The sequence below is a fragment of the Thalia democratica genome, chromosome 3 (assembly GCF_965202585.1).
Source record: "Thalia democratica chromosome 3, ktThaDemo2.hap1.1, whole genome shotgun sequence".
NCBI classification, from domain to species: Eukaryota; Metazoa; Chordata; class Thaliacea; order Salpida; family Salpidae; genus Thalia; species Thalia democratica.
In genome coordinates, this window is record NC_139167.1 from 14,692,980 (window position 1) to 14,765,068 (window position 72,089).

At 22.8% G+C, this 72,089-nt stretch overlaps 2 protein-coding genes and 2 non-coding genes across 6 annotated transcripts in view; 2 read left to right on the top strand and 2 right to left on the bottom strand.

The window, feature by feature from the left end:
- Nucleotides 1-19,529: 19,529 nt before the first annotated feature.
- Nucleotides 19,530-21,105, bottom strand: LOC145831895 (uncharacterized). Its single transcript, XM_082939248.1, has 3 exons — nucleotides 20,982-21,105; nucleotides 20,661-20,747; nucleotides 19,530-20,094 (listed from the first exon to the last, which is right to left on the bottom strand). Exons 1-3 carry the CDS (start codon nucleotides 21,046-21,048, stop codon nucleotides 19,889-19,891), a joined length of 360 nt encoding a protein of 119 aa, XP_082795374.1. The 5' UTR covers nucleotides 21,049-21,105; the 3' UTR covers nucleotides 19,530-19,888.
- Nucleotides 21,106-24,570: 3,465 nt separating this feature from the next.
- On the top strand, nucleotides 24,571-24,644 carry Trnan-guu (transfer RNA asparagine (anticodon GUU)). The gene has a single exon. It is a non-coding gene; the product is annotated as a tRNA-Asn (tRNA).
- A 1,575-nt stretch (nucleotides 24,645-26,219) lies between these two features.
- Trnan-guu (transfer RNA asparagine (anticodon GUU)) lies at nucleotides 26,220-26,293 on the bottom strand. The gene has a single exon. It is a non-coding gene; the product is annotated as a tRNA-Asn (tRNA).
- A 39,279-nt stretch (nucleotides 26,294-65,572) lies between these two features.
- Nucleotides 65,573-72,089, top strand: part of LOC145831562 (DAZ-associated protein 1-like) — a 10,683-nt gene continuing 4,166 nt past the window's right edge. The window contains exons 1-7 of one of the 3 annotated variants that reach the window (XM_082938854.1): nucleotides 65,590-65,630; nucleotides 68,765-68,840; nucleotides 69,665-69,869; nucleotides 70,297-70,439; nucleotides 70,757-70,821; nucleotides 71,152-71,234; nucleotides 71,891-71,932. In XM_082938854.1, the coding sequence (XP_082794980.1) occupies nucleotides 68,800-68,840; nucleotides 69,665-69,869; nucleotides 70,297-70,439; nucleotides 70,757-70,821; nucleotides 71,152-71,234; nucleotides 71,891-71,932 (579 nt within the window). In that variant the 5' untranslated portion in view covers nucleotides 65,590-65,630; nucleotides 68,765-68,799. Of the gene's footprint in view, nucleotides 65,631-68,764; nucleotides 68,841-69,664; nucleotides 69,870-70,296; nucleotides 70,440-70,756; nucleotides 70,822-71,151; nucleotides 71,235-71,890; nucleotides 71,933-72,089 lie in introns of all 3 variants that reach the window. The other 2 variants (XM_082938855.1, XM_082938856.1) reach the window with 2 other exon arrangements.

Below are 72,089 nucleotides of genomic sequence, written 5' to 3' on the forward strand. Positions count from 1 at the left end.
CTTGTATTGCTGTTTATTTGTTTTTTTTTATTAATGTTTTAAACTTATATCAAAACATAAAGTTCTGCTAAAAATAAACAGTCTATTCTCGTAAGAACCGCTAATACTTTAAAAAGTAAATATAAAGTTGTATAAAAATCAGATACAGTTAGATTAGTTTTTAAATGATAATGTCAAAAGAATTTTAGACAACTTTAAATTACAGCTGTTTTTTTTATAAAATTGGCTCAGTTATTTCATTTTAAAGTTTTTATTGGATTTTGAATTCTTACACATATATAGAATTAAATCAAACGTTTATGTTAAGGTCGATTTACAAAGCTTTTATTGAGTACAACACAGTAAAAAAAAAGTACAACACGTAAATATTCAAGTTTTTTTTTAAACAATTTAAAAAACCCCTATAAGTTTACAGAGTATGAAATTTTTTTCAAAGAGTTTGTAACCGTCGCACGAAGTGTTAAAATTTAAAGTTTGTCAAAGCGTTTGAATATTTCTTAAATTAAATTATGTTTTACTTTTGAAACATTAACAGTTAAAATATAATAGAGCATTGAACGAAAATTTGATAAATGAGTAAATTTTGAAAGGTTAGATTGGATATATTATAGTATTTTCGTCAACCTTTCTTTAAGCTTGTAAGCAATAATTATTAATTACACTTTTACTTTATATACATACACAAAATATTTTACACAATAAGACAAAAATATATTGTATTGTGTAAAACTTTTAACAGTTTTCGTTTTTCTTCTTTTGTGTTTTACTTTTTTTCGACTGTTTTTTACCTTTTTGTTTTTTATCCTTTTTATCCTTATTAGTTTCTATTTCTTGGGTTAAATTCAGAATTTGGTTGTTTGATCCACAGCTAAACCTTTGTCTTAAGTAGCATTCACCTATTTAAAACAAAATATGCTTTTTTTTAATTTTAAATACAATTTTCAAATACTAAATTACAAAAATAGATTTTTATTAAGTACTTTGTGAATATTTAGTTGACTACTTTTTTAGTTGGCGAATTTGAGTTTTGTTTTTGCAACTTAATTGTTAAATACAAACATCTTTACTTTAAAACCGATAAAAATATTAAATAGCGACTTTTAGAAAAATTTGTTTTGTAAATAATAAAAACTCCTCGACAATGACGTTTGATACTATTCCGTTAATTCTACTACATCTTTAAGTTTCAGTTTTATAGTGTTTTTTTAAATTTAGACGACAGTAAGTTATATTTGCAAACTTAACAAGCTTAAGCATTGGATTTTATTGTTTATCTACAAACATTTCTAGAGTACATTAAAAATTTTTAGAATTTAGTTTTTACTTTTTATAAGTTCAATAATGTTTTTTTATTGTGTTAAACTTAATTTTATGAGTTAAAAAAATGTATGAAGATTTTTATAGACCTCAAAAAAATTACCTACACAAAACACGTTATTAAAACATAGTTTAACATACACTTAGTTCAAATGTATCTACAAACAATATACCTCTATATTTATTGTTTTTAAATTGTTCACAATTGAAAACAAATTGACCATCTCTGTTTCTTTCACAGACGTTGACTTTCTTTTTGACATGCTTTTTACCTTCAATTTTTTCTAATATAAAGTCAAATTTTTCTCAATAGTAGTCAAGTTTATACGAAACTGAATTAGCTAAAATGTTCGTATCAAAATTAATATATTTTTATTAAAAACAATAAAACACATTAACAAGGTTTAATTCTTACTGATTTGATTTAGATTTTATTTATAGCTTTACAAAAGACGGCAAAAAAGTTTGGTTATCATTTTGTTTATCACAGAATGTTTGAACTTACTTTTTCCTGCTGCATAACTAGCAATGAAAACTAACAAAATCAAGGTAGTCGCAAAAAATACTCTCATCTTCTAATTCTAATGTAAAACACAATGATTTTTTTTTCAACAATCTGTTTAACTTAAAGCAGCAAATAAATTTGTCATCTTTGGACACCGTTTTATATACTATAACGTTTTAAAAAATCTGTTGTTTCTACCAACGTTGAATTGAATAATTATTTAAACAGTAATTTAATGTGCCATCATTGAATAGAATAGCTTCTATAGCATTTATTAAAGATTTCTATCAGACGAAGGTTACTTTACTACGTAATAATATATCTGTTTTTACACTATCATCAATTCAGTCTTGTGTTTGTGAATTGAGCACTACTATTGAACGTAAAAGTTTTACTATAGCCAAAAGTTGTCATAGCTCTATGTATAAAACTTTACTTTTTATTTAGTCATTTTGTAAAATAAATGTGTTTCAAGTTTTTTTTTATAATATATTATTACTAAAAAGGTTTATAAGTAGTAGATAACAAAACAAAATACAAAACGAATTTTCAAAGTTGCTGAGGTTTCTTATGTAAACCTTAGTTTATTAAATTTAACTATGTTTTTATATTATAATTGATTTATTAGAAAAAAATAACAATTTTACAGAATTTGTTTATCCCAAAAAGTAAAAAGCTTAAGTAAGCTTTTAAAAATATAAATACGTAAATCTTGAATTTTAAATTTGTTATTTTTAACTTTCTTATTTATTTTATCTAAACAAACCTGTTTTAGTAAATTAAGTAATTTATAAATTTTTTCTAATAAAACCTAAAAATAGGTTCTCTTATTTTTATATGATAAACGATTTATCGTATGTGAAAGTAATTATAAGTTTGAAAATAGTTAATTGTGTGATTTCTTTAAACATTAAGTTTAAATAAAGTTTTAAACTTTAGCTTAAAATTTAACTAGACTGCGAATTAATAAAGTTTTAGATTTTATTTATTGATGCGAAGTAGTATTTATACATAAATTTAAAAGTAATATTTCGTTATAAACCTATAATGCTAGTTAAGTTTGAAATAAACTGTTCATTTTTAAATCTTATTGCTATTATCTACTTACGTAATTAAGTAGTTATGTAATGATTTAATGAAACTTATAAATTCATCATACCTTTGTAATTTTATACTACCGATGTTTTACACTAAACTAGCATATTTAAAAACAAAATTATTAATTATAAAACAAAAAATATTATTATAAACTTTTGTATTGTGTAGAAACTTTACTTAATGTAAACATATCATTTTAAAATACGCAACTTTACCTGAAAATTATATCTTTTTTTCTATTAAGAGTATAAGTAGTATTGAATAAAAAAATAACAGAAGAGAATTATTCAAATAACGAGTTTAAATAAAATTTCAGTTGTAATTTAAATTTACTCTTTTTCTCGAACCTGTAAGCTTTTTAAAACAGTAAAATAATTACAAACACATTAAATACATATTTTATTTTAAACCTATTAGGTAAATGAACTTTTTTTGTTTTATAAATAAACGTACCTTACTTATCTGAATAAGATAAAAGTTGAAAACCAAGTTAAAATTATTTATCAAAATAATTTATAGTGTAAAAAGCGATTTATAGTAACTGAATTATGAATTTTAAAATAGTATTATTAATGTAAATTGCTTTATTATTGAAGTTAAAAAAATAGTTAGTTGCTAAATAGAACGTTTTATAATGCAGACTTAACAAAAAAAGATATTAAAGATTAATATTTCAAATACATAAAATACAACAAATGTTTTTTTTTTTATTCTACTTTACATTTAAAAGTGTTACCTTTAAAATAAGTTTTTTTATAATAACTTTTACTTCAAATTTTATTAAAAATTTAAAAAGAAATAGCAGTCTTTAGGGCTTATGCTTATCAAACTACTATTTATTATTAATTTAAAGACAATAACAGTTTTTAGTTTTTGTTTACTTTTTAACTAAACCATTAAAAGGAATACATTATAAGTTTTTAAAATTTAAAAAACAATCGGCTTCAAGTTTTACAGTAATTTTCTACTACTAAAGTAGCTTTCTAAAATATCCTGAAAGCTTTAACGAATTGAACAAGCAGTTAAATTCGTAATTAATTAAACAGATTCATTACGCCAATAACTCTTTAAAACTTTTGCTAAATATAAACAATTTACTTAAGCGTAAACTACAAACGTTTATACAAATAATACAATGGAGTCAGAATTAAGTTCTATGTTTATTTTTGTGTTACGTGTTAAGCTTTTTATCTGGTTAATCTTTTTGCTAAAATCAAATGATATAATCTGGAAAAAATTATAAAACTGTTTATATATACTACAGTTAGTTTTCTAAATTAGTAGTTTTTTCCAGAGTAAAATAATATTTTTTCACACTTTTTACGGTAATTAACAAAATAAGTTAAAGGTAGCTAAATTAAATAATTGTAAGTTTTAAAGTTGACTGAATATAATTTTTATTTAACCAAACTTACATTTTTAATATTTTTTATACTAAATATTTATCTAAGTGAAATGTACATTAATCAATTGAAGAAAACGAAGTTTCTAAAGTAATTTAAGTACTTTTAAATTTAGTTTTTTGTTATGTTTTTTTTTTTTTTTTTTTTTTTTTTAAACATATATTTCCAAATAATTCAAACAAAGCTGTAAAAAGTAACACCTAAAAAATTTAACCAAGTTTTAACCTTTTTACAGCTTAATAAACAACCTAAACGGTTAATAACTATTTTTTCGATCAAACTTAAAAAAAAATTCAAATTTATAGTGCTTTGGTATTTAAATTTTACGTTCCAAAAATAAAGTATTTAAATAAAAGAAAACTAAAACTTAAATGTTTTGTTTTCAAACAAAATTATAAAACTTATTACCTTGTTTTATTCGTTAAATAATCTAGTTAAGTAACAAATATTTAAAGAAATAAAGAAATAACTACTAAGAGAACCAACTAATTAAGATAAAATACCAGCGTTTTAATTAACTGTGTTAAATATTATTCGAGCGAAATCAATTAGATTTAAAAACATGGATAAAAGTAGAAAATAAAAAACATTTATAAAAAATACTTTTAAGCTACATAGTTGCCTCACAAAATAAATAAAATTTGAAAAGTTTGAGTACGATTTTAACCCTTTATAAAAAAAAATAAATTTTGTTTATTTTTACACATTCATGTTTAACGTGTTACTAATCCGTTATTATTATTTGGAGATTTTTAGATCGTTACATCATTATTATAATCAAATCTAACAGAAACCCGAATAGGGGTTATAGTTTTAAAAATGATGATTTTATATAACTTTTATGATAAAATAGCTTTATTTAAACATCAAAATTTTTTGATTTTCAAGTAGAAAATAATGATAAACTGTTCACGGTTTATTACTAATTTATATATTCTAAAAGAAGTTTATTAAAGACGATTAGAAATCAGCGTTCAATAATTATGGTCAAAAATGTATAGGGAGATTGTTCTGTTATCAAACTACACACCAAAGTAAAAAAAAATTGATTAAAAAAAAGCAATAGTAAGTAAGCAAAAATAATAAAACATGTAATTTTATACGGAATTGTCAACCGCTACAAATAAAAGGCTGTATTTTAAACAGAGTTAAATATCGACTCAATAACAATCTGTCTAGGTGTTAAATTTTACTTGGTGCTTTAATATGGGAGGTTTTCAATTGTTACGTCACAGTACAGCTAAAGTTTACGACTAAAGTCGTTACGAGATTCTCAGTTCGAAATACTTGTTTAATTTTATTTTTTCGGTAATTTGTTTGAGGTATAAGCAACTTAAAATATTAAATCAAGTTTTGTCAACTGTTTTGATTGAAGTTATTAAATCTTGTCTTAGCAATTTATTAATTATATAAAAAAAAATAGCTTTAAATTAATGTTAAAGAGTAAGAAGAAATATAAAAATATACTGTTTATAATAGAAGCCGACTTCAATTAAAATTCTTACTGCTTTTAACCATATATTTTTGATTTTGTTTTACATCGTAAAATATATCAAAACAAAAAAACTAACAACAATTAACAATATTAAAAACAATTTAATACATTTTGTTGTAAAGCTTTTAAAACACTGAACGAAAAATTAATATAAATTAATAATAAAGTTTGATAAACTAAACTGTTTCGTTGATACATTTTACAATTACTATTAGTAAAAAATAAACTAGCTAAAAACAACTTTTTGTTATTAATTTTTAGTTCAAAAAAAATTACTTAAAACACAAAGTATGACGTAGTTTGGTTAATAGTGTTTATACATGTTTTTATTATGATGCATGCAAAAAAAGCTACTAGTGTTTTACGTTAATAGCAAAAATTAACACTTAAAGGACATTATAAAATAAGCAAAATTATATTAATATTTTCTTAATAAGTATTTCATTTTAGCTTTTAAAACAGTTAAACAGCGGACAAAAACATCATTTTTCCAACAACAAACATGTATTCTTAAGCTTTAAAAGAAAATTACGTTCTTTATAATCAGTAGTTAGACTCGTTTCTTAAAATATTTGAGTCATTAATAGTTTACCTAAAAGATTTTCCTTTGAAGGTTTTTGATATTCATATCTTTCTATATTTAAGCTCTTACTTGTAAAACATTACAAAACTTAAAATATAGTGTAAAACTATGGTAGTATTGTTTATATTAAGTTTTATAACTTTAATAATGATTTTTTTTATAATGTTTAAAGTCGTATTTAAAAAAAAATTTAAAAAAATTTGTGTATAGTTTTTTAACATAAATAATTCAAACAAAACAAAACATGAATAATTAACATGCACAGTTCGTAAATGTAATTTTATCAACTGCAAAAACTAGTAATTTATACATCTTCTTTTTACTTGTTTTTGGTAAAATTGGCAAATATTTTCAATGCAATTAGCGTATTAAACAAAAGTAGCTTCATAAAACGTTGCGTACACGAAAGTGTAACCATGCTTTTAAATTTTGTTGAAAAATTTTAATTAATTTTTTGTTATAAGCAATTGGCTGTATAATAATCAGACACTCAAGTAAATGTTAGTAATAACTTCACACTACTTAAATAACATAATTACTATACTGGAAAATAACTACATAAATTAAAATATTATGACTTTTAACAGATCCGTTAAGCAAATATTATATTTCTTCTTTAGCCTACACTTTTATTAAAAAAGTTAAGTTATAAAACTGCATAAGGTTTTTTTATTTAACACAGTTAACTTAGTTTAGTAATAACTTGTCATAAACGCTTATTAAATGTATAATAGCTGGATTTATATGGAAGAAATTACTGTTAAACAGTTAAAATATTATACAACAAAATTATCTATCGTTCACCTTATTTTGACACAAGTTATATAATAATTACGCGTTTAATTGTAAATAAATTGAAATCATACCAAATAAAAAAACTTCTTTATAATCACAAAGATGATATAAGTAAAAAAGATTGTAACTTTAACTAGTTTATTATATTTTATCTGTGTACTTAAATGGTATTTTCATTTTTATTTAATGTTTTCACAAAAGATACAACTATGAAGGTTTTTTAGGATTCTTTTTTAGTTATAATGATTCTTAGCACTTCTTTTGCAAGTGAGTTAACCTTTTTAATTTTAAAATTCAATCTATTTAAAATAAAAAGTATTACGTAGTTGGCTTAATAGTATTAAAAAACATATATCTGTGTGTTTTAAATACTTTGATAAAAAAAAAAGCAATTCAAAAATAAGTTTGAAAAAAAAAAATTAAACAGCCTACTGTATCAGTCAAGGCCTATTTTTTGAGATAACAACAACTATATTTATTGAAGTAACTTTAAGTATTAAATCTATGTCATTTTAAAATACCTTTTTGAACTAGTCTTATTTACGTTGTACAGTCATTTAAATTAAACACATCAGTGTAAATACTTTTTATTCATAACATAACAAAAATGACTACTTCTTATAACTTTTAGAAAAACAAAACCTTGATGTTTGTAAAACAAATAAAAACACTGGCAAAAGGTTCGGTTACAGACAATTAAAATAAAAAGTACAACTCTGTAAAATGTTATTTTATATTTTAAAGTTTAATTAAATTTTTCTTTGTCAATATATCTTGATATTTACTTTACTTCCTACTTCAGTGATTTTTTTGATGATATATACCGTGTAAAAAACAGATATTAATCAACTAAGGTATTTTTTATAAAAAAAAACTATCACTGAAATTTATTAGCTTATTTGGAAATTGCTTAATACAAAGCGCATAAATTTGTTTAGTTGTTTTCAAAATTTTAAAAATATATTAATTACTTAAAAACCAAAAAACAAATCATTTAAAAACACAATTACTTATTTTAAAAAGTCATATCCGATACAACCAAACAGATAGCAAAAATTTATGGGAAATGTTTGGAAAATAGTAAAAGCTAGAAATGTTAGTATAAAAGTTCGAAAATTAACACTATTTTTAACCACTTAAAAAATCAGTTTTAAAGTATTTTTGGAATTAAAAAAAAGAGAGTTTTACGACCTTAAAACAACCTTGATTATTTAATACATTTTGAAAATCTGTTTTGATAAATTATTTTCTTTTTATTGATATTGCTGTCTGTTTAACTGTATTTATCTTCTGTACTTAACTGTTAAAGTTTTATAAAAACTTTTTTCAAAAACTAGTTTAGCTAGCAAGATTTCAAATAAAACCGTATTAGTAGTATTCTTTTCTGTGAACTATTTTTCGATTTAAACAATAATAACATAAGAAAACATTTCTACTAACTATTTTAAACACATTACGAACTAAACTAATTTTTTTGATTTTAAGTAAATTCTTTTCTAAAAACATAACGGTTGTACAAGTTTCAAAAAGTTTTAAGTAAAATTTTATCCAAATTAGTTTTAAAAACTGTTAAGTAGAATATGTAAATGCTGCAAGCTTTTAACAAACCATTGTAGTTTGAAAATGAAACTTATTGTTTCTTATTTAAAATATTTTCTCTCCAATTTTTTTTTCAAAATGTTTACAGTAATAAAGTAAAGTAACTACAATATAGATTTAGTTTTTTGAACTTTAATTATTTTGAATTTAAATTGCTTCCAACTTTACTTACATCAATACTATTATTTACAGTATATTTAAATCTTATTGCAACGTACATTGATTAGTTATTGAATAGTTAATTTCTTAATTAAGTAAAATTATTTAGTATGTTTAAAACTTTGTAATTTACATAGAAAACCGTAATATCGATAAAAATGATAACTTCAAACAATAAAACATGCTGTTTTTGGGTAACTTTACCATTTAAATTAAATTCAAGTTGTATTGCTGCAATATTAAAAAGATCCAGAATTTTCACTGTTTACTTTTTATAATACCTGTATTATAAATATCTTACTTGACTACTTAAAAACAAAAAGCAAACATTTTTTTTATTTTTGATGTTAACAGCAGCTGTACCTGCTCAAAATAAAATGAATAAGGTTCTTATGAAAATGGTAATCGATCAACTAGCATATCTGTATATTATAATGTCGACTTGCGTTTAAATCAAGAGTTTATTATGGTTACGTCACAATACAGCTCAAAAAAAATAAGTTTAGTTTAAAGTTATATAAATTACGCTTAAGCTTTTGAACTAGTTTAATAAAGGTATAATAAAAATTTCATTTTAAGACTTTGGTTAAGTTTTAGAAAATAAAATTAGTCAACTTGAAACAAAATTAATGTTTTTTGAGTTTCTTTAATGTAGTAGACATTCAAAAGCATTAATTTAAAAATATATTTTACAAATGTATCAGTTTTATACTGCACTATTAGAATTGTGCTTTTTTTTTAATCTTTGTTTAAATTTTTTTTAATCATAAAAATAACAATTTATCAAAACCTGACTACGTAGTTTACTCAAGAAGTTGATTTTTTTTTATAAAACAAATTTACTGTTTAGAAAGGTTTAAAATAAAAACAAAATTATAATTTTTTTGATGTAAATTTAACTAGATACTATAGCTAATTGTTTATCAATAATTTAACTTGCATTAGTACTATTGTTTGTTGTAAATATAATTCTTATCGAAATGTCGTTGATTTTGCAAACATCATTTATTAAGTTAATACTTTTAAATATGTTTATTGCAGTTGAAAACAAAACCCTTAATATTGAAAAAAACTATGAACTTTAAACTTTAAACAACATAATTTGTTGAGTTTTGGTAACTTTTTATAACTAACATGACTTTTTTATACTTTTTTTTTAACAGGCACTATACCTGTTTCAAAATTAAAATGATAAAAATTTATACTCAAATCATTTATGTATATTTGAAGAAGTATTTGTTTGTAATAAAGTGTAACAAATTGGGAGTTTTTTATCGTTACGTCACAATATTTTTCAACGATAAAAATATATATATTTGGCCAGTAACGCAGTTTGTTATTTGAAAATATTTATACTTTACTGTTGGACTAGTTTACTACAGTTTAATATTTTTATAGTAAATAGTTAGTTTAAGTTCAAAAAAGTATATATTTGTTTCTATTTTACAAAACAACTATTGTATGTGTTTTTATATAAACATCTATTTTTGATAAAATTATCAAAACACAGTACTAGTGTTTATTTGGCTTATGTTTTATATATGCAATTTTAATTTATATTAATTCTTTTTTTTTTTGTGAGTACACTAGAGTATCACGTAGAAATAAAAAAAAGTTTTAAATAAAAACGTTTAAAACCAATTTTAGAAAACTTGATTTTAAAATAAAGTTTCAACAACAGCCGTAAAACGCGGTATGCTTTTTACTTATAAAGTTGTTGTTTTTCAGTTAAAAAAATATATATTATAAAAGTTTTTGGTTTATAAACATATAAACACTCTTAAAAACATGCTTCTTATACAACGGATTGGATATAAACATATTCAATACAAAAGTGTTCAGCTTTGATTGAATATAAATTTTTTTTAGTGTATAAAACTTGTCAAATTTAATGTTAATTTTAAATTTTCCATTGCGTTACACTTCATAATAAAACAGAATAAGTTTGTACGTTTTTAAAGCAATGAACAAACATCAGGTAACATTTTCTTACCTTGAACTTGATATAGAAATTATAACAAGCTTAGTTTTTAAAAAAACTTATACAAAAAAAAACTTTAGTACACTTTTTAATATAAAATATCTTGAAGTAAAATACTTAAAACAATAAATGATATTCTGTATATAGAAACTTTTTAAAACTAAGTTATACAAACTTTATTTTAACGATTTTGAATTATATTAAAAAGTAGGTTATATTTTCTAAAAAATAATATAAATTTGTGTGATTTTTAAAAACACCAGTAGTTTAGTTTTAATTTTTTTTCTGATAAAATTATTAACTATCCTTAGCTGAATAATTTTTACATTATATTTCATATAAATACAGAAAACACACTTATTAGGTTATTTTTAAATAAGTTTTTTTTTAAGCACATTTTGATCGTTATACTACGTAATTTTTTATTATAATTCAAACACATACACTTTTATTTACAGATATACAAGTGAAGAAGTATTACATAAATATTTCGAAAAAGCGATGTTTACGGCTAAGAACAATTTTGAATCCTCCGGAAAAAGTCCCGTATATAAGCGATAATTTACATACAGTTCTTCCAATAAGGAAGTACTTCGCTTATTATTACTCAAACTTTGTTGTTGGACTGAAGTTATAACGATTATAAGTAGTTCTGCAAACAAATGTAGAAACACTTATAACTGTTATAACTTCATTGCACCAACAAAGTTATAACTTAAAACTTAAAAAACTAATTTTGAAGTCTGATGTTTTAAATGATTTTTTTTTGTTATTTTTTTGTCAATTAAAAGTATTATTACAATTGTATAAAGTTTGTGACAATTTATTCGGTATTTAGTGAAAACACAAAATTTTCTGACTATTATAAAATAAAACAAAGATATCAACCTAAAAGCTTTTTTTTGTTTGTTTATATACAAATGTTAGATTTTATATATTCTTTTTTTTTGTCACGCTCTTGAATTTGATCTATTAAAAGTAACAATGAATGATTTAATGATTTTAAGAACTAATAACATATTTTTAAGTTTTATGTAACCGTTTTTATATTAGTTGTTAGGTTAAAATGTTTCAAGTTTAAGATAAGTTCTACTTAAAAGTTTTGAAGAAAATAAACAAAACATAAACATGTATTAATAATTAAGCGTAACACTTTAAACTTGTTTTAAATTACTTCACGAAAGACATTACTATTTTTTTAAAATACAGATTTAATATGCGTCTCAAATTTATTTTCTTGATAATTGCTGTGTACAGCACACAAACAAGTGCAAAACCAAAAACAGAAAAATATGTAGAAGGTGTGTTTTTAATTGAAAGTGTCACAAAAGTAAACAAATATTGAAGACTTTTTTTTGTTATGTAGAACTCTTATACTTCTATTGTTAATATAGAAACAGCTTATATTAAATTAAAGAATCTTGATAAAATTTGTAGAGCAATTTAATTCTTAGCGCTTATGCTTTTTACTTTTTTTTAACTTCTAATTAATATAATTAGTTTTTGAAAATTATTGAACAATTATAAACAAGTTAGAAATTTTATTTACAATCCAAGACAACTGTTAATAATTATTTTTTAGCTAACTCTACATGTGATTCGATGGAATACAAATGTGATGCTGAGAAGGTATGTTTGCCGAAAGACCTAAATAACCCTGGTAGTTATGTATGCAGAAATTTCAGTAGGGAGCAATTTGAAAAAGCAGTTGTTAAAAGAGAAAAATCAAAGCAGAAAAGTATGATTCAATTGCTTTTTAACAAAGAAAAAAATTATTTCCGGTCAAGTTAATGTAAAATGTTAATTTTACGTTTATAAAAGTGTTTAGGTGTTGCACTAATGTAATACAGTCAGATTAAAATGTTAATAAATTTAAAACAAAAGAAACAACTAAAAATAATTAAATAAAAACTGAAATTGTGTCTTTATTAACAAAGTATAATGAATAACTAAACTATTTATTTTTTTTTTTAAGAATTTTTTTTTAACTTACCAGCTATTTTTGAAACTTAAAATATTTTTTCAGAAGTCTTAGAAACAAAATCCGCAATACAACTAACGTACATGATAGAAAAGCTTGGTAACAATATAACAAACAGAAAAAGTTGGAGAAAAAGATATTTCAAAAAACTACTTAGAAGCAATATAATTTACAGCAGAAATATGAGCGAAAATCATTTTAATAGAACAACTTTAGAAAACAATTTAAAACTTGGCACGAATTGGAGAAATGAGTATTTTGATGAAATGTTTATGAAAAACTTAATACTGATAAGAAACTGGAGGCCCGAATACTTTAGTAAATTTGGAGATGATACAGTACTAAACAGGACTTTGAGAAAAAATTACTTCAACATGCTATTTGGTCGTGCTTCTAACAAAATCACTAAAATATTTTCGAAGGCAAAAGTAAATGTTTTTCTAATTAAACTTTTTTTTGACTGCTAAAAAATTCTGAGCAGTTTGTTTATAAAAATGTTTGACATAAATATAACTTTAGGCACATTTTTAATATTTTTTATTAATTGAAATTCACAGTTTCCATGTATTTTACACCAACGATTTCAGAGAAAGGTTTATGAAGAGCAAAGAACAACTTGGGAAGTACATTGCACAAAAAAGGGGCTTTACTCAACTAATAAACAGTTTGTTAGTATTTGGATATAAAAAGAGACGTTTATTGTTTTAATTAGTTGTACTTTTTTACTTTGTACAATTAGGTTATAAAGTTAGTTTGAGGCGCATTTAAAAATGCTTAATTACTTTCTAAATTATCAAAATAAAAAGCTGTTAAGTTATCTTCAATTACATTATAAAAAACTTTTTATTCTAATTTTATACTTAAGAAAAAATAGTTTTTTTTTTAATTTCAAACTAAAAACTTCCAATACAAATTATGTGCTAACTAAAAAAATACAACTAAGTTTTCAAATACATTAAAACTATAAAAAATATTAAAACTCATCAACTTTTTTATTATATTAGTACAACTATTTCAATAGTTATTTCAGAGTTTGAAACTAACTTTAAAAAGATTAAACCTAACCTCGAATTCAGGAAGTTCACAAAATTCGACGCTATGTAAAATATTTAGTTGGTTTCGTATTGCACAAGCTTGTTTTTTCCGGTTTGAAAAAGCTCTTGGAAACAGCTAAAGCTATAAGAAATGAAGTCGTATGCAAATGTTATATCGAAGTTTTTGTTTAAAAACAAGTTTAAGAGTTGAATACATACTAATCTCGTTTTTTAGAAAACATTTATAAAAAAATTTTTGTATTATTAAAAAAATTTATCGAAAATACCGAAGTAGAGTAACTATTCTATGTTTATAAGATTGTAGAATATTTAAGTGTATTTAAGCTTACTTATGACAACCGACTTAGTTTTCCCAAAAAGTAGATATCTCTTTTTTACATAATAAACGACACATAGTAGTTAAGAGTTTAAAAACAGTTTTAAATACGTTATTTGTTTTAACAATGAACTCAAATAACATTTTAGGTGTAATTAAAGTTTCATTAGCTACGGTTAAGATTAATTAGTAAAAATAACTAATATTTTTTTCAAGTAAAAATAGTGAATTATTTTAAACTTACATTATTATATTTAACACTAAAAGTTATAACTGATCAACTTCTATTTATATGATCGCTGCAAAGTTTTTACACCAAAATAGATTTCTAAATTTAGCTGATTAACAATTTTAACTATTAATTTGTTTTGTTGTGATAAATATTGCTTATCATCATTAAGAGCTTTCGCTAAAAGTTGTTTAAATTGGTAAAGTTTTGATAAATATTACAATAAGTACATATAAAACTTGTCTAGTTGTTCGTTGTTGTTCTATGTACAATTATATGCTAATTATCCGAATAAAAAATCATGCTAAAAATGAACCTCGTAAAAACCATTAATACTCTAAGAATAGTATAAGTATAAAAATATATTAAAAATATATTTTGTTAGATTACTTTATAAATAATACGTTAGGAAGGTTTTTAGACAAATTTCATATACAACTTTGTTTAATAAACTTAGCTCATTTATTTTATTAAAAATACTTAATGTCTTATTAAATGTTTAATTTTTCCAACATAAAAATAACAAATTAATATAATAAGTAGGTTAAAGTGTGTGAAATTTTCTGAAAACAGTTTGCAATTTTTTATTAAAACTAATGTTCTTTTTTCTATTTTGCAGTGGCAAGATTAAAAAACATATATTTATTTAGTAGTATTTTACTACAAAGTTTAAATAAACTTCTAACAATTATAATACTTACGGATCTCTGTTAGGATCCGGCCGGACCCGGATCCGGACTTTTTTTTCAAATTAGAATCCGGCCGGAACCGGACCCGGACTTTTTTTTCAAATTAGAATCCGGCCGGAACCGGATCCGGACTTTTTTTTAAAATTAGAGTCCGGCCGGATCCGGATATCAGACAAAAATGGCAATATCCGGCCGGACCCGGACCCGGATAGTGAGTCCGGTACATCACTAATTAAAACCACTAAACTAAAAAATCGGTCGAAACTTTTTTTTATAAGCTATACTGTTAGCCAATTTTTTTTAGCTTTTTCTTTTAAGTATTGCATTTTACTTTCCTAAAACAAACCTAATTGTTAATTTAAATACACTGTCATATTAATTGTTATATTGTATTGTTTAAAACTATGCTCTTTGTATTACAAGTATTTTACTTGCAAACTACAATTTAAAACATTTGAATTCTTTAGAAAACTGTTTAGGCGTTTTGTTTCTATAAAGCATTTAGCAAAAACAATATTTACCCTCATACAAATTACATATCATCTAGTTTATTATATAGTAAATATTCTATGTCTGAGTATAATTTAGTAAAACAGTGGTTACAGCTAAAGTAATATCAAAAATTAAAATTTTCTGGTTCTAAAATTTAAGTGTATGTTTTTAAAGAAATATTTAAGCTTTTTGCTCAAAACTTTATAGTTACCTTTTATAACAGTTTTGTAACTAAAGAACTAAACACGTTTCATTATTTATTAACGTTGTATTGTTTTTCTTAACTGTAAATTTGCTTATTAGAAGCATTTTAATAGAATGAAACAACTATAACTGTGATTCCAGCTGCTTCCAAAATTAAAGTAATATCAAGTATTTTAAATAAAAATTTTATTGTTATTTATTTTTTACTTAAAACTGTGTTTTTACCTTTTTTGTACTTAAAGAACTAAATAAGTAATTAGCGTTTAATTAACAAAAATATAACTGTTTAGTTTTTTTTAAAGCTTGTTTTTCGTAAACATAATCAGCAATAAATTTAAAGTAGTGTTTTATGTCAAAGCTTAATTTAAATAAATATATGAAGCTGTTTTTTATATAATAATTAAAAAAGATGTTTACGCTTTTGTATTTAAGCATGTGAACAAAGTTGAAAACTGAAAGTGTTTATTTTAAAATATTTAAATAACATCTGTTTATTATACATATATTCTATTATTTAAGAGTGAGTATGATCTAGTTGAATGATAAAGCAGTTGTTTATATCTGCTTTCAAGATTTAAAACATCGCTTGTTTTTGAAATCAAAACACATTATTTCTTAATTCAGCAAGATTAATTTAACTAAAAAGTCTGTTGTCTCGATTCTCGAAGCGTTGTTCGATTATTACGTCACTGTGTTGGTCAGATGCATGCATCGCTTATAACTTTTGCGCGTTTGAAATTTCAAAACGTTACTTTTATTGTTTCGAAGTAAATAAACTGCATACAGTATAATTTTTTTTTTATAAAACGGTATAAGGCTACTAATAATACACATAGTTATAACGTGAGTTGAAAATAATTCGAGTTATACTAAAACAAAACAATATAAGTAAACAAAAAAATATTGAATTGTTGAGTAAATAGCAATCAATAGACAAACATGTTTCGTAGTTAAAAAATTTAAGTAACCAATAATTGGATATTTTAACTTTTAATTTAGCAATTAATTTATAGATTAGTTGTTAATGCAAGCTCATATTTTTATGTGAGTTTTTTTAAACAATAAACTTTCAAAAAAATGTTTAAAGTAAAACATACATACCTTTTACTAAAAACTTGATGTTTTGCTCACAACTTTTATAACTATATGAAACATTTTCTATTGGAATTAAATAATTCAAAAAATTAAAAAAACATTATTTTATACATTTTTTGTTGTTTGTGTAATTAATTTGAGTTACCAATTAATTTATTTTTCTTTACATTTGAAATGATTAATGTTAAACATAAGTAGTTTACAAACATATACGGAACATTTGTTCCGTATAATAGTAGTATACACACAACCATAATTTTTTCAAATTGCTTTTTTTCTCACACATCTACATTCCATTAAATGCGTCGATGCTTCCAATTGTTACGTCACTTTTATGTTTCAATGAAACTTTAAAACTAACTTATTTTCTTACACTTCACTTTAAATATACAAGTAATTTTAGTTTGAGAACATTTTTTAAGTTTTATGTTTTATGTGGAAGTAAATGATAAAAATTTAATATTAAAAAGAACTCTCTAACAAATTAATGCTTTTTTCGATTATTACGTCGCTATTTTGCCAAACGGACGGAGTGTTCTATGCTTGTAGTTTTCGTGCTGTGTTCAAATTTGTACTAAATTCTTTAAGCAATAATTGACAAAATTTATCAACAAATTATTATCAAAATTTAATTTATTCTTTGTTCACAGTGGTTGAAAATAACATTTTGTTCGATTTTTTTAACATAAACTAAAGTAAAGTTTCACATAAAACGTTTTAGATATATTCAAAAGAACTTCTGTTCTATCTAAAATACTTATTTGCCTATATAAAACAAAAATGTTTGAAATAAACCAAAAAAACAGAAACACTTTGGTTAAAAAAATAGCTAGCTTTAAGTTGAAAAACGTTAAAAAATTACACTAGATTTTTCATTTAATAAACAGCTTTAAGCTCCCAATAAATAAAATTGTTGGTCGTTTTTTACTTAACATGTTGTTAATTTAACTCTAAAGTTTATGAGTTCGAAGTTATATATACATAGATAGAAGTAAAGTAAACTAAAAATAGTTTAATTGTAGAACTATATGAAAATTCATGATAAGTTTTTGTTCAATACAATTATTATTTCTTATTATTATTAAATAAGTTATGTTTTATTAGCAGTAAACCTAAATTTGTTTTATTTTTATTTCGCTAACTTTTTTCAAAAACTATGCAATACTAACTACATAAATACTATCAAATAGGAATCAACAATATTGTATTTAGAACTTAAATTACTAAGAACAAAAAACAGTTTATAATATACACAACTTAAAAATTCATTCTAATCTAAATTTAAAATCATTGATGAGTTTCAATCTGATCAAATTTTTATTTTTTTCAAATAGTCTGTATTTAAAATAGTTTATGTTTTTTATATATTATGTTAGAAACACATTATAAAGCGAGTTTTTAAATTTTATTCGTTAAAGTTTAATACATGAAAACAATATTTAAAACTATACGGCATTTATATATATATATACATATTTATTTATTTTCTTTTTGTGACTCTAGCTTATACTTTTTATGATTTATGATTATTTTTTATGTTTAAATTTTACGACTATTTAAAAATATTAGGGGGTGTCTTCATAAGTTTTTTGAGGAATGTATAACTTTCTATAAAGATTATAGAGTTTTATTCTTAAACAATTAACTTTTACCTTTCCACAATCGTTTATTGTAATTAAAATAATTCAAGTCTTATATTTATTAACTAAATATTAGTTCAGATTTTGAATATAAAGATTCAATCATCTGGTGTAAAATTAAAGTTTTTTTTCTACAAACTGAATATTAATTCAATTTTGTTTAGTTTTTTAGACTGTTAAAACAATACTGAAAAGAATCCTTTAAAAAAAAACAGATTTATTTATTTACTAAACATGAACGAGTAAAGTAACTCATCTAAAAGTTTTAATTGAAATTTTTAATCCAGATAGTTCCGAGCTTTTTGCTAGATTTATATAAATTCAAGTTTCAAGTAAGTGAAGTTTTTAATTTTTAACGTCACAAGTACTTAGTGAGAAGCGTACTTAAAAGTTTAAGTTTGGTTAAAATACGGAAAAAACTGAGACTACAAAAACTAATTTGTTGTTTAATTTAAGATATTTTAATTGTGCACTTTTTAATTGTTATGTAGTTAGGCTATTTTTAACCATAAATATATTTATCTTACAATTAAGCTTTACTTACTTTAGTATTATTTATTACAGTAATACAATCAATACGTTAAACTATAAGAAACTTTATAAAAACAGTTTATCATTTTATCATTAAAATTTTATGTGTTTTATTTTGCAGTGAAAAGATTAAAAAGTCTATTTCTTTAGTATTTTCAACTATTTGTCAATACATCTACTTATTTGAAAATTTTTTTTGTTAAGAAAGCTGGCTAAATTTTCTTTTTTCTTTTTAATAAATTTTATTCAATGGGGATCGTTAAATTTACTTTTAAAAGTATTCTTACTTTGTTTTAACTTCATAAAGCTATATTCAGATATATAAAGTAATACAAACAGTTTTTTTTTTAGGTTTGTTTAATTACATGGCTTATGTTAAGTACAAGACATAAAAAAATCAAATACATAAGCAACGTTTTAAGTTTTATTTTTACAACAATTTTAAACAACCCTACAAGTTTTAAAAGTATGAGAAATTTTTCATGTTAGTGCTTATAAAACGTATTAATAAATTAAAAGTTCAAAAAATTGTCAAAGTAATTAAATAGTATTTAGCTTTAAATTACTGCATTATATTTAAAACTAATCAGTTAATATTAAAACTACGACTCATATAATTTTCTGATCTTATAGTCAAAAATTAGTTATAATACTTTTTATTTTTACTATTACATTAGATACTTAATAGAGCAAAACAACAAGAAATTAATTTTGTATAAATCTAATTCTTTTTCTTTTCCTTTCTTCGTTTTTTATCCTTTTGCTTCTCCTTTTTACCTTTTCGTTTCTGTTTTTTATCTTTTTGTTTCTGTTTTTTATCTTTTTGTTTCTTATCCTTTTTATCCTTATTAGTTTCTGCTTCTTGAGTTAATTTAAGAATTTGATTGTTTGATCCGCAACTAAACCTTTGTCTTAAGTAGCATTGACCTGATATGAATATATCTTTTTTAACAAAGTTGTTACTAGATAAAATTTGATTTATAACTTAATTAAAATTTAGTTGACAGGATGTTTAATCTACATTTTATAAATATAAAGTGTATTTTTTTTTTTAACTCACATGCTGAATATATATATATTTACTTTTATTTAAAATGTAACAGATTTATAAAAAACCATTTAAAAATATTTTTTTTTAATTTCAGCAAAAAAAATTGTGAACAATGATGTTTAAAACTATCATTAGTTATACTAAAACTTTAGTGGTTTTTTGTAAATTAAACGCTAAAAATTATACTTTTAAATTTTACAACTTTAATCGTTTAAGTTAAATAATTACTTAGTTTGTGTCTAGTACTATATTTAAAACTTTAATAGTTTAGTCTTTCGTATTCTTTAAATGTAATTTTGTTTTCACTGTGTTAAACTTAATTTTATAAATAAAAACTTAATCAAGGATTCGTATAGAAGAGATAAAGAAGACCTACATTGAAAAAGTAATATGAATGCATTTTAATAAACATTAATTTAAAATTAAATAAAAAACAACTTACCTTTATACTTCTTGTTTTTAAACTGTTCACAATTAAATGTAAATTGACCATTTCTGTTCCTTTCACATACATTTACCCTCTTTTTACCTTCAAAATTTTTTTGATAAAGTTAAATTTTTTATTAAACACATATCAAAATTAGAAAAAACTAAAAACAAATTATAACTAAAAGGTTTATGTTTTTAAAAAAACATTAATACATTAAGTAAGTAATATTGGTTATAACATTGTTTAAATTTTTAATTGTAGTAATAGCTTTGCAAAAAGGTAACAGCAAACAACTTTAATCGTCATTAATGTAATAACAAAAAATAAACTAACTTTTTCCTTGTGCATAAGTAGCACTCAAAGCTAACAAAATCAAGGCAACTGAAAAAAATAACCTCATGTTCGAAAGTAAAACAATAACAATGTTTCGAACTCAACTAGTTTCTTATTTCAAAGCAGCAACTGAACATATTATCTTTGAATACAGTTTTATATACTATAGTTTCTATTGCATCCATTAATGTCTTCAATCAGAAGAAAATAACTTTATTACGTCACAGGTATTACGTTAACGTACATCCGTTTTTAAACTTTGATCGATACAATTTTGTGTTAGTGAATTGAATACTTCTTTTGAGTATAGAAATATTAATCTAGAGCAGCGAATTTTTAAAACTTTAGTTTTTTATCCATCATTTTTATAGTGTAATCTATATTTAAGTTTTTATCGATAATATTACTAAAAATGTTTAAAGTAGAAGAAAACATACTTTTCAAAGTACAAAATAATAAATTTGCTAATATTTTTTATGTAAAATTGTGTTATCAAGTTTAGGTAATTTTTGAATTTTTTTTTTATAATTTTTATAAATATAGTTTATCACTAAAAAATAAACAGTTAAATTATTTTATTTAATTAAAATATATATACTTTAAAATGCTTTTTTTTAGTTCGTCAATTAATTTTTGTTGTTTAAACATAAAAAAACCTGTTATACTAAAGTTAGGTGAACCTAAAAACATTTTTTATTTTTCCATGTGATAAATAATTTGTAGTAGTAGTAATTATGAGTTCAAAAATAGCTTTATTGGCGTGATTGTTTTAACATTAAGTTTAAATCAAAGTTTCATTAATCTTTTGTATCGCAATTAACTAGATTTTATTTCAAAAAACTGTGATTTATAATATTTTATATTCTATTTATTGATGCGAAATATTATTTAAGCATAGGTTTAAAAGATAGCTTGAAAATACTGTAAGTATCTATAAACAATGTTGCTTTTATCTAATTTTGTAAATGTATGATTTTGTTATGATTTTGTAGAACTTGTAAACTTGTCATACGTTTTGTACTTTATTAACACATATATTTTACACTAAATATTTTAAGCACAATGATTTTAATCATAAAACAAAAAATACTACTATAAACTTTTATGTCGTGTAGAAGCTTTACTTAATGTAAACATATCTTTTTAAATGACGAAACTTAAAATAAAATTAAAGTCTATTTTATATTTTTGATAAACAGCTATTTTTAGTAACAGTAATAATGAAATTAAAAATAACTGCAGAGAATTGATCGAATAACGAGTTTATTTAGTATTGTAAAGTGTAATACAAAATTCCTGTTATCTCAAACTTCTATGCTTTTTTAACCAACTTTGTTTCAAAACAAAGATAAAAAACATCTTAAAGATATAAAATATAACATACCGATTAGATAATAAAATTTTTACGTTTGTCCATAAACAAACATATTTAATTTGTCTGAATAAAAAAACTTTTAATCATATTAAACATACTTAAAATACAAAAAGTGATTCATAGTAACCGTCATTATGACTTTAAAAACACTTTTATCGATGTGAATGGTTTTTAAATTTAAGTTTATTAAATTTTTTAATTGCACTAAAATATTTCATTAAATTTTTAGCGAAAAAATAATTAATTTGTTAGTTATTAGTAGTTTAAATACATAAAATACAACAAATATATATTTTTACTTTAGTATACTTTTAAAAGAAAAGTATTACTCTTAGATTGAGTGTTTTGTTTTAGTTTGTCACTTAAATTTTGTAAAAAGTCTAAAAGGAAATAGCACTTATTATAAGTTGACGCTGATTAAATATTATTTACCATTAATTTTAATAATAAATTTTTTTTTACTAATTAATTAAAACATTAAAGCAAAAAGTTGTAAGTTTTAAACTTTGCAGTAAAGCTTAACTCTAAAGTAGTTTTATAAAAACATCTTGAAAGCTTTTAACGTCATGAAAAAGCTGTTTGATTATTTATTTAATTGTTGTTACGAACACATCACGCCTATAATTCGTTGACAATTTAGCTAAAAATAAATGGTTAAGTCTAGTGTAAAATAAAAACATTTTTACAAATAATAAAATGAGGTCATATTTAACTTGTACTTTTGTTTTTGTGTTACGTATTAAGCTTTGTACTACTAATTCGTTTCTAAAAATAAATAATTTAATTTTGGAAAGGTTGTAAAAGTGTTTATATATTTTACAGTTAGGTCAAATTTAACTTGTTTAGTTTGTTTATTGTTTGTTTACAATTTACGTACCAAAATCTTTAAAATAGATAAAGAGCTATAATGAAAATAAATAATTTAATCACCTAAGAGCTCTTAATAAGCTAAAAATAATAAAAATGATACAAATAAACATAACAGACTTAGTCAGATTAGTTTAAACTAATGTTATAACGAGCTTTTTGTTTATATTATAAACACACAAAGTAATTATAAACCAAATTTATTTATGATGTGGGAAGATATAAAAAATTTTTTTTACTTATTCGTAAACATAGTAAATTCTAAATAAACACTTATATTTTATGTTTTGAAATATTTTTCGCTTTTTGTTTTAAAACATATTACTGACGCATTTCAATTAATACCATCTAAATAAATTGGAATTTTTACAGTTTGTGTTCATATCTAAAATCTATAGGTTTAACATGTTAATAAAATATTACATACTTTTTCAGTAAAAAGACATTTAAATATTTTTAGTTTTAATCATCAAACTTAAAATCAGTTATACTTAAATCTAAAATCAGTTTAAACTTAAATAACAAAATTAAAAGTTACAACTTATATTTTAATGTTTAGTAAAATAAGTTTATACACAATTTACATTACAAAACACATTTTATTTAAACCATTATGGTAAGTTAAACTAATTAACTTTATAATAAAAACTTCTTATACAAAAAAACTTCATTTTAAAATCTAGTCTATACAGTTTTATGTTACCTTTAAGAAACATAAGTTATATCAAACTGATTTTTATACTCTTAAGGAATATAACAAAAGTTGTATAGTTTTTTACAATTGATAATGAAGTATCTTTGACTTAAGTGAATTAAGTACAGGTCTTAAACTATACACTTTATGATTTACATAAGATACACTTTAAGTTATTTAGTATGTAAATTTACCAGACTTATTTTAAAATTAACTAATTTAAAATAAAAGTACAACTATGAATAAAAAAAATTAGAAATGTTGATGAATTTAATATTATTTCATGTACGTACAGTTATTGTTTAAATATGCATATAACTTTATTTTTTATACTCTGTTTTATGCTAAACATAGATAAGATACTTTCTAAGTATAACTCTTATTAAATTTTATTAAGTAAGTTATTTTTTTTTTAAACTTTTGTAAAAATATTTGTAATTGATTATAAATAAAATAAAATCATTTATAAGAAAATAATTAAGTATTAATCTAGTATTGTGTTACTGATTACAGTTAACTTACTTTTAAAATACATTTGTTGGTTTAATTAAAGTAGAGTATTTTAGCACATTGAAGTTTGTATAGATTGATTAGCTTACAACTTTGCTGTAATTAGTAAGGTTTATAAACGCAATATGTCAAAATTGCAACAAGTCTTCGTGGCGCAATCGGTTAGCGCGTTCGACTGTTAATCGAAAGGTTGGTGGTTCGAGCCCACCCGAGGACGCTTTTGTGATTTTTAATTTTATTTAATAAATAGTTGTCTTTTTATTAAATGCTTGGTTCATAAATTATAAATTTTAAATTTAAATAATATAGTTAAATTCTTTTAATATAATTTTCTCCTAAACAGATTATTTTTTTCTAAATACTGGTACATTAATAAAAACTAGTGGAATAATGTTGTTTGTGTTTTAGTAAAGTTTAAGCAGAAACTATAAGTTGTACAGTTACATAAGTTATTTCCTTGTTTAATTTCTACACTAGTTTACAGTATTTCATTTTAGTTTTACATAACATAATGTATTGCTAGGACTTGTGTTAGTCATTTTATATTTTAGCTTTTAAATAGATTTATGCAAGTTTTATATTTTATTCGCGACCGGTTTCGGTGGCAAGAGATTGCGATCTTTTCAAGCAAAAATAAAATATGAAACTGCATGTAACAATGTTAGTTAATTATACTGTTGTTTAAAAACTTCTTCATGCGTGAAGAATATAGACAAAAATAAAAATGTTGCATATTTCAAAATTCGAGCATATCAGAGTATATTTAGGTAAAATTGGTACTAGTTTTTAAAAAAAAGGATTGTATTAATATTAATATAATGAGTCAAAATAAAAAAACTGAATCCAGAGCTTTTCTTTAAAAAAAATTATAATAAGAATAATAAATTATTTATACTTTTTCTTAAAAAAAAAAATAATAATAATAAAATATTTATACCTTGAAATTTATCTAAATGAAATTAAGAATTGTCTAAAATTTGGTTTTAAGCCAAGAGTCAACAAAACATTAATAAAACTCAAAGTCGCTGAAGATTTCAAAATCTAATTTGTGTTAAGTTAACATAACAGTCAAAATTTAGACGGATTTAATGACTATCTAAAAAAAATTCTAAAAATTCATCTAAGTTGAATTAAGAACTGTTTAAAAAAACTTTTTTTCCAATATAAGTCAAATGTCAACAAAAAATCAATGAAAAAATCAATGAAAAAATCTAACTTTTTAAAAACTAGTATCAATTTTACCTAAATATACTCTGATATGCTCGAATTTTCAAATACGCAACATTTTTATTTTGTCTATATTCTTCACGCATGAGGAGTTTAAAAACAACAGTATAATTAACTACCATTGTTATATGCAGTTTCATATTTTATTTTTGCTTGAAAAGATCGCAATCTCTTGCCACCGAAACCGGTCGCGAATAAAATATAAAACTTGCATAAATCTATTTAAAAGCTAAAATATAAAATGACTAACACAAGTCCTAGCAATACATTATGTTATGTAAAACTAAAATGAAATACTGTAAACTAGTGTAGAAATTAAACAAGGAAATAACTTATGTAACTGTACAACTTATAGTTTCTGCTTAAACTTTACTAAAACACAAACAACATTATTCCACTAGTTTTTATTAATGTACCAGTATTTAGAAAAAAATAATCTGTTTAGGAGAAAATTATATTAAAAGAATTTAACTATATTATTTAAATTTAAAATTCATAATTTTTATGAACCAAGCATTTAATAAAAAGACAACTATTTATTAAATAAAATTAAAAATCACAAAAGCGTCCTCGGGTGGGCTCGAACCACCAACCTTTCGATTAACAGTCGAACGCGCTAACCGATTGCGCCACGAAGACTTGTTGCAATTTTGACATATTGCGTTTATAAACCTTACTAATTACAGCAAAGTTGTAAGCTAATCAATCTATACAAACTTCAATGTGCTAAAATACTCTACTTTAATTAAACCAACAAATGTATTTTAAAGTAAGTTAACTGTAATCAGTAACACAATACTAGATTAATACTTAATTATTTTCTTATAAATGATTTTATTTTATTTATAATCAATTACAAATATTTTTGCAAAAATTTAAAAAAAAAATAACTTACTTAATAAAATTTAATAAGAGTTATACTTAGAAAGTATCTTATGTATGTTTAGCTTAAAACAGAGTACAAAAAATAAAGTTATATGCATATTTAAATAATAACTGTACGTACATAAAAAAATATTAAATTTATCAACATTTCTAAAATTGTTTTTCATAGTTGTACTTTTATTTTAAATTAGTTAATTTTAAATTAAGTCTGGTAAATTTACATACTAAATAACTTAAAGTATATTTTTATGTAAACCATAAAATGTATAGTTTAAAGCCTGTACTTAATTCATTTAAGTCAAAGATACTTCATTAATAATTGTAAAAAACTATACAACTTTTCTGATATCCTTAAACAGTATAAAAATCAGTTTGATTGAACTTGTGTTTCTTTAAGGTAATTAAAAACTGAATTAACTAGATTTTAATATGAATAAGAAGTTTTTATTATTAAACTATTTAGTTTAGTTTATCTTAGTGGTTAAATAAAATGTGTTTTGTAATGTAATTTTTGTATAAATTTGTTTTACTAAACCTTAAAATATTACTTTTAACTTTTAATTTTGTTATTTAAGTTTAAACTGATTTTAGATTTGAATATGACATATTTTAAATTTGATGATTAAAACAGAAGATATTTTGATGATTTTTACTGAAAAAGTGTGTAAAATATTATTAACATGTTAAACTTATAGTTTTTTAGATATTAATACAAACTGTAAAAAAATGTTGCTAATTTATTTAGATGGTGTTAGGTGAATTTTTTTATGCGTCAGTACTATGTTTTAAAACAAAAAGTAAACGACTAGGTTTGAATTGAATAAAAATATTTTAGAACATAAAGTAGTGCATTATTAGTGTTTATTTAGAATTTACTATGTTTACCAATAAGTAAAAAAAAAAACTTTTATACCTTCCTACGTCAATATGTTAAATAAATTTGGTTTATAAACACTTTGTATAATATTAACAAAAAGTTTGTCATAACATTAGTTTAAACTAATCTGACCAAGTCTGTTATGTTTTTAAATATCCTTTTTATTATTTTTATCTTATTAAGAGCTCTTGATAATTAAAATATTTATTTTCATTAAAGCTTTTTATTTGTTAAAACAATTAGGTACGTAAACTGTAAACAAACAATAAACAAACCAATCAAATTAAATTTGACCTAACTGTAACAATAAACACTTTTACAACCTTTCCAAAATTAAGTTATTTATTTTTAGAAACAAGTTAGTAGTAGAAAGCTTAATACGTAACACAAAAACAAAAGTACAAGTTAAATATGACCTCATTTTATTATTTGTAAAAATATTTGTTGTTTACACTAGATTAACAATTTATTTTTAGCTAAATTTTCAACGAATTATAGGCGTAATGTATTTGTAACAACAATTAAATAAACAATCAAACAGCTTTTTCATGACGTTAAAAGCTTTCAGGATATTTTTAGATAACTACATTAGAGCTAAAACTATACTGTAAAGCTTAAAACTTTCAACTTTTTTCTTTTAATGATTTAATTAAATAATAAAAATAATATATGTTTTTAAAATGTAATAAATAATGTTTTAATAAGCGGCAACCTATAAAGACTTTTATTTCCTTTTAGAATTTTTACAAAATTTAAATGACAAACTAAAACAAAAACACTCAATCTAAGAGTAGTACTTTTCTTTTAAAAGTCGCACTTAAAATTAGAAACCATTCTACGAATAATTAATAAAAATTTATGAACAATGTTTGAAATTACACACTAAAAAGTATTGACATAAAAAACAAACCACAGTTTTTAAAACTTAAACTTCAATAAGTAGTTGAAACTTTTCGAAAATTTCTTAAAGATTACTAAGTAAAATTATTTCGATTGTTATTCTAATTAATAAATCAAAAACGTCTAACTTTTCTAATTGAAAATATTGTTTTTGCGATCTAAAGAGACTTTAAAAGTAAACAATTAATGGCCTTTAATTAGTACATTACAAAACATATCAAAAGATCAAATACATAGAATTATATATAATATATTTCAACAGTATTTTTATAATTTTTCAACAATAAACAAATTAATCTCTAGTTTAAAAACAGTTAAATGATAAATACGTTATACATTGATGCTTAATTCACAAAATCGTATTGTTTTAAAGAATGTAGTAATAAAGAATTGTTTTTACTAAAAATTGTTTACTTAATAATGTTCGAGTAATGTAATCTTTTATGCGAATAAAATGAGTTGAGAAATAATATAAAAACTGTGTTAAGGCATAAAAGTTAAAATTACTTATAAAACAAAATATTTTCAGCATGGTGAAGAAATGCACTAAACTTAAAACTGAGCATAAGTAAAAATTTTAAATAAATGCCTTATTCACAATATTGTTTTGAATTCCTTAAAAGTTTTTTCAAATAAAACCCATTGTTGTCCACACACCAGCATTTCTTCTTTAAACACTGTTAATAAATAAATATGAAATTTTATTGTTTTGTAGCTTTTGTACATTAACCTTACACTTTTAGTTTTTTGTACATACAGATTTTAACATTTTTTTAATTTACATCCAAAAAGAATACTAAAAACCTTATTGAACACAAAAGATATTTTGATACTAAATTATTTAAGTTGAAGTTGAAACTAATTTTTTTACTGAATAAGTAAAATTCAGTTGATTTAAACTAATCAAGTTAGTTTCACAAATTTCGTTAAAAAAACGGTCTGTCTTATTTTTAAATAGGAAAACAAAAATCGAATTAAAGTTTTAGTGTTTTTTAATTATTTCAATTGTCAATACTTACTGTTAATTTGTTTTTTAAAATGTCTAATATCTTTATACCAAAAAGCTGAGTAGTAATTTTAGATAAAAAAAAGTTTATTTACTCTTATATTTTCCCTCAAAGAAATAAAAATATTCAAGGCTTAACTAAAGATTATAAGGCTAAAGCCACACCAAGTTTAAGCTAAAGTATTTTATTGTTTTAATTATGACGTAAGAATTTATTTTTTGTTTGTGACGTAACAACACTTACTGTTTTAGTTTTAGCTGAGTAAAATCCGTCCCTTGTGCAAACTAGTTTCCATAAATTTTTATTTTTCTTTTTGTTTAAATATTTCCAATGAGCTATGCACGGTTTCTAAAATACATTTAATAAAGAATTTAAGCTGTTATACTTTTTCGTAAATAATTGATAGATATCAAACTTAGATACATTTTGAAAATTTTAAACTATACTTCAGTTATAAAGTATAATAAGTCAAGTAAAACTTATTAACTATCTAAAAAAAAGATTCTTTTTTCTGTTGGTAAAAAAACTAAAAAACTTACTTCACGATTAGCAAACTTTCTAGGCAGTCTGTTTAACTTTTGTATTTTTTTCTGGTGTTTTTGACATTTTTTATTACACTTTTTTGTTATTATTTTTTTCTTTCGGTTCAGTCTGTTACGTTCTAAAGATTAAATATTTTATTTGTTATTAGTGTACAAAGTTTATTTTAATTATAATTTCATTTCACATATGCTTATCAAAAGAAAACTTATTTTAAGTTATATATATATACTAATGTATATTGTTCATTAAACGACAAAAACGCTCAAAAAGTTTGGTCCAAGGAACTGGTGCAAGAAAAAACCTTTCGGTTATCAAGTCATACACCAGAACATTTTAGCATCGTATTTGTTATAAAAAATAATTAAAGTTGATAAGTTTTAGCAACAAGGAAAATCTTATTTACAAAACTTAATCTAACACTTTATTTTAAAAATAAACAAACTTTTCTCAATTCTACTTGCTTTTTTTACCGCTTTCCATTCTTTTAAATTGAACTTTTGACAAGTATTCACACCATTTAAATCTTGTAAGTTTTCAGGTAAACACATAGTGCCTTGTTCACACCCGTCCAAAACCTGATCACACTTTTCTCCTTTTCCAATTATGCACATTTTACATTTTCCAAAAATTTATTTTAATGTTATACTTTAAAGTTATTTTTTATAATACAGCTAAATGCTATTTTTTGTATAAAATTAAAATTTTTGTTCTTTTTTAGTCTTCACACTTTACAGATGACCAAAATTTAGAAAGCATCGGTTGATTAATAGTTTATTAAAGCTATTTCGCTAGTATCTTGTGTTTTGATGTTTAATAAATTACCTTAAAATATTTTTCTTTTTAATTTACCTAAAATAGAATTCCTAGTTTCTTTTGTTTCACAATCACCTTTGGTTAGATTGGGACATAATGAGTTCTGATTTTTGTATAAAATGAGAGTGTCTTGTTCGTATTTCTCGGACAACATGGATTTATTGAAATTACTTGAAACACCTTCAGAATCAGAGGTTAATTTAACTGTTGCTTGTATAGCATTCAAGAAAATAGATATTATTATCAGGGTAATAGATGTTTTGTACATTTTAAATTTCTAAACACAAAAAAGTATTTTTAATAATGTTTTTCATAGTCTATATTGAAATAACTAATTTTATACCTATTTTTGACCTTTATAAAAATAATTCTTTTAATACTAGTATATCGTTATAAAAACATCTTTTTCTAATACTTCACAGTTTGTAAGTGTTTAAGTTTTTTTGAATCATTTAATACTTTCTTTGTTTGTATTTAGTAAAATACTTGTATTGTAAACACTTTAATTCTAATAATACTGCTTCAAGTTTTTGAACGTTATCATGCTGTACAAGCTATTAAAACTAATAATTTTTTTATTATTGACGCTGTATTTATACTGATTTATTTAGCCAATTTATTATTTCTTCTCTAAGTAAAATTTATATTTCTATGATCAATGAAATAAAAAGCAATGAAAAATACCTACTGTGTCAAAATTTGCATTTAAGTTTTTACGTTTTTCCTTTTTTAATAAAACTACTGGTATGATTTCAGCTCAAAAACTTCCTTTTGGCATTTGTTCTATGCTAATTAACAATATAATGTTTGCAGGTATTAAATCTTATTATCAATAAATAAACGGTAATAAAATTTGATAAATTGCTTTAATTCTAGATTATTCAACTTGTGAACACTTTAGTAGAAGTTTTACCCTCCAAAACAACAGGTGTTTTTATTTGTATGATAATTTAATTTTTGCAAGTGTTTTTAGAAAATACTCAAATGTGCTGTTACTAAAATACATTATACAATTACTAAAATATTGTTAGCTTGTATTTATGTTTGAAAAATTTAAATTTTTTTTAATTTGCTGTTTAAGCTTTATAAGGTGTATTTTCGTTCAAAATAAAACTAGTTCTATTGCTGTATATTTTACAAACAAAACGCTATTTTTTTGTTGTATAATTTAAAAAAGTTATAAAAAGTTATTTTAAAGTGAAAAAGTACAAAACGCATCGTTTATTAGAATAGAAAAATATTTAGCAGTTAGAAGAACTACATCAGAAACAAAACTTGAGACTTAACAAAAAATTCTATCTCGATAATTAAATCAGTAAACATAAAAAAACCGAAAACAATACTATAATTAAAAAGAAAATTTTTTAAAAAGACTTAACTGCTGCACTATTTTTTGGAAATTTTTAATTTTCTTATTACTGAAAACTGTTAAATATCTTCAGTAAACTATGATGTTAATTAAATTGAATTAAATTAAATATGAATTTAATTTAATGTTAAAAACGACTTTAAAGATTAATTTTTACTAGTCCTAAACGAACTTAAAAAAGTATTAAAACTACTGTTTAACAAAAAGAAAATAGGTTCAAAACTTTCAATTATAGATAAACTTTAATCATAGTTGATGTACACCTAAACAAATACATATGCAGGTAAATTTAGATAATTTAGTTTTTTTAAATATTGTTTTAAACTTCTGAAAAATTTATACACTACCTAGTAAAACGAATTAACTAACTTATAAAAGCATTGCAAGTTTAAGTTTTGTTTTGTAATTATAATTAAAGCCAATCAAAACCTATCCAACTTACAAAAAAGTAAAGTAGTAACTTGTTTCTTAAGTTAAATTATGTAAAAATGTAATTGAAAATTTTAATTTTTTATTACTACCTTGAAGTAAATTTATTAAATATAAAAAGATGTATTTTCAACATAAAGTTTTATAACTAAAAGCGCATACTCAATACTACTTGTAATTATTTACATTAAGGGGTCGACACTTAAAATTATCGTTGTTTAATTAATGCTTTTAAATTTAGCAAAGCTCCTTAAAATTTGAAGTGGTTATTTAGTATGACTAATAAATATTTAAGTACGTATTTTATTTATCATAAATTTGACTTAATGTATGTCATTATAGTTACTATGTTGTTTCCTGAAGAAAATTCTTAGAGTTAAAACAGTTAAATTAGAAAATACATTACTTCAAAGTTAGTTACACCAGATATAAGTTTAAAATTTTTATTTTGGTCTTACTAAAGTAAAAATTGACAAAATAAATTTACCAGATTTAGCTGTGCGAAAAAAGTTGAAAGCTTTTAATGCAGATATATCTAAAACTAAAAAAGTTTCTAAATAAAATTATGTTTAAATTTAAAAAACTAAGAAGTTTGTAAGTATAAAAGCAAAAACAAAAAGAAACACAGGTTAAAAAAACATACGTTTTAATAATAAAGTTTATTTTAGTGTAGAAAGTTAGGCAGCTGCAGCAATATTTTCTGCTATCTTTGTTATTATTTTTATAACAAAAACAAAACTTTTTTTTGCTAAATTTTTATGTAGTACTGCTGTATTTATACTGGTAACTATCAGATAAATTAAGGCGTTTTAAATAAGTTTTGACTACTAAAAAAAATAGTTATACCCTGAATTTTAAAGATAAAATTGTTTTTATTTTTCAGAAGCTATTTAAATAAAAGGAGTTATTTTTCTTCTAAATTTGTCAGAAAGTTTACTACTTTGTTTTTATTTTCTTTTAAAAGAAGCTATTTTTCTATAATTTAAGATTTTATTAAAGTAACATACTAAATACTTAAAATAAAGTTTATTAACAGAAACAAAGAAAAATCTTTATAGAGAATTATAATTCACATGGAGCCAATATATTATTTAATTTAAAAAATAATAAAAGTTTACTTGCTACAAATAAAAATAATTATACTTCAGAAATTAACAAAGATTTTTTTTTCACTAAATACATTGCTTGACATTTTTTAACCTAAAGAACTGTTTGAGAAACTTTAATATTAAAATATTGTTGCTGGAATAAAAGTTTATATTTAAAAAGTTATTTAATTAAGAACTGATTAATATAAAATATGTAAGTACTTTTTGCCGTATACAATGATTTAAATCTATCAATTATGTTTACTTTATTGAAATGTTTTTCCATGAATTAAAAAAAGATTAAAAGCTTTCTAGTTCACAACAATACATAGTTTTAATAAAAGTTCACAGCTTTTTTTAAATAATTTATTTAGAAACAGCTATACTTGAATATAAAGGCAAAACAAAAAGTTAAAACTATTAATTTGGTATTAGTTACATTAACATTTAGTAAGTATATACTGAATTTAAGAAAAATTACTTAGAATGTTAATAAGACGTAAATTTGTCACAATTTTTCACTTTTTAAAATTTTAATACCAATCGTTACCAGATTCTTAATAATTGCATGCCAAATACTTTGATAAAAACCCGGCCCTTTAGATGGAAATTATTAAAAAGCAAAAAAAAACTTTAGCTCCTCAATATAACTTTACATTTTAAAACTTTCTTGTAAACAGTTAATAGTACTTCATATACGTCATTTTCCTAAAATATCTTTTATTATTTCTCAATAGGTCATTTATTTATGTGTAGTGAAACTTTTATGTTTAGATGTTTAAATAAAGAAGTAAACTTATGGTTCAAAATCAATAAAGTCGTTACTTATTGTTTAAAAAAACATGTTCAAAGAATAATACAGTCATTTATATCAGTTTATGGTATAACTATATAATAGTTCCATTTTCGAGTAAAACTTCTGCTTAGTGTTGAGTTTACAAAACAACTTAGTATTGAACATTAGTTAATTTTTAAGAAAGCTTCTCAGCATATAGAAAACTCACATACCGATCAAAATTTAATAACTTAATTAAAAATATAGCTATAATTAAATTTAGTTGTAATTGTGTAGTAATTAAGTATAGTAGTAATTGTATAGTAATTAAGTATAGTAGCAAACTGACAACTTCAGTCTTAGTTTGTACGACATTTCCATTCATGGATGTTATTTTTACTTATTTACATTTTAAAAATCTTTTATGCAAATTTAATTAACGTCCTTTGTTAACAACGTTTAAAGTTTAAAAACAATAACAAAACCCAATCTAAAATTGAAAAATGAATTCAAAAGAGTTTTTCGTAGTTTTTTGTTTGTGTTTTTAATAACTAATTTTAATAACTTTGATTTTATTTGTTAACTATGATCTTAACATTTAAAACTAATAATTTTCACGATTAGAACAACCAATACAGGTCTAAAATAGTATTTTCATTGTGTACAATTTTTGTAAGACGTATACAGTTATTTAACTTAAATAAAAAATTATTTACATTAAACAAATTGCAACATCAAAACAAAAACTAACTAAATTATGCTATATTATTTTTTTGCTAATTAAAAAAAATATTGTATTTATAAATAGTATACAATACACAGTCCTGGACATGGCATTAAACTGTTCTGGTGTATGACTCGATAACCGAAAGGTTTTTTCAAGCACCAGGTCCTTGGACCAAACTTTTTGAGTGTTTTTTGTCGTTCAATAAACAATATATAATAATAAAACTTCTGACTGAGTTCTTGTAACACCACCGTTGTGAAAAATTATTAAACTATAAGTTTTAGCTTTTTAACTTAGTCGTGAAAGTTTTAATAAATAATTGTAATTTTTTTTTTTAAAGTATACGCATTATGTAACATAAACAAAGTTTTAGTTTGGAAAAGGAATAGATTATCTCTTTTTTTTTTAAATTTATATACAAAAACTAAACTGTTAAATTTTACTTAACGAATTTTAATTTGAACAGGTCTAATTAACAATTGTGAATGTAATAATCTTTTAAAGTATTTTAAGTTGTTTAGTTTTGTTTATAATTTTAAAATTATTTACTGCATTCTTTGAATAGCTAAGCAAATAATGTTATTCACTTTTAATTTATTATAAAATACAACCAGCATTTAATACAAATTATACTTTTCTTTAGTTAACCTAAAACGGGTATTTATAAATAACTCACAACATTATTGATGTTTCAAAGAATTTTTGCCAATAATTGTAGCAATAAACTCAAAAGTTACTTTTTAAACTACATCTCTTCTTTTAAAGAGTGTTTTTTTGTTAACTTTAAACCTTTCATAACGCAAACTTTTAGTTTATTACCCAATAAAAGAGCTAGAGTAATTAAAAACAATAAACAAAAACAAAATAAAGTTTACTTATAAATAAATACAAGCTGCTACAAATAAAAAAATAAAAATTTATTTTGTATAATGTAATTATTATTTAGTTTTAAGTAACTTTTTTTTGAGGAGGATTTAAAAGACCGTTTTTTGCAGGATTTCTTTATTTTGAAAGAAGAGTTGTTTGTTTTAATCAGGAAAGTTATAACAACATAAGCTTTTTGATCATATGTAAAACAATTTTTTATGTATTTTTATGTAACTTTTGTTTATTAGTTCATTTATATAAACATAAATTTTTTAATTACTCAGATATTAAAATTGTATTGGAATTTTTGTTTTCATAAATAACATCGTAAGTTGTTTGTTTGTATATAATCAAAAGTGACTTAATTAAAAACCATTTACCTAAAATAAATTTTGTACTGAATAGTTAACAGCAATTCTTAGTAATAGTAATTAGTAGTGGAAAGATTGTTTTTATGACAGTTAATGTTTAAAATTAGGGTTAGGTTGGACTTTTTTAGTTATAATTAATTTTTATGAGTCACTGCATTTAAGTATATTTTTTTTACGTTAGAGTTTACTAATATTTTTTTTTATAAATTTTCATTTATTTATTTCAAATTTGTTAGTTTTGTTCGTACTTTGTAATGTTTTATACCTTTTATGAGCAAATAGCAAATTTAAACCTAAATAAATTCAAAGATTTTTGGACTGCGTGAAAGTTTTTGTAGTTAAAGTTAAGATAAAGTTTAAGTTATTTTGTGAACAAAATACAATACTAAATTGATATTTTTAATTTACATGCTAATTTTCAAATATATATATATATATATATATATATATATATAGATAGTTGTACAGCGCTATGTTATTACAATTCGTTTGTTTACACAAAATTTATCGTGTAAGCGAAAAAGCTATATAGTTTTCTCAATTGCGTCGCAGGTATTTTTAATTTATTTCGTACATTATCCTATAATTTTTTTTAATTTGTTTTTGCTAGTTTTCTTTACACATCTTCAAAATTATCATAAATTATTTAAATTTAGATGAATAAAGTGATGTTGTATAAAATTCTTGAACGCTATTTAGGATTAAGATAATATTAGTTTGGTAGTTAATTAGATAATATAAGTATACAGATTATTTTTAACACTAATTTTTTCAAGTATAATATTTGAACATGTCATTTTGTTATTGACTAATAAATTTATAAAAAATAACGAGTCTAACAATGCAAAACAATCTAATATGTTTTTATCATTGTTTGTTACCTAGTATTTCAGTATAATACAAAAGAAAAAAATCACTTATAAACAGATGCAGTTTAAGATTCAACGTTTCTTTCAGCTTTGTTTTTGTTTGAAATACTCAGTATTTTATGATCAATCTTCTTAGAAAAAAGTTTTAAAATGATTAAACATTTAGTTCAATTGGTGTGCCAAATAAAAATCATAGTTGTAAAGTTTTCTAAATTTTTGAATTTAATCTTTTTTATCTGAAATTTTTATCATAAATAAATAAATAATAAGCAACATGAAGAACATAAAACTTTATTTTTTTTTTTAATATTTTAATAATTCTATTTTTTACACAAAAATAATTATTGAAATAAATATAGACTGGTGTTTTTAAATAAATGTTCGACCGATATTTTTATAATGCAAACTACAAAATCAATTTTTAACTCAAACTACATAAAATTCAGTGTTTGTTTTTCGAAAGACAAAATGTTTTCATAATATTGTTTTTATGTTTACAGCCGTACTAAAAAAAGTTATGGTTACGTAAAAGTTTTAATATTTTTTAAATTTTTTAGTGTATGTTTATATACCAGTGATTTCCAATGTGTGCACCAAATCTTTTGAGCAAATAAAACTAATGATATAAGTTTGTATTATGATATCTTTACTGTTTATTAGATGTGTAAAAATTTTATGTTTCGTTAATATTTTAACAAGCTTTATGTTAAAAAAACAACTGAACGATATTAAAAGTAGTATGTTTTGAAAATGTGTGTATTGCTAATACTTTAGTTGTTTTTACTAATATACCGTATAAATATCTAAAACTGAACATAACACAAAAGTTTCTTTTTTGTAGTTTAGCCAACTGTTTATGTAACGTTTTTAGTTTAGTATTCTTATAATTCAATAATTTAATTTCACTTATCACTTGAAACCAGTAAGTACTTTATAATTCTTTGATAATGACAAACGTTCTACAAACAAACGGTTCTACTAGCTTTTACGAATCAGTCAAAACAAAATGTAGTACAGAATACAAAATGGATTTTCTTAGAAATCCTACACAATAAACAACTAATTAAAAGTTGTAACAAAATTATATAATAGTTTCGTCGTGTATAACAGTGACTTCATACTAAAAAATAAATCAAGTATTTAGAATTGACAATGTAATTTTTGTTTTTAATTACAAACCTTTTTTTTATTTTAAACATGAAAAATTATGAGTTTAATGTAATTTTCTACTAGTATCATAAATTTTTTTTAAATAAATAAATCACTTTGTTTTGTTTTCTATAAATATAAAAAAGATGTTTTCGACTTAACTTCTGTTTTAATATATGAAATGATTTTAAGTGGTTTTTCTTAATTTTCTATATATCTAAGCAGTTTTTTTAGCGATTTAGAAAAATTTTAAAAACACTGTTTTTACAAAATATTTTTCTTCACAAAGAATAAAAATTAGGAGGTAGTCCATTTTGATTACAAACACTAAATTTTTAAGAACTTTTAATTGAATAACTTGCTGTTTTTACTTTGAAAACGTTGAATCTATATAGTATGTTGAGTCATAATTTACTATACCAACTAATTCTACTACAATAACAAAAACCTTCTAGCGGATAAAAATTGATTAAAACAAAACATACCATAAACATGGATATAACTTTTATAACTAGAGTTGTATACTTACAATATAACTTAAATCACAACTATAAACCATAAATAAAAATATTAACTTAACCATATGATACCGAAAGCTACTTAGTGCAAACTATAAAGCTAACTATACAAACTAGGTAGAAAAAATAATTTGTTTGGTTGTTATAAAGAAACATATGCAAATTTTAACAAATATAAAGAAACCATGCACAAAAGAAAATATAATGACTTTACTTTAGAATTTTTTCAAAAGCAAATTCAAAACTTTGACAAATAAATTAAATCTAAAAGACAGATGTTTTCGGCAGTTTTTATCTAAAATGAGTACTAAATTGTTGAAGACTTTAATTTACAAAAATACATAAAAAACAAACATTGCTAAACAAACACTTTACATAACACAATGAAAATGATATAGAGTTTAGCTTCAGGAAACTACATTTTGACACCAGCTATGACTGCAGACAAATTGTGATTCGAATTTCTCTTTGTACAAACTAATAGTATATTATACAATGCGCATGAATTGTTACATCAGACTCTAAATTTTATCTTAACTGTAACTTTACTTTTTTGCATCTCATATTAAAAAATTCTAAGATTCAACATTCAAAATATTTAATACCATTTTAAAGATGCCGTTTCCTTACAATATTTCTAACTTTTAATGATACGAGACTTAGGTAACGGCAAAAATTTAACTTTGATTTATCTCTATAAATCATTATTTTTCATTTTTTCATCTTTATAATCACCCCCGGGTAGAAGGTTGAAAAATAACTCCCCTATTGAGCGATTGGCAGGCAAACCTTAGAATATTAAGTTTAAAACATCTCTTGCAATTATACTTTTTTCTTCACTTTTTATTGCAAACCTCAGATGTCTAGTATAAGTTCATATCCTCTGTTAAATTATTCTTTTTTTTGACACTTCACTACAGACCATAAAATACGTGAGTCATTTTTGCCTTACTACCCAAGTTTTTTAAATCGTCCCCCCCCCCCCTTTTACTAGCCATTACCCCGACTGATTTATAAAACATACAGTAAGTACAACCAAAGTGTTCTAAAAATAGCTTTTAGTGTTTGTTTTAGTAAACTAATTACATTATTTATTCAAATCATAACAGCTTTTTTATATCTAAAGTTTAATTTGATAATGAATTTTAATGTTAAAAACTATACCAGTCTTAGTAAGAATTGATTAATTCTTTTAGTAAAAAGTTTATACAAAGATTGCACCTCTAGTTTCGACTTTTCTTAAATTACATGGTTGTCAATAATTACATTAATAAATGTCTATAAACAAATTTATTGATCAATATAATTTTTTTGAAACAGTTTGTTTTTGTATACATTACAAGTTTGTTTTATTTAGAATTCATTTTTGCTACGTTAAATAATAATATCATGATTTAAGTTTACATTTAAACGTTTTTTTATTAAATACTTATGTTTTCTGAAAACTTTAAACTTTTTTGACTTAATTTTTTTGATAGTTACTAAAAATTATTTTTTGTAGTTGTTTTGAAAAAAGTTTCAATAGCAAGATAAAACTTAAGTTTTTTTTAACTTCTAACTCTTCAGAATTATATGAAAATAAACAAGCGTTTTTTGACAAAGTTGTTACAATTTATTTGTTTATAAAAAATCTTACTCTTATATTCGTAAAAAGTTTTTAATTGCTGTTATTATATTTATCTATTTCACAACTTAACTGATTTCAGTTAGTTTTATATTATCAAAATAACTTATTAAACTTAAGTTTGCTGATATAGTTTACAATTTTGTCATAAAATTTTTGACATTCACTATGATTACGTACTGTTCTCAGAACAAACTTGAAGTTGACAGTGTTATCAGAGTTTTCATTTAGAACTGCAACTTTTGTTTTCAGAAAATCACCTACTGCGAATATTGTTTAAAGGTTTAATGAAACAACAGTGTTGGCCTTCAAACTAAATAAACCAATCAAACAGCTTCAATCTAGTTGATGAACCAATGAAATTAAGAAATAAACAAGTGCATGCTTCTGTGCAGTTATTAACACTTGAGATTCAACATCGTTTGTTTTGTTTCCTTTGAAGAACGCAGTAAACTGTGATGAATTTTCGCGGAAAACGTCTGTAAATATATTAATCGTTCATTTGAGCAAAGTTGTAACAATGTTACAACGAAGTTATAAATTGAAATTATCGATATACAACAAACAAAGTATGATACTACTAAAGTTTAAACTTAAATATATTTTTTTTTTTGAATGAATCAAATTTAGCTGTTAAAATATGAGATTTTTTCTTGAACGATGTTTCTGTATTTAAATTCTTGAGTTCTTTATCTGAAAAATTTTTACCTTAAAGATTTTTTATTTCAAATATAATCTTTGTTGAAAGTGAAAGGTATAAAGTATAAATGGTATTTATTTTATTATTGATGATAAAAAGCACAAAAAGTGGTATAAAAAATTTAAAAAAATATAAAGTTTATAGATTAATTTTCCGAGTTTTTCTTATGTTTACTTGTCTTTAAATAAATAAAAAACAGATTGAACGTATTCATTAAAGTGTTTCTTTATGCATAGTAATGTTTTCCGAATCTTTTCTTAAGACTTTCAATTTCTTAATTTAAAGACTCATAAATCAAACTTTATCATACTAATATTGACTTTAAGATTTCTTTAGTTTTTGTTATGTTTTTTTATTTGTTTATTTTACAAATCGAACAGTATGTATGCTTTAAATAAAAACTCAAAACTTATATAAAAAGAAGGAGACAAATCATTATGATTTTATTAACAAAGTCTTTTGAAACGTGGTCAAATTAATTATTATAAAATTACCATTATAATAAAAACAAAATGAGCTTTAATCTGTCTTTTAGCCAATTTTAAGCTTGTTGAAAGATAAGTAATATTTATATAACATTAATCTTATTCAAAGTAGAGATTCAAAAAACTCAAAAAGTAGTTATAAAATTATATAACAATAGATAAAATTTATGATAATAGTACTATCTGTAAAAACCTAAATACTTATCTTACACTATCAAATAACTAACAAAGAGTTATAACAGATTGTATAATGTAGTTTATATAACTACTTTACCGTCTTTAAGAAGTTTAAACCGATTTTAAAGTTTTAAATAGTTATGTTTTGATGATTCTCAATATAAACTTCAAGAACGCTTTTTGACTAAAAACTAGAAGTTTATATTTTAATTTACAGTTTTATGGTTATTAAATACAAAATATTTGAGGAGGAATTAAAAGTTATTTTTGACTTTAATGGTTTTAATTTTATTTGAAAGCTAAGTTTAAAAAAGCTTTAACAAATTTTCTCTATCCTTATTTTATTTTTTTTTTAAATCAAAAAATATTAATAGCAAAAAACAATATTTTTTCATAGTTTACAAATTAACTAACCAATTTAAAGTTTTAATATGTAAAAACATTTTGTACACTTTTAAAACTATAGCTGAAATTTTAAACACTAGAGTTTGTAGTGTTTTATAGTTTTTTTAATGTTTTACTATAACCTAACTAGATAATTACATATTTTTTACAACAAGTACTACTATTTTAGGTAAGATAACAACAAAACTATGTAACCTTTTTATTTTTAATATAATAGTAGTAAAAAACTCTCTAAAAAATAACTTTTTAATTTTTTTGAAAACTAGTTTTTATTATAATGTAGTCTAACTTAAATAACTTATTTACTACGTATATCTAGTTTAAATTATTTTATACTTAATAACATTTTTATTATGAATTTATTTAGTATAACACAGCTTAATTGAAAAAAAAATCATACTTTCAATAAAAATTACTACAAAGTACCATAAAGGTTAAGTTTTGATCAAAGTTAATTTTTTGTTATTCACTTTTATAATAAGTTAAACTACTTTTTTCAAAGAACCTTTTTGTTATTTTAATCTAAACATTTTCTTGAGTTTCTCGTTAATATATTTCTAAACCACCAAATTTAAAAAAAAATCTGCAAATGTTTATAGTTTTGTCATAACAATTCTGCAATTTCTTAGTAAAACTCAAAACTACTTGGAATAAACTCATAAATTTTTGTCGAAAATTTTCTCGAACTCTCTTTCAAAAAAACAAAGTTGTTTCCGACTAAAACGTTTAAAAGATGCTACTGAGAATAAAAACTAAAACGTGAAATGACACACAGACAAAATCCTCTTCAGCTATCAACCAATTAGACAGATGTAACATGACTTGATAGCCAATCACATCATCAGAAAAACTGCATGTAAAATGCATGCTAAGTTCATCTCTAATTTAAGGTTTACCACTTGAGATTTTGTTTATGTTCCATTTGAAATACTCGGTAAAACATGATGAATTTTCCTAGATGGAAGTTTTATTTCGGATGTAAACAGAATGATTTTTCTTTAAAAGTGTTCTCTATGATCTTGAATAATTTGATGGTCAACTAAAAGTAATTATACTTATTAAAAAACAAAAATTAATTACAAATAAAAGTAATTTATGTTTTACCTTTTGAAAATTCCTACAATTTTTTTATATAAAACCATTTGTAAAAAAGTGACTCTTATTAAAAGGAAGTGTATTCATGCAAATTTTTTTATTTGCTTTAATACAAGTGATGATACTATGTAAAATTTCACAAACTTTTGAAACTAGTTTTAATCTGATAGTAACAAGATATTTTCTCATAAACTTTACGAACTGAATACCTCATAAAGCTTAATTTGTATTACTATAATGACTTCTTAAAAAAGTTAAAACTAAAATATGTATTTGAAAGAAAAATATTTTTTAATTTAACAACTTTAATCATTTTGATTACTGCAAGCAAGCATTTTTTACTATAAGGAGTTTGTATTTTCTGGTTAAAAAATGTGCATGACACTAAAATTATCAATATACTTGAAGGAGTTTACTTATTTATAGGTTCATACTTAAGTTTTGTTTAAATAGAAAAATATTTAGTTGGCGTTAAGAAAAGGTGTAACAAAAATAAAACATTTGTTTTAGTCTAACTTAAGCATTTTTAGTACATGTTTTTGCATTTTTACAACTTTTGACTTAAACACCTATAAGTCTGAAACTGTTTATTATTTTTAGCCAGATATATCTTTGGGTTTTAATTTTACCGACCTCAAAACAGTATTTGAAGTTATACCATTATATACTTTAGCTTCATATTAGTTGGTTCAATAACAAAACTTTCTAAGGATTAAACTGAACCGGTAGAAGTTTTTTAACAGCTAATATATTCCATTTCTAAAAATAAAGTGATTAAACTGTATTTTTGTAAAAGAAAGTACAAGTAAGTATAAAGACCAAAACTATTTTTCTGAAAACTCTTTAGCAATTTAGTTTAATAAACTGTTTTTTAAGCTTTAAGGAATTTTGAGTTGTTATGAACTTGTAAGTAAAAATCCATATTATCACTAGATACTTAACTTACAACAGCTCCATTATAGTTTTAAAAATAAATTAAATAAAACTTAAATAAATGTTTATATTTTGTCACAAAATTTATTTGACTTATGCAATTTTTTTAAAATTTATCGATGTAACTTTTATGCAATTTCTTAGTAAAATTATTTCATAAGTAGACTAAGATAATATTTCTTAAGATCAAACTGCAAATGTTTACAATTTTGTCATAACAGCTTTGCAATTTCTTAGTAAAATCTAAAACTACTTACACATTATTCTTGGAATAAACTTAAAAGCTTTGCCGAAATTTTCGCTTAAAATCGCAATTCTAGTTTCAAGAAAATCAAATTATTTCCGAATGAAAACTTGAAACCAGCTACCGAGAATTAAGATAAATGTTTAATTAACACACCGACAAAACCTTTGAACTAATTAGCCAATCATTGAAGTAGGATTTGAAATGTTAACCAATTAAAATAAATTAAGTAGTTATAAACTGCATGTAAGATGCATGCTAAGTTCATTTTTGATTCAAGGTTTTAGCACTTGAGTTTTTGTTTAGTTTGCGGTTAAAGTACTCAGTAAATTGAAATAAGTTTCCTGAATTATTTTTTCAGCTGTAAACATAAAGATTATTTTGTAAACTCGATGGAAAATTGCAAGTGTATACAAAAATTTTATATGATATTGATAGCAATGCTTCTTTGATAAATTTCAGCTTAATTGGTTTTTATTGAAAATTATTAATTTTTTATAAAACCTTGTTTTATTTTTGATATGCGTTTAGAATGTTAAATTATTTTAATAAAGAAACAAAACTATTTAAATGCAACTATTAAAATTTAAGTTCAATAAATAGTTTTTAGCAGTTTACAAGCTAAACAAAAAATATTTAAACCTAATAATTACTATTATTATTAAAGGTTTTGTATATTAACTCAAAACCATGAATAAATTAAATTTACAACATTTAAAATTGATTTATTATTATATCAATTTGTTTGTTAGAGTTTTTTTGGTAGCTAAAATTGATATCATTATTTCAAAATATTTTTACCGAGTATTTATAATAGCGTAAAAATTTTTACTAAAGTTATATAATTTCTTTTAAAAGCTTTTAAACTAATAGTTCAAATAAAAAAAAAGATATTTTTCAAGAAATTTTTTACAGCTAAATGACTAATTAAAACTTACAAAATCTTGTATAATTTGTTTGTATAACTATTTTGACGTTTAAAATAATTATTTATGATATTTTTACATTTAAAAGTGTAATTTTTGATCTTTGTCGAAAAATATTTAATTTCAAATAAAAGAGGAAATAATATATAAATCAAAGTTGAAACAAGTTCGGTTTTTGTATCAAAATTTTAAATTGTTTTTATTGAATTAACAAACGTTTGTGTTTGGGGTAAACTAGAAATAATTATGCTATACGCGGAAATGTAAACAGTTTACTTCCTTAAAACTAAACTATATAAATATGCTGATATCTCTCTTACATAAGGTTAAGATTTTAGTTATTTGTACTTGTATTTCTCATATTGATAAATATAATTTGTTAAGAAAAATAACAGTTAGAATTTTACTAAGATATAACTTTTTTTTGGGTATATTTAAAATAAAATTTTTATATGTTTTGTTTTAATGTAGAAACATAGTTGGAATACCATTTTAAAATACATCAGCAGTCATTTTTTGTTTATGAAATAAAAAACTAGTTTTAAACAAAGCTATAACAAGTTATTTAGTTTTATACTTTACTCAGAGCATTTCAGTTAATGAATAGAAGCTAAACTTATACAAGCTACTCTTTAGAAACACTAGTTTAATTGTTATAGAGTTATTACATTTTAAATTATGTCACTTTTGTTGTGTAAGTGTTAGTTGTGTTAATAAGTACTAAATATATCATAAGAAAAGTTGCTTTACGAGCTTTTTTTTTTTATAGTTTTTATAATTCTAATGGTCGTATCTGTTATACTTAGACTGTATTACTTTTAGTCATAAAGTAGTATATAGTAAAAAAAAGTATTAAATATACAGACTTAACGACTTAACATAACTTTATTCATAACAACCCTGCTTTTGAAATGCATCTTCACATTGCGTCTAAAGTGCTAAATTCTTGAACTGAAGCTTAAATTTAAACCATAAGTCAGTTTTAGTCGACGAAACTTTTTTTGTTTGGATTAAGTTAAACATTAAAACCTTTAACATTGTATCAAGTATAAAAACCTTGACTTTGTTTTAAATAAACAAAGTAAAGTATAGAATGGTTGTCACTTCATATTCTTAAAACCACCTGCAAAAATGTACACCTATAAACATATTTTACTTTGCGAGACCTCAAATTTTGATTACCTAATTTAAACATTTTCTGAAATTTCTTAGTAATTATTTCACAATTACACTAAACTTTACAGTATTTCTTGATTATATTAGTTTTAAATAAAACTAGCTGCAATTGTTTATATTTTGTCATAACAATTCTGCAATTTCCGAGTAAAATCTACCAAGACTTACATATTATTCTCAGAATTCTTCTGTCAAAGTTTTCGCTTAAATCGCAACTCTTACCTCAAGTGCTTTAAAAGAATGCTACCGCAAATAGGTAAAAACGTTTTATGACCAGTTCCAGGTCTTCACGATATTAACCAACCAAAAGAAAAAAATCAAAATTATTAACCAATTAGAGCAGAGAACACAAACAAGTGCATGTCAAATGCATGCCAAACTTATTTTCGATTCAAGGTTTTAGCACTTGAGTTTTTGTTTATGCTTCATTTGAAAAACTCAGTAAATCATGATTAATTTTCCTGGTAGCTGCTATACTGTAAACAGAAAGATTAATTTTTAGTAGAATACCATAGAAGAAAATTTTGAACTTCTTTTTTTATTATTCTAACAGGTTTTATCAACACTTTTAAAACTAGGTTAAACCTTTTTAATTAGACTTGTTAAATTTAATTAGTGATTTTAACTGAAAATTTTAAAAATAATAGAATTGTTTTTATTTATACTTATTTGTCGTCTTTTTGATACTTTAAGTTATCTAAGTTTGCTAAAAAGCTTTTAGATATTAAAATAAGTTATAGTAATATTTCATTGCTAAACTCATCTTTAAAAAATTTCTGATTACTGAATGACTTTTTTTATATATTTAATTTTGTGTCATATATACGCAGTGGATTAGTTAGTTTCGTCTTTAAAATATAAAAAGATGTATTTAAATTGAAACTGTCGATGTGCTCTTAAAATTATTACAGTTTTTTTTTATTGATAAAAACTTCCTTTAAGGCAATTTTCCAGAAATGGTAAATTTTGTTTTTTGGCAGTTTCAAAATCAAAAATTTATTTTTTGTTTGTATTAAAACCAACACGCACATTTTCTTCATTACATTTTAAAAAAGTTGCTGTACAAATAATTATAAAACACTATAATAAAAATGATATAATTATAATTTCCACCCAATTTGTTTTTTAATTTACTTTCTTTTTTTACTACAACTGTTACCCCTAAGCCTTACCTTTGGTTTGTAAGCGGTTCTCGGATTAGATCGCTCGGGAATTAAGCGGTTCCCCATAAAATTATAACAATTAAACTTTGGCGTTTGAAATCTATAAGTTCAAATTTTTAACTGTTTAATAAAGCCAATTGTTCTAAAGTTTAGTAAGCTAAATTTACTTTGTTTAGTGTATTTTGTTCAGACTTGTTGTTTTTGACTAACGTATAAAGTAGTTATATGTAATTAACCTTTTTCAGTATATAGTTTTAATAACTATATAGTGTGTAAAGTCAACTAGCGGAAAAACAGTTACCAACTCTATAAAATTTCTTTAAACTAAGCAAATTATTTCATTTTTTTGGCAAAATAAAATTTTCTCAGAAGAAAAACGAAAATGAAAAAGGTATTTTTTTAAAGACGATTTCTCTTCTCTTTTTTTTTATTTTGAATTTACTTAAAACTGGCTCGACATTGTAAAATACACCACATCAAGTGTTTTCTTGAACTAGAAGCTCTAAAATTAATGATGACAGAGTATTTTTAAGAAAAAAAAAAGTTTAAATTGCTTTGATACTTAAAAAAAATGTTAAGCCATAAATAGCAATAAGTTTAGTTATCAAAAAAAATTGTCTTTAGAAAACTACATGACAAAGCACACTTTTTATTTTTTTATTTCAAACAAAAACTTTAAACTTTAGACAAAAAACATTTAGAATACGAAGTATTAAAACATACCTGTTGTCTTACAGATTAAAAAAACAACAAAAATGTACCAAATATTTTTAATTCTAATTTCAACTGCTCTATACTCAAGTGCTACACCAGTCATAGAAAACACTTCTTCAGACACAGAAGTTAAACAAACACCAGACGATATCAACGAAGCGAAATTCAAACAAGCACCAAAGAGTTTCAACGAAGCCATGTTTTCAGATCAGTACTTCAAAGACGCACCCCTAATGTTTGAAAACGATACTTACGCCTGCCCCAACCTCACAAAACCTGATTGTGACGTCAAAACCACGCTGACCACCATGCTGACGTCATGCCAGGTTTGCGTTGCTAGGGAGACTGAATCTTGCGACCCCTTCCTGGATGCCTGTGAAACTGGTACATTGTGCTTGCCAGTGGATATGGAGAACATTGATGTGAATGTTTGCACGAAAGTGTCGGTTGATGAGTTGAGCTTGGTGGTAAAATTGAGCAAAATAGACACAAGTTTGTTTATTGGTTATAATGCAAATAAATAAAATGATATTATGTTTTTAATTTAAATGCATTTAAGTTTAGGTTTTTCTAAGTAAAACTGTATTTTACACAATAAGTGTGTTCTTTTGGTTTAAAAGTTAACTTAAAGTTGTTTTTGCAATTTTTTGTTGTACATCGACGGAAAAGTTTTAAACATATAATTTGTGCCAAAATTAAAGTATCTTAAAATACAATAACATTTTACCTAAAACTAAGTTTGTTTTTTTAAAAACTTATAACAACTATACACTTTATAGGAATTTTTGAAGACAAACCTGCAACAAAAATTCAACCAACCAAAAACCAGCGTAGAAGAAAATGCGGAAAAAAGTTTGGAAGAAAGTGTTTGAGAAGACAACAGAAAAATAAAAAGATGCTAAAAAGAAACAGGCTACCTAAAAAGTTCGCTAAATCTAAGGTGAGAAAACATACAGAATAACTGATTTAAGTATAAATATAAAATATGAATATAAAACTAATTTAAATTGAGAAATATTTTTTTAATCTTTTAAAAATTAGCTTTTTTCTGTGAATTGTTGTAGAAAACATAAATTTTAATGTTATTCAAAACGTTTATTTTTGCACTTACTTTATTACAGCTATATGGTTAAAGTAATAACATTTTTTTATCATTTTTATTTCATAATTTCAGAACCCATGTAAAGCCCATAGAAGATATTTAAAGAAAAAGAAAAGTATTAAATCTTGGAAACTTCATTGTACTAAAGATGGATTTTACTCGACAACTAAAAAAACTGTGAGTTTTCAACTATTATGATTAAAACAAGATATAATTTTCACATAGCATAGTTTTCGATAAAACAAATAACTGTTACTCGCCAGTTTAAGAAATTGTTTTACCTTTATAAAGAGTTTTGACAAGTGTTTTCCAAGAATTTTAGTTTTTAGAACGACTATCGCGTCATAGTAAATTTTGTTTAGAAAACATTTCTCGTAACTGATACTCAAGTTTCGATTCTGAAAATCAATAGTTTATTTTGATAAGACTTGACAAACAAAGAATATTTATGCGTTTTTTTCTAGTCTATTTAACTTTTATTGCTTAAAATACCTAAATCAAACTTAAATTATAATATAACATGTAAAATTTATTTGAGCTTGAAATATTTTTACACACAATAGTTTGGTATCAAATTATCTTTAAGACTTAGAGCAAATAATTGTGAGTTTTTTATGAATAATTTTTTATAGTAATACAACCATATTTATTAAAACTACTACTGAACTCATAAAAATTTCGGTGATTAGTATTTTTAGTGAGCTAACACAACTATAACATAAAGTTATAGATGATTTCGAAAATAAAAGCTAAAGCATAACTGTAGAATGCTCATCAACGTACACTTAAAAAAATATTTTTTTAAGATATAATATTTAAGTAAGTTAATGTTATAATAATTTAATTTATTTTTAACAGTGCCACAAGTCAAAATGCTGGTGTGTGAACAGAAATGGGTTTTTTGTCAAAAAAGTTTCAAAAAGTGCAAAAAAATCTTGTTAAGCGAAAACAGCTTGCCGCCCGGTAAATATATATATATGTGTGCAAATTAAGTTAATATAACTATAGCTGATTTTTTTTTGTATATTAATTAATTTCAGAACATCTATCAAAAGTAATCTTACATAACTTTTCTGATTTTAATCAACAAATTTTGTGTAATTCTAAAAACCTATCTTAGTCTAAGTACGTGAATGCTTTATCTACAAAGTTTGAAATTAGTTAAATATAGAACTTTTATAACAGTTTGAAAAAGCGTAAAAACCTTGTAAGCTGTCTAAACTAATATACTCATATCTATAATATATTAATTTTCTTAGTTTTTTTAGTGTTTTAAAAAGTTTTTGTTAAGACAACATTTAATATCTACATATTTTTCTAATTGACATATTAATGAAACATCAAATAAATTTGACGTTTTACTAATTGATTTTGAAAATAGAAGTTTCTAGTTACGTATATGAATGCTTTAAATTAAAAACGCTTTATATTTATAACTAATATTTTGTGCTGTTATTTCTTATTTAAAACGATTCTATTTCGCTTTTTAATTATGCATTTTGTGTCTATTTTTTCAACTATTTAATTTCTACCTCTGAAATTTTATACACTCACTATTTATTATCATTAAGTGTTTTTCGAAATATATTTTATTGTCAAATTATGTTTGTTTTATATACAATTTACATTTAAATTTATTTTTATATCTAAACTCTTAATATACAGATAGGTATATAGCGAATGTTAATATAAAACAATATTTTGTTTCTTGACATTCAAATAAGAATAATCATCAACTTTTGTTAAATATAAAATCATAACTTTTATAATGAATTATTATTTAAATAAGCATAGTTTTATAAGTACTAAAACATTTTAATTTACTAATAAATTATATTAATAAAAGCTACAAAAAATATTTAATAAAGACTTTGAAGAAAAGATATTAAAAATTACGTTATATCATACAAAATTGCAAGTTTTAAAAGAGCTATTTGTAAAATTTTAGATATTTTGTAATAAGTTTAGTTTAAAATTCTTGTTAATGCTCTTACAACTTATATTCTAATATAATTTTAATTTTTTAAATATATAGTCTTTATAGAAACTACTTGGGCTTAAACTGGTTCTATATTTTAAAACAAATGCTTTTTAATAACCAATTAAACTTGTGAAGTAATAGTTTAAAAGATCAAAATATATTGTTAATTGTGTTTATGATAGTTTTTGTAAAACAATTAAATAAATTTATAATAAAATATTTGAGCATTATGTATAAAACTCCATACAAAAGGTCTTATTTACGAGGTAAAACGCAATAACATATTTTAAGAACTTAAAATTTTTAAATTTCAAGCTGTCAATGAAATTACTACAATATTTTTATTCTAGTAACATGGTTATCTAAGTAATATATTTTGACATAACTAATATCTAGATAAATTTTATCAGGTATTGGTCTTATATTGATAAAAAAGGAGAATGATTTACTTTTATCAATAAACTTGGGAGTTATTTTGATAAACAATTTACTACTATTTTCTCATGGAATTTCAGTTTCAGCAAAAATGGTCAATTTTTACTATTTAAGGAGTATTTGTAATTTATATTAGATTTTACTACCAGTTTCTCATAGAAATGGTTACTTTTACTATTTCGTATGTATTTTAAGTTTTATTGCAACTTTCTCACAGTAATGGTTCATTTTTAGTATTTCGAAAAGTATTCGCAAAATTTGTTTCTACTTATTTTTACAGTATTTTTAGTTTTTACTGGATCGAAAAATGCTTGTATTTTTCTTAACTATACTTTCTTACAGTAATTGTTAATTTTAATATTTCGGAAAATATTTGCAATTTGGTTCTAATTTTAAACAGAATTTAGTATTACAAATGCTTATTTTTAACATTTTACTATTTTATTTGAATTTATTTCTTGAATAATTTAAGTTAAATCTATATAAAGAAACTTAATTTTTTTTATTTTGTATGTGTTGTTATACTAAAATTAAATTAAAACAAGTGCTTGGATTTTTTTAAACTTGTAATATTAACTAATTATACTTTATAACTTATTTAAGACTTCTTGAGTGTTTAAATGAAAGAAACTATTTATAAAATATCAGATAATAAAATGATTTAATTTTTATTAGTCTATATAAATACTTAATATTTAGGCTATTTTTTATTCACAATAAAACATATTAATTAAAAAAAATAGTATTTTTTATTAGTGCATGATCTTTTTTTTAATATTTAGTTTTAAATATAAATATTTGAATTAAATCGTTATTAGTGTTAACAACCTTTTATTTTATTTTTAACTCAAAATAATTTTAATAACTACAAAAAACAATCATAAAGCAATTTAAAAGAAGTTACTAGTCTTCATTTTTTTAACTTATTTGTTTTTATATTTTAGTTGCCTTGTTATTTTTTCCTTTGACAATCTAACAAACAGATTCGCAGTACAAAGCTAAAACTAAGGCATCAAATAAAAACTAAAAGGTATAATTGTTAACTAACTTCTTAATGTTTCCAACTTAATACATTTAGTTGAAAACTGTCAAGACTTTATTTTTTTATGATAGCTGTAAATTCAAAAACCATTTATAAAAAATTTAAAGTTTTTCAAAAATAGTAAAAAGTTCTGTTTAATTTTTTTTTATGTATAAATACTGCTTTATTTTTTGTATTCGCTTAAATTAAAAGTTTTGATAAGCATACACCTTCTTATTTTTACCATTTTTAGAGTCTCTAAACAAGCTCATTTTTTTAGTAAAACTTAACTCGAGCACATAATTTAGAGTTTCACTCAGTTTTATAGATAAACAACGCTTTTAAATGTTTTACAAGTCTAACCTTAATTTATCCATTAAAATTTTTAATAAAAGATGTATAAAAGTATATAAATTTAAGCTATAAAAAAGTTAGTATATATCAAAAAAAAACACTGAAAATCTGTATGACAAAAATAAAACGTTTAAATGAAAATTTATATCGAGGTCGACTTTAAAGATTTAAAAGAAAATCAACTTCCAAATGTTTATAACAAAGCAGTAACATTAATTTTTTCAAACTTCGTAATTAAATCCAACCAATTTTTCAAATTTAAGTGAAGTATGAATAATGAACATATGCAAGCAATTTTTTAACAGCTTTTTTTTTTAATTTAAGTTTATTATATTGCAAAGTAGTTGAACATGCTCAAATAAAGAAAATAAATTAAAACAACTAAAGTTGACTTTCTATGCTTTTTCAACAAAGTTTCCACTTCTTTCTAGGTTCACACATTTCGATTTCAAACACTGAATATAAAATAGAAATATATGATCTTTTTTTTTCATAAAGTTTATAAGATTTTTTTAATAAAATGTTTTAATAAAAATTCAAAATCTATTTTACTTTTGTAATTTATAGTGCTTAACAAAAGGTTTGCTTATCTAATTTTGTTTTAATATTATTCTAAATTATCTTTATTAATCTAAATTTGCAAGTTAAAAATTTTTGAAAAATATGTTAGGATAAAAAGGTAATTTCATTTAGGGTTTAAACAAAAGGTTTACTGAATTTTTACAATCTTTAACTTTGTACAATTTTCAAAATTTGATTTTAAAGATACTCTTTGTATGTGTAACAACTTAGTATTCTAAGTTCGATGTTGTATATTTTTATCAAGCAGTTTTACTTTAATTACCGGCAGTTTTACCTTAATTACCACCAGTTTTACTTTAATTACCAACAGTTTTACTTTAATTACCACCAGTTTTACTTTAATTACCACCAGTTTTACTTTAATTACCAGCAGTTTTACCTTAATTACAGTACGTTTTTACAAAACAGTTCTTTTCAATTATTCGATGTACCGTACTACAAAATGAAAATTGTTTTATTTTATTTGTTTATTTGTTTGTGAAGCTACTGTGTGGTGTAAACTCAAGCTTTTATTTAAAGAATTTTGTCATTTGAAAACTAACACCAAGTTGTAAAACTAGTATATTAATACCAAATAAGTTAATACCAATCGCTATTTTACTTAAATTAAACAATCAAAAGTATTTTTTTATTTTTTAAGTCAAAACTATGTGACAAAATACCCGACTGAACCTTAAGGTATAATGTTTATATATAAAAATTATACAAACATTATGTATAACTAATTCCTTTGACAAATTTGTTGTAACAAAGTATTTAGTAATGTCATGGACAATACCTTAAAAGGTATGCAAGAGGTGTGCGACTCGATAACTAAAAGATTTTTTCGTACACTAGGTCCAAGAACCAAACTTTTCGAGCGTTTTTTTTTTGTCGTTTAATAAACTATAACTATAATAATGGTCATATATACTTATGATAAAACTTTGATGTCTTCATTTAATACTAGTCAAGGTTATTTATTAAACGAAACTTTAATTTTTGTAAATTAAAAGGGTTTTATTTTAAACTAACAGTTTTTGTAATACTTCCATCTTCAGAACAGTAAATTCTCCAACCTTTTAAACCCATTTTTATTTTGTTTAAATACTTTAAACTAGCTTCACAAGGTCTCTATAATAATAAATAGCTTACAAATTTGTTTAGATTTGTTTATTTTTTAGTAAATTTGTTAAGATTATTTTTGAACTATAACTTTTAAATTTCAAAAACGACTAGAATTTTTTATGCAAGATAATAAGATTTAAAAACACCTAACTTTGTACGGAATTTCTCATGCGCAATTATTATTGTTATTAAATAAAACTAATATTTTGTAAAATTAAAACATTTCAACCTTTAAAATGGCTAGTTTTTTGATAATTGTTTTTAACTTATACCAAGCAATTTTTTCATTACATCCTTTCATTCCATACTTCTTAATGCATTTTTCTTTTATAATAGTTTTTTCATCTTAAAAAAGATATCAAATATATTAAAAGCTTAATAACACTTCACTAATAATAAGTAAACTAATTACCTAAATAAAACAAAAACTTTATCACACACTTATGAATAAGGATATTCTTAAAAATTATTTAGCTTCAGAAAAATATTTCGACGAATTATATTAACTTGATTATAAGTTTAACTTTATTTTACTAAAAATAAAACATTTATTTAAGCTATTATTAACTCAAAACTAAAAAACCAACCGTTCGGATTTTTAAGAGAAATTATAGAAACAGTCGAATTTTCGATTTTTTCAGAACTTTTTATATCATTACTAATTTTTCGTCTACTTTTCTTTTCTGAGGCTTAAAAGAAATAATTTCTTATAAAAAGTGCTTTGTGTCCTACTTCGAATTTTAAGGGAGTTTTATTTATAAAGGTTCGGTTTTTAAAAATAAATTATTTAACCACAAAGTTGGGGCAAAAATGGCAATTATACAATTAAAGTTATTACAAATTTTGGTAACCATTATTCATGTAGTACAGACATGTAAAAACTTTCTAAAAAAGAAATTCAAATTTTATAAAGATTTAATTTATTCTTTTGAGGTTAAATACGTACACAAAATAAAATTTTAAAGAATAGGGCAAAAAGTAGCAACTATGTTTCGAACTTGCATTAGTATACATTATAAATAACATATTTATCTCGTTGAAATTAAACAATCGACTAAATAGCTTTTTTTTCAACTCACTAAGTGGAGCATGATAGCAAGGACCCGCAATCATGGATTGTGGATAAAAATAAATTCTTTTGTGAATGTCAAAATCAACGTTACCAGCTATATATGTGCTGTTCGTACTGTTCATTTTTATTAAATCCTTTATTTTATTAAGTTGTTGAATATTTCTAACATCCTTATGACGAACGGTATCTGGAAAAATTAAATTTGTGTAAATTTTTTTATTTATTCGATTGCTATTTCTCATTTATTTGTATAGTTATCTTTTACAACAAGTTTTTGCACCAAACATTTTAGCTTTAACTTAAACTAAAATTAAAATAAAAACTATGCACAAATAATGTAAATGTTAAAATTGTTTACAAATATACTTTATTAGAAACACTAAGAGAGTTAGAAATAGTTATACTTTTGGTTGACAATGATAATTTTTAGTAGTTCACATTTTAAACTGTTTTAAACTGTCTTAGAAAGTTTTTTTTATTACAGCTTAAGCTTAAGTTATATGTTAAACCAAAAAAACTATTTTTATAAGTCCAAACTAATTAAAAAGGTCAACTTTATAAAGAAATAAGTAAATAACTGTAACATTGGTGTTTTTTGTTGAAATATTTTTGTTCATCAGCAAATTAAAAAGTAATAATCTTAGTTACATAACATTACTAGAACGCTTGAAAGCTTTAATAGAAATTATAAAACCTTCAAACAGTATTAAAATCTGATTTGTGAGATTTTTATTTTGTAACATTTCGTTATAAGTCCAAGGCAAATAAATTTTGAAATTTCGTTCAAAATTTTCACTTTTTCTATCATAAATTCCTCGTTTGTGTCTTGTTTGTGGAGCTTAAAAAACAATTATTATTAATATATCATGAATATGTTTTATGTTTCTTTTTTGTTATTAATATAATCTTTTGTAGTAAGTTAATTAAGTTGTTAGGTAAAAATATTTTTTTCTTAATATTAGTTATAACTCTGTTCGTCTATGTTAATTTTTTTTTTGTTTGTTTGTACTAACTTTTAAAACAAATTAAACTTTTAACTACAAAACAATGAGTTTAAAAAATATAAAACATTAAATTTTAGTTTTGTTTTTTAACTTATGTTAACAGAAATTTTTTAGCACTTAACAAATCGAAATCAATGTATTCTTTAATATTAAAACTGAGCTTAGAATTTTTATATTGCATTATAATACTAGCCCATTTTTATTTTCACTGAATATGTTTATAAGTGTTAAACTTTCTTTAAGGTTTAATACTTTTTATAAACTGAAATAAAAAACAAACCATTTTGCTTTTTTCCCGGCCTGTTTAAGAAGTACTTTTGTATTACAAAAGTATAAAGTTCAACTATTCTTCTGTTGTAAGTTGAATTTTTAACGTGTTTTTCTATAAATTCGTCTAGCTTCTCTTGATAGTTTTCTAAACCATTATACTTGGTCTGTTGTAGTAAACTTTTAATGTTTACTTTAGGTTCAATTGCTATTTTTCTGAACTCATTTTTTGAAGGTTTCTCTTCTTTGTAGTTTTTATCTGAATATACCTCTTGAATGTAATTTTCTAAACTATTTTCCGTTTTTTCATTCTGCGCAAGGCTAGAGACTAAGAATAATAATAACAAAAACACTTTGTACATTCTGTTGTTTATCTTTTTTTTTTTATAAATTTTTCAAAAATTTTAAAACTTTTTAAACATATGTCTTTATCATTGAATTATAGTATAACAAAATTTTAGGAAAATTTAGCACATAGGTTTTCATATGTAAGTGTTTTACTTTTGATATTTTTAGTTTTTTTTACAAATTCCTTAAAACTACAAAAAAAATTGTTCAGTGAGTAAATAACAGTGTTGAAATATTTAGACAGACTTAAATGTAGCAAAATATACAATTCAAACAGTTAAAGTTTATTAACTACACGGGCATATAATAAAATTTAATTCTAAAATTATATAAATTCATATTTTCATACAATTTTTTTCTACGTGAGCTTTAGATAGACATTAAGTTTGAAAAAATAACTTCCAGTTTCTATAGCAGCTTTGAAAATTATATATTTTATTTTAATTCATTTGTTTAAATCTATTTTTAGTTTAAATTGAACAAAAATAAAAAACTGTTAAAAGTTTTGATTAAATTTAAACAACTTATTTTGAAACTTTACTCAAATAACCAAGTTTTTCCAAGTTAACTCATGTAATTTCTAAAAACTGTCCTTTTTATAAAACATTTTAAAATTTGTTTTACTTTAGTAGAATATTTTTTTTAATAAACTAGTTTAAATTTTCAGAATGATCAGTTTGTTTTTTTCAAGTAAAAATAGAGTTTAAAACTTTATAAATATTATTTTTTTATTTAAAATTTATTTTTACCTATAGATTTTACTATGTGCAACAGTTGTAACTTAAAGGTTACTTACTACTTTAAACAAATAAACTTACAACACCTGAATATTTTTCTAACAAATTTCAGTGCATTTAATGTTTAATTTTTGCTACAAAAGTTAAAGTAAAGAAGCATACCTGACAAAAAAGGTGTTGTTATTAATTTTTAAACAATATCAAAAATAATAAAAACTTGTCGGTATTTTTATCTAAAACACCAACTTACTCTCAAAATAAGCTTTATTACCAAAAAATTTTAAATGACTTATTGATTGTTTGTTTGTGTTTTAAAGTGATGCGTTGTATCAAAAACAAAATTCTAAAAAATAAAAGTTTTGTTATCGAAAAGTTCTTAGAACTTTAAAAATTTTTTACCTTCAAAAGAGTTACTTAAAAAATGTTGTTTACTGTTTTTAAAAAGGGATAGGCTTGCTTATTTTGGACTTTTTAATGGAAGAAATTTCCTTAGTCATAGAAAATATTTTTTATACGGTTAAACGTTTTAAAAACTGACAATAAAAATCAATAAAGTTTTATTAAACAATTTTTCTATTCAAAACTTTGCGAAATTTATCTAATATAGATTAACTGCTTACAAATTTGTTTTTGGTCATACACTTTTCAAACATTTTAAAAATAACAACATTTATTATTATTTTAAAATTCTAATTGTTGTACAGAAAGCTTTTTTTATAATATCTAATTCTTACTTTACACATTTTAATTACATTTTAAAACTGTTTTTAAACTATTCGCCATCAAAAACTTATGTCACCTACGTAATACTTTCTTTTGAAAAAAAATTAATCAGAAGTAGCCTCTATAACAAAAAAAAAGATAATTTCACAAAGAAATGCTAAATTTATATTTTTTCCTAAAATATTACTTTTATATTTCAACTGCACCCTTTTTTTTAAATCTTATTTAAAAGAAGCACAATATTTTTAAATACTTACAACTTTTTTTTTTTTTTTATACTAAAAAAACTAAATTAGAATATAAGCCTTTGTTGTTTTTGCGGAAGTTTTTGAAAGAGTTGAAGTTCATCTACAAAAAAAAAATAATGAGTTTACATTTAAAAGCACTTTTTTAAATGCAAAAAGTTTTAAAAGCAATAAAAACCAATTAATTTGTTTAGTATTGTTGTTTTGTTAGTATGCGATAAAATAAAATTCAAAAAGTACTGAAAAATTCCAATTATAATTGTTGTATTTCTACAAATCTAAAAGCAATAGTGACTAATAATGCTTGTTTGAATATATGACTAAAATTTTAATAATTATTTGATTATCTTAACTTTTTTTATACGTACACTAGGCAAAATAGGCGCTGTTACCAAAATAATTAATAATTTAATTTTACTTTTAAAATAGTATACTCTTTTTCAACAATAGGTATAGATTTAAAACTAAATTTTAGTTAAAACTAAATTAATAATATTTTAATGTGTATTAAATAAAATAGAGGGCAACAAAAACTGTACACTTTTAAAATATCTGACTGTCAATAGTTGTTTATGTACAAACATAAACTATATATATATAAGTTTTTTTGTAAGACACAATGCAATACTAATGATTCAATAACTTCCTAAATAGTTTCAAATGTGAATATTAGTAAACTTTTTTTACATTCAAGTTTATCACGTGTAAACCAAATTTTTGTAATTATCATAATCTCATTTAAACTATATATACTTTCTATAAGCGTTTTGACAAAAAATTAATTATCAAATTTATAAAAGGTTTTTTTTATTAAATTTTTTTGGTGACACAAATAAATTAATAAACAACTTATTTTTAGTTTTTTTAGTCTATCTGAAATACTCAGTTCTCTCACAAAAACTTGTTTAATTTTTCATTATAAAACTAGTTTAATTAAATTCAAAAAACTTGAAAATAATTTCAGGTATTTGCCGCATCTCAATAAACTATACAACGTAGTAATGATTAGCAACTTGTTTTTTATTAGTATATTGGTCTGGTGTCGTTTATAATAAACAAAACTTTACGTATATAGCTTAGCTATTGAATATTCTTAGTTTCTGCTAAATATAATCATAAATAAATAAAAATCATAAATAAGTCTTACATGTATGTTATATACTAGTTGGTTATAGCTAAAGTTATATTAAAAGACCGTAAAAATCATATTATTGAAAACCCTACAATGCAATTTTTACTCTATTAAATTGGTAACTTTTCTTCCAAAGTTTCAAAAATAATTAACAGTTCACCATTTTCTAACAAAAATTTGCGTTAAAATTTGATAACTTTACTTATAAATAAATACAAACTAATTCTGCAAGTATAATTTACACACAGTTTTTGTTTCAAACAGAATAAATAGAAATAGCTGATAACAATTCAATAAATACTAAGTTGAGCTGAAGCTATAGCATGGTTATTTAACTATAATAATACAAAAATTTTTGTTTGTGTTTTTAATAATTAAATAAAATTGATATTTCAAAGAGATATTAAAAGCTTAAATTAAATTTTTAAGAGACACATTTTACATATACTCAAAAATAAAAAACTTAAAACTGTTTTTCTTAATAATGTCTTACTGACATGATATCTAAGTAGCAATTGCTGTACTAAAATAATACAAGTTTTTAAATATTATTTATCTAAAATTAAATTATGTAATTTAAAACTTATGAAATTGGTGTAAATCGAAGTAGGATAGTAAAATGATTTGAATTACTTGAAAATAATGTTACTCGTTTTAGGTTTGAGTTGTTTTAGTTTTATTAACTTTTCATATTAGCTTAACATAATTTTAAAAACATTCCGTAACAGCCGTCTCTGTTTTTGGATTTTTTTTAAACACTAATAGCAAGTTACATTTTCTTAATTATCACCATAACCTTTTGAGTAAAAAAGATGGCATTAGTGTAACTTAAAGAAAAAATTATTAAAAATATATATGACGGTCATTTGGCACGAGAGCAAAAATTTATATATTAAAAATAACAGAAAAAAAAATAAAACATAAATTTATAAAAAAGCAAAAAATAAAACAATGTCTGAGGGTAAGGGTTAGGGGTAACGGTGATAGTAATAATATCTTTAAATGAAAACCTAATAAAATCATTATTAGAAAAAAAAATAATAAATATAAATAAAGTAATTAAGTTTAACAAAAAAGAAGCCACCGACCGGTGGTAAGGGTTGGAGGTAAGAGTGAAAGTGAATACTAAAACTATATTAAAAAAACAATAAATTAAAACTTTAAAAAATTTATAAAATAAAAATAGATAAAAAATTCAACCCGTGCAAAAGTGTCTCCGTGCAAAGTTGTCTGACCGTGCAAAAGTATCTTCGTGCATTTTAGTCCCCTCGTTAAAAATTGTCTTCGTGCAATTTCGTCCCCTCGTACAATTTAGTCCCCTTGTGTAATTTTAGTATTTTTAATTTTTTACTATCACTGTTACCCTTAACCCTTACCCTCGGTGGGTAGCTTTTTTTTTTTTCTTTTTCATTAATTTATTTTTATTTAGTAATTTTTTTTTGTTTATTTTTTATAATAACTTTTATTTGTTATGTTTTTATTTTTACTATCAATGTTACCCCTAACCCTTAACCTCGGTCAGTATTTTCTTTTTTTATTAATTTACCTTAAAGCTTTTTATTCTGTTTTTTTTCACACTGTGCAAAATTGTAACTCGTGCAATTCTTTTTTTTGTGCAAAAGTAACTTCGTGCAATTTTGTGCCCTCCAGAAATTTTGTCTTCGTGCAATTAAGTAACCTCGTGCACCTTTGACTTCGTGCAATTTTGAACCGTTCCTGTTTTTGTAGCTTAAAGTAGTTAAATTTTATGAGTGGTATGTAATGTAGCTCTATACACTAGATCTTTTGACTAAATTTTAGAGCTTTGTTTTCTTTATCGTGTTGAATAGACAAACTTTATATACGTACAGTAACTTTTAAAGAATTTTAGTGGATGATATACGAAAATTTAACAAATTTTTTTTTTTTTTAATGATATTAGTTATACTCTCATTTAATAAGGGGATTACTAGTACTTATAGGCAGTGGCGTAGTGTGGTATTTTTGTTATGTGGTACGTAAATTTAACTACTTTTGTGATAAGCTTTACAAAGATCTTTTTCTTCGTAACTAATTTGAATTAATTTTATTAAACAAAATAAATACGGAGTAACTGTTCTATATTGATTATTTGAAAACTTAACTTTTTTTTAACAACTATAGCTACACTTTAAAAAATCATTAGAAATTTCGGTATTTGCACATACACTTTTCCACTTTTTTTTTACTACTTACAATAAATGATATTTAAAAGAATAAATATATGCAAAAAAACAAAAACATTTGTTTTATTAACGACAACAGTTTCGACGAAAAAAACGACAATTTCTTAAATTTAAAGTAAAATAGTAATAACAGCAATCATTGCATATTTATATATATATATATTAAACAAAATTATTCTTAAGTAAAAAAAGTGAAATGATATAAATAGAAAGTTTTGCTTGCTTATTTAATGAAAGTTTTTATATAGTTTTTATAGTTTCACTAAGACTCTTAGACAGAATATTATTCATTAGGTACAACAGTATTTTTACTAATCCTACTTTGTGCATTTCTGGCCTATTGTAAAATACTATTAATTCGTTTCGTAACTTTTATTAATTTACAACAACAACAAGAAATTGTTCTTATTTGAATAACGTCACGAGGAAAAAGAATTATATAAAAAGAAAATAAATTGTATAAAAATAACTGGATATTTTTAAGCGTCCTGAAAAATTAGACCTTTCTGCTACGTTTATCCTTACACTGTTACAAGCTTCTCTTGAAAAGAAGAATTTTTTGCATGTGCTGTAATACTAGAATTACAAACTCTATTAACAGCATCTTGAAAATTTTTTTTTATGCTTTTCAACTTTTTGAGCAGTAAAACTAGTGCTTTGCATTACATCATACAGAACTTCTACTTCAGGCATAAGTTTAGAAAAAAATTTCAATTAAAAATTAAACTTTTCATCATTTATAAGAGATTCTCACGCAGTTTGCGGCAGTCGACATTGTGGAAAATCCGTAAAGATCAGTGTTAGCAACAATAAATTCAAGTCCTGTGAGCAACTTTATTTATTTTGCTGCCACTTTGTTTTTGAGTTGTAATTCCATCAAGTTTTGCATCTAGATGGAAAATTCATTTCGACTGCACGTCTTCTTTCTGGTGATTTAGAATAAAAATTAGGAATCTGATCCAACTTATTAAAAAAAAACTGCTTCTTTTTTGCAACTAGCAGCCATAGAATGCAATAAATTAAGCTAACGAGTAGCACTGTTATAAGTTATATATGTATACACTTTCTTTACACATGAACCCCTCTTATCTTTCATCTCATCATAAGTCTGACCAAAGTATTCTTGTTATTTCAAAACTAAAAATAATGAGTTCTTTAACAAAATTGGTTATAAAATAACAAAAATTGCAACTAAATTAATTAAATCAAACTCAAAATCTTTAAAAAAACTGTCCTGAAAATTTTTGAAAGTGCTAAAAATATCCTGAGCATTTTCAATAAAAAAATAAAACTATCCTGAGTCAGTCTGAACTAATAGAAAAAGACTTAAAATATTCTGAGTTACCCTGAGCTGTACTGAGCATTACTAAAGTTTAAAAAATAACTGTATAAGACCCTGAGTTATCCTGAGTGCTCTAAGAATTCTGAGGACGTGGCAAACTTGAGATATAACCAGTTTTCTAAAAGATTACGGTACAAAAGAAATTGTAAAAAAAAAACTTAAATATTTTTTTTCTATTTTAATAAATACAACAACTATAACTTTTCCTTTATCTTTAAATCAAATTATATAAGATCTAAAGAGAACAGTGTTTTTTAAATATTACAAACAAGATCAGAATTTAAAAATATTGTTTTTGATATATGACCAAAACTAAAATATATTATTTTTTGTTTCAGATCAAAAAAAAAAATTAAATCTGCTTCCTACAAGTTGTTTAAGATTTATTTAAGGTTTGACTGTAAATCAAAAGATAACTTTAGGAGGAAATAGATGTTTAGTTAAACACCTTTTTTTTTGCCTTTATAACTCATAAGTTGTATGAAAATTCAAAATAATCAAAATAAAACAACTAGTAGTAGTATGTAACAACTTTTTAATTCAAAAATATTAACTTTTCACCCTTCCCCTTCCCTTTAAATAACTTTTTCTTTAGAAATTGCAGTAGCATGGATCGACCCTTTATGGCCTTTAAATTTCTACTGTAAGTTCAAGCATAATAAAATTGTTATTTTTCTCAATAAATAATTTTTATTAGTTGATATAGTTATGAATGAGATAATCAAGATATTTTTTAAATTGATAGTAATTGCTGCTTCTTATATATAAGGTATTCAATTGATTTAAGGGAACTACTCAGCTTTAAATTATCTCATTAATTTCTTATTTATAATTTAATAATTCAGAGACCCTTTTTTAATAATACTAAGTTTTACTAATCAAATACTTACTTAACTATGTAAAATGATTTTTTTAGCTTAAAATAAAACTTACTAAACTTTTGTCTATTAGATACCAAAAGAATATTGAAATTTTAAAGGAAGCTTGATTTATATTTGCCCTGCTTTAAACAAATTTACTTTAGCCAAAATTGCAACTATGGTAAGCCTAAGTAAAATGAAAAAAGCATAAGTAGTATTTCTACTTCATAAAATACCGTTTTTATTATTATATACTATATTTTGGATCTTCAAGCGACTTATGAAATTTTTAGAACTAGGGACTACACCAAAGGGTTAAATTTTAACTTAAGATAATGTTACTTTTGAATACAATAATTTACGATATTTGAATAAAAGTAAAACTTAAAATTTACAATTTTGCATCTAAATACCTATATTAACACCTTTTTAGGTAATTTAATTTCAGCGTGCAACTAATAACATGTTATACTATTTACGCGACTCTGCTTCAACACAACAAAACTAAGTTGGCTGTTTTGAGACTAACAAAAAAGGCGGAATGTCTTGCATTACACCCATACTTGTGATCTAATATTATTAAACTGAAAGCCCACAGGAACTGAGTTGGAGAGTAGTAACAAGATGTAAGGTAAGTCTACATTATAATTTTTTATGATAAAGATCTCTAAACTTGAATAAAAAGTGCAGATTTTTATTTGAAAATTAAATAATTTCTTCAAACTGCCCTTAAAAACTTTGTTTTTTTTTCAAAGTTTTGTAAAATAAAATTTTATTAACTGTACTTGTTTATAATTTTACTTATTTTAAAATAAAAATTTTAGTTTTAATTGTAGCTGACTGTAGTTAAATTATTACACAAATGTTTATTTTATTTTGAAATTAACTTAAATGACTTATCTAAAGTTTTAATTATCAAGTGTTAAATTGTATTGTTTATTAATACTATTTTGATATAAGCATTTTTACAAGATAATAAAACAATATTTAACAGTTTAATTATTTTATTTCCAGAAATTTTATTCACTACTTATTGAGTATACAAATGTTATCATATTTAGCATATTCTGTTGTATGTAAGTTGACATTTTTTACTAATCATTTAACTTAATTGATCTTTTAGTTATTTTTCAAAAAGATTCTATTTTATTCTTATTTATCTGTTGCAGGGTTGCCACCCACTCAGGCAGATTTTTAAGTTTTAATAAATTCCAAGCTATTTGTAAAAGTTGTGGAAGTATACAATTTGATTATTATAACCTAAAGATTAAATTATTTTGAAATCAGGAAATTTTTATCAGATTATATTATTCTTTTTACAGTTGGTTTTTTTTTTAGAAGTCTAGCCTTTGTAAAAAAGTTCATTTTTTTTCAGTTATTTATAAGTTCCATCTACACAAAATTTTTATTTACTCAATGGTCATTTCTAAGAAGGCAGGTTTTTAAAGACTCAGTTATTTCTCAAAGAGTGGTAACCCATATATGTTTTTATATTTGTCTACTTGTCTTTCCTATTTCAAATTATTATTTATCTCCAATTTTACTGCATTGAAATTATGAAGTATAATTACATAAATAATATCAAGGGTGGAAAGAAAACACCTCAAAGTGATATTGAATATGGATAACATCTATAAATCTAGCATCAAAATTTATTAAATTTTCCTAAAAATTGGAATTTCTACACTTAAAATTCATTAAAAAAAATTTTACATGTATGGTGTTTAATTTATACCAAAGAACTTTGTTCCCATATATCCTATTAAAACATAAACTAAGTGATCTTGTATACCCAATCTTGAATTTAATATCTATACATTTTTTCTACAAAAACAACTTTTGTTATTAAATGAAAGTACAAACTACAAGTCATTTTTTATCAAACTCAAAATATAGTTTAAGATTTGAGATATTTTTTTGTAAAAAGTTCCCAATACAAATATTTTGGGATTAAAATCTTGGAAATTTTAATAATCACTAAATGCTTATTTCCTTCATTTTTCAAGCAGTCTTCTTTAAATTTCCAGGAAATGTTCCTTACATTATAAGAAATAATGTTACTAATGAATTTTGATGAATTTAAAAACAAAATTTATGAAAAACAAATCTTTTTTCTTCATTAAAAGGTATTTTTACCAGGATTTTTTCAAGTCCAATGTAACATTTTTTGTTATTGTAAAAAGATTAGATTGAAAGTTTGAAGAAGATTACTTGAAAATTGTAGGAGATAGAATTTTAATGAAATAGTTTTTTTTGCTGTTTTAGTTTTCTCTTCCCATAGGGAACCTGTTATGCGGCCCAACTTGAACTGGTATATCTCAAAACTAATTCAAAAATTTTTTAAATAGTAAAAAGCAACTTAAAGTATAGTATAAGTCCTACAAAATAAGATTAACTTGTAAAATCATGGCCTACCCCCTATGGCTTATCCCTTAAAATGTAAAATTTTTTTTACAAAAATCTGGTAAAATTGCAAAACATTAGGATAATAACTATATAATGCCAACCTTCAACATAGAAAGTATTACAAATAAAAATTGGTAAATCATATTTCTATACACATAATGATAAGTATGATATCATATGGGAAAATAATTAATATTTAGCTCATTATGTTATTTAAAAATAACTCTCCCCTGAATTATTAAATCTGTATTATTGGGTTCATCCAAAGCCAATTAGTATAAATATCACTATTAACCACACTGTAAAATTGCTAAAAGTAGTAAATAAAATTACCTTATGCTTTGTTATGTTCAACTAAAACTTTTATAAAGGCTAAATTGAAAATGAAAGATATTCAGCATAATTTTTTTTGTACAGTTTACAAATAAGTTTACATAAGAACAGGGTGGCCAAACACTTGGAATTCTGAAAAAAACCTGGATTTTGACAATTAAGGCTATAAAACTGGAAAAACCTTGTTTGAAAACTTCTGAAAAAAATACCAGAAAAGCCTGGATTTAGATAAAAATCACTTAGATCTATTATCTAGATAATTTTTTTTTATCTTAAAATTTTTCTTTACTATAAAAACAAATTTTGAACAGCTGTACACTGTCAATGTTGTTTTACTTTTTACTCAGTTCATTACTTAATATTTTAATTTAAACTAAAATATGCTTAAAAACTAATTAGAGCATGGAAGAAGTTTATCTAAAATCAGTAGCCACCCTGTAAGAAGAATATGAATTAAAAAGTACTATGTAACATCTAACATATGTATTCTTAACTGTACATAAATTTTAAATATAATTTTAAAAACATTAAATGTTTAAAAACTTTATAGTATTCTTTGTAATGTTGTTATAAAGTGCATTTAATAAGATAATACAAATTGAGTTAAATGATTTTAATGTTTTTATAAATAAGGACTAAAGTTAAGTCTTTTTGTCTAAAAATTTAATTTAAAAATTTTAAATTTCATGAAATTTAATGGAATTTTAAGTTAACAATAATTTAATTTGTAATTGTTTTACAACATACTGTGATAAAGATTTAGAAAGGAGTAAAATTTTAATGGCAAACTGTTGAATTTACTACTGAGTAACACAAACAGAAAAAATCATTAAATATATTTATTATAATTTAAATTACTTGTGATAAGCTAAAGATAAAATAAAACAATAAATTATTGATGATAATAGAAATTTATATTACAGTTTGCCAACAAAATTTTAATTTATTATAAATTAACTGTTTTGCAACAGGTTGTTAACTAATGTAAATACTAACAAAATAAACAATTTATTTTATTTATTCTAGGTATTTCTTATTTTAATATAACTTTAACTGAAATTATGGTTTACAATAATAATGTAGAAGGCGAGGATGAAGCCGGGTCAGTTTAAACTATTTAATTTATATTTATTTGTTTAGTAATAAAAATATTAATTTTTATTTTTATTAAGTTCATAATCAAAGTTGTTTTGATAAAATTATTAAAGTACTTTCATAAGTAATGTAATTTTGATAAAAAAAGTTATAAGGAAAAAACAATAAGTAAATAAACATAAATTTACCTCTAAAACTATTACATGTATACATTGTTAGTTTTTATGTTATTTTAATGTGGTTAAATTTTATTATTTAATTTTAAATATTTTTGTTATAGAAATAAATTTATGAGTTCTGAGCTATGTTTATTAGAAATGTATTTATGAAATTCTCTCTTAATGATAATAAAGTATTTTGTTAGTGAGAATAAAGTATGCAATTGAAATAGAACATAAATTTCTGTATATTATTTAATATGATAATTCTTTTTCTAATCCTCATTCTTATAAAAATAGATCCCATGAAACTCAATGATTTATTTTATTAATTTAAGAATAATAAGTACCAGGGTTGCCACACACTCAGGCAACTAAGTTAATTAGAAGTTTGCTTTTAAAACTCAAATTAATTTTTTTTTCAATTATCAGTCAAATAGTTTTTTATTAAAATGTTTTTCAAGATAAAGTTTATTTTACTATTAAAACTTTATTTAAATACTTAAATTAAATTAGTTTTTGGCTTACTTAATTAAAAAACTTCTGTCAAACTCAGATTAGTAACTTTTTATTGCATTTTTAAGTGTGGCAACCTTGACAACCCATTTGTTAATATTTTTTCAAATCCATCACAACTATTCAAACAATTAAATTTGGAAATTGCTGCAAACAGAAAACTGTTTGTGGGAGGAATCTCCAGAGAGACCACCGATGAATCTTTCAAGACCCATTTTAGCCAGTACGGTGAAATAAAGACCATAATATTGATGAAGGACCAGATGGGACAGTCCAGGGGTTTCGGATTCGTCACTTACGTTGAACCGACCGCAGTGGCAACCGTTCTGAAGGCAAGACCCCACACCTTGGATGGCAAGCAGGTAGAAAAATATTTGTATTTTTTAATCTATAAAATCTAAAATGAATTTCTGTTTATCAAGCTAATTGTATAAAAAATTGTTTTTCTGAAATATGTGATTTTGATATTTTAAATCAAAATCTGTATTTCATTTAAAATTTTAACTATTATACAAAGTATTCAGAGAAAGCTTTCTCAAACTTTTTTTCACCATGGTGCATGGCTGATAAAATTAAAACATCTAAAAAATATTTATTAAGAATAAACAGTCATAAATATGTTTTGTATAAATATGAAATAAAACAAACATGATGAATGAGTAGTGGACTAGAAGCTGTAAAAAATTGCAGTGCAATGAAGTCAACTTTTAATTCTGATAATATTTTTAATAAATATGATAAATCAAATAGAGTTGTTTCTATTATTATAAATAATTTTCTAATTTTCAGATCGACCCAAAACCATGCACCCCTGCCAGCATCCAGAAGCAGAAGAAGATGAACCAGCAGAATTTCACCAAGAGCCACAAAATTTTCCTGGGAGGAATTTCAATGGAGGCAACCAAGGACGACATACAGAACTACTTTGAAAGGTAAATTGAATTATTCATATAGAAATACAGTTTGTAATAAGTTTGAATGGGTTTTTAAACTGGAATACAAATTTTAAAATACCTATTTTCTTTACTATTTATTATTTAACAATTTAGACTCAAATAATATTTATTGTATTTTATAATTTTCTTAAATTTATAATTTATATAAACAAACATGATGAATGAGTAGTGGACTAGAAACAACAAAAAATTGTTGTGCAATGAAGTCAACTTTTAATACTGATAATATTTAATTTTTTTTCAACAAGTTAAGGGTGCATGTATGGTTTACTTACAACATGACAATTTTATAGGTATGGAATTGTCACCGAAGTGAACTTTGTTATGGATAAGAATGACCCAAGCCGTCCCCACAAAGGTTTGTTGCTTGTTACTTGGCTGTTTTAAATTTTTTTAAATATTTAAATTCAGGGTTAACAACACACAGACTGATGTTAAAAAAATTCCCTTAGTATCCTTATGATATTATAGTAACTCTAGCAGTGGCAACCCTCCATAATTTCAGTTTAAAATTATTTTCATTAAATTTTTTAGAAATAAACATGATGAATGAGTAGTGGACTAGAAGCTGTAAATATAAATTTGCAGTGCAATGAAGTCAACTTTTAATTCTGATAAAAAATTACCAGTCACAACAAAATCAATACGAATTCAGCTTAATAATAAATTTTATGTTATTTTGAAACAGGTTTCGGATTTGTAACATTTGAAGACGAGTCTTCTGTTGAACAGGCTGTTGCCAAACACTACCACATGATCAAGGATAAGAGGGTTAATAAGTTTAATATATATGTTAAATATTAGATAATTTTATTATATATATATAACCTAGTAGCTATGTGTTTTCAAAAAATGAAATAAGAACCATAATATGAAAAAATACAAGCTAGTATAATTTTTAAAATTTGAACACAACTATGTTTTGAGTAAACTCAAGTGTTTGTTTAATTGAAGCTAAACAAATGAAATTACAAGCACAATCTTTTGAGTCATGTGTTCATAACAAAACGCCCTACTTCTTTCCAATTGTATGAATAATTTATTTAAAGCTTAAACTTCCCAGCTTAAAAACGGTTTTGTGGCCGTTTTATTTCACATCAATTATTCATGAGCAATACGCCCCTTGTATTTCCTCAATTATTTATTTATTTCCTAGTAGTCATGTTCCTAAATTTTCATTCTGAATTTCGAATCTGTTTTACATTCTAAAGTCCAACATTTAGTGTTTAAAGTTTTAAAAATACATTGAAGCACAAATGTTTGTTTAAAGTTTTAAATAAAACAAACTTTTATCATATGACTATAAATAAACTTCTAGTAAGCTCTATTTACTTAATACTTCAGTTCAATCATGTTTAAATTTTAGCACAAATAATTTTAATCAAGTTGTCTGTTTGTAAATTTTAATTGTTATTTTAATTTTTCAGTGTGAAGCCAAGCAAGCCGAGACCAACTTCAAGAACAAAATGGTTTGTTTATATTCTTTATATTACTAAAATAAAAACAAATTTAAATAAAGTTAAAATTTAAAAGAAGTTTGCATTTTTATAGTTTCCCCTCCAATTTAAAACAAAATTATTTAACAAATAATCACATTTAAATATTTCATGATAGTAATGACTAAAT

What these genes read in the sequence shown, in the direction of transcription:
- LOC145831895 (XM_082939248.1), bottom strand. Translation starts at nt 21,048, where the DNA reads ATGAGGTTATTTTTTTCAGTTGCCTTGATTTTGTTAGCTTTGAGTGCT. An exon ending in TACTTATGCACAAGGAAAAA is followed by an intron (nt 20,748 to 20,981) that starts GTTAGTTTATTT and finishes AAAATTTTGAAG; the next exon opens with GTAAAAAGAGGGTAAATGTA. An exon ending in TAAAAACAAGAAGTATAAAG is followed by an intron (nt 20,095 to 20,660) that starts GTAAGTTGTTTT and finishes TATTCATATCAG; the next exon opens with GTCAATGCTACTTAAGACAA.